We start from the raw sequence: 52538 nt of genomic DNA, 5'->3' as shown, positions 1-52538 counted from the left end.
GGGGTATTTGCATATAAAAATAATTTTTTTCAAGAAAATTTTTTTTTTGGGGTTAAATTTTTTCAAGAAAATTGCGATTAGGGAACCATCACCTTCCCATTGGCAAAAAAATAAACACATTTTTTAAAGAATTAAAAAGAAAAAATGTTCCGGAATTCAAGTGCCTGAGACTTAGTCAAATCCTTTTTTTTTTTTTTTTTTTTTTAAGAAGTAGTTAAATCAATTTTTAAATGCCCAATAATATGAGTGTTGCTTTAAGGAAAATTATTTTTACACCCATATAATATCCATATCTTTACTGTACTCCTAGCCAACTTTGGCTGACATTTTCTTTTAATCTAAGTGATGCTTTTCTTCTATAAAAAAAAAAAAAAGTTTACGTCCACATTTTTTAAGAATTTCTTATGTTAACACATTTTAAATGCCCAATTCCAAGTGCAATGCTTTAAGGAAAATTATTTTTACACCCATATAATATCCATATCTTTACTGTACTCCTAGCCAACTTTGGCTGATATTTTCTTTTAATCTAAGTGATGCTTTTCTTCTAAAAAAAAAAAGTGTACGTCCACATTTTTTAAGAATTTCTTATGTTAACACAAAATAGTCCCCAGAGTACATAGACAAGAGTCAGGGCATATTTGGTAAACAGCTTAAAAAATGTTCAAAAATTAGTGAAACGGTTTTAAAAACATCGCTCCTTACGTATAAATTACTGATAAATACAAATTTATCCACTCACTTTTTATGTTCTATTTGATACTCCATAAATTATGGTATATTGTGTCTAATTTTTTATTTTAAACTTTGATTATTTTACAAAGAAAATAAAAGAAATACATAAAAAGTTAAGATCGGTTGAGAATACAGTACAATACAAAAATTGAGAAAGAGGATTAGTATTCGATTCCCTCTAGATTGCCCATTAGTCAATCAATTACCTACTTAAGAGTCCACTTAAAAACTTAACCAGACCTGCTTATCACCCACTTCCACACTTCTGTCATAACTGTTGAACAATGCTAACTCTAGCGCGCCTACATGACGAAAATCGAAGTCCTACTTTTGGACTATAAAGTTTGAAACTTCATACATTAGCAAAAAAAAGTTTGAAACTTCATATACAACTTGGAATTTTTGATATATATATTAAAAGATAACGAATACTGAGGTCCGAACCCACTTGCTAGAATTGCATATATAATTACATATCTTATTAGTATAGTACTTTGTATTCTCTAATTTCATCTCTTTTGGCAAATGGCATCCACATAAAATGTTCTTAAGAGGTTTCTGTTTGTTCTTTGTTTTAATGGCTCTAAGTCTAAGTTTCGAGCTACCAAACCTGAATTCTGAGACACTGACATGCAATCCAGATGACTTAAGAGCCTTAACTGGTTTCTCCAATTGTTTAGAATCAACAATTCTTGAATGGAACTGGAACAGCACAGACTCTCCTGGTTGCTGCGCTTGGACTGGTGTCACCTGTGATAATTCCACTGGTTTTGACAGAAGGGTAGCTGGCTTGGAACTTGGCAGCAAAAGACTTGTTGGGAAGATTTGTGGATCTTTGGCAGAATTGAATCAATTGAGAGTTCTGAACTTCTCTCATAATTTCCTTGGGGGGTCCCTTCCAGATAACTTGTTTAATCTGCAAAACATAGAGATCATAGACATAAGCAACAATGCTTTTGTTGGGTCCATCAACAACAAAGGTATGTGTACAATATCTACAAAAATTCGAGTGCTAAATTTCTCTAATAACTATTTTTCTGGAGAAGTTCCAAAAGATTTGGCAAATTGTACTTCCCTACAACATCTCTCTTTTGATGAAAATATTTTGTCAGGGAGTTTGCCTGAGAGTCTCTTCCAGCTAAAAAATCTTAGTGAACTGAATCTTCAGGTTAATAACATATCTGGGTCACTGAGTAATGGAATTGGTAACCTCTCTAACCTTGTTAAACTGGATATCTCCTTTAATTTGTTCTCTGGAGTTCTTCCAGACATTTTTACTAGACTAGCAAGGCTTGAGCAATTCTCAGCCAGTTCAAATTTATTCATTGGTCATTTGCCTACTTCTTTAGTAAACTCCCCATCACTTCAAATGTTAAATTTGAACAAAAATTCTCTAAGTGGTCCTATCAACCTCAACTGTTCTGCAATGAAAAATCTTGTCTCCTTAGGTCTTGGTTCGAATCTGTTCCACGGCCCAATTCCTAATAGTCTTTTCTTCTGCAGAGGATTGAAAACACTCAATCTTGGGCGCAACAACCTTAGCGGTGAACTCCCTCATAACTTCAAGAATTTGAAGTCTCTAACACAGCTTTCACTGTCAAACACTAGCCTTAGTAATATATTATCAACTCTTAGGATTCTACAACATTGTAGGAATTTAAGTATGTTGGGCCTTACAAGGAACTTTCATGATGAACAAATTCCAAATGATGTGAGTCTGGAATTCAAAAACCTCAACAGTCTAATTCTTGCCAATTGTCAACTCAGAGGTCCAATCCCGGAATGGTTGAGTCGTTGCCACAAGTTGCAGTTTTTGGATTTGTCTTGGAATCATTTGGGTGGAAACATACCATCATGGTTCGGAAAGTTTGAATCTCTCTTTTACTTGGATTTGTCAAATAACTCTCTCAAAGGTGAAATTCCAAAGAGTTTGACTGAACTTCGGAGCCTAATAAGTGGGAAGGTCACAATAGAAGAGCCTTTGTCAAGCTTTGAACTTAACACTGCTGGACAAGGTGGACCAAGCTTGAGTTATAGGCAAATTTCAAGCTTTCGACCAACTATAGACCTGAGTTACAACATTCTCCAAGGCCCAATCTGGCCAGGTTTTGGGAATTTGAAAAGGCTTCATGTTTTGAATCTGAAAGAGAATAAATTTTCAGGCCCTATTCCAAATGATTTATCAGGCATGACAGGCTTGGAAAAACTTGATTTGTCTCACAATAAACTATCAGGAGAGATACCTCATTCATTGATAAATCTTAGCTTTCTGTCAAATTTCAACGTATCCTATAATCAGCTGTGTGGGAAAATTCCTCGAGGAAGCCAGTTCGATACTTTTCTGAATACAAGCTTTGAGGGAAACAATGGTCTTTGTTATGCACAGTGTACTTGCCAGTCTGAACAAATTCCTATTCTTTCTCCAAGAAAGAGAAAGAGGACAATTATTGGTCTACCATTTAAAATTGGAGCTGCAACAGGTTTTGTTCTTACTGTCATTTGTTGCTTCATATCCGGATGGGCACTGCCAAAGCCGCACAAAAGGAAGTACATAAGATTTGTTACCTCATAAGTGACAGTATGACCAGATTTCCTTGTGTTCATATGGAAATCGGATAGGTACAATAATATTTATTTTTTAATCGTAGTACAGTTATATGTAGCTTCCATTGTGGTTGGAGCTTTAATTGTATTTCTCCTAATGTTAACCATGTAGCTTATTTGTTAGCTTCTTATCCTATATGAAAAATGAATGTGTCTAGTTTGAGGAATAGCCTGATCCAGTTTCTGCATGTTGTGGTTACTGACCTACTCTTTTATTAATAATAACTGGTCGCGGATCCCGCACATTACGCGTGATAATTTTTTTAAGGTGGTCTCATTATTTATTTATTATTTCATTTTGGACTAATTTGATAAATAGTAGTGTAATTTATTATAATCATATTTTAATTTATTATAGGGACAATCACAAAATGTAATGTGTGTATATATATTATTTTTGTTGTATTAAATCAAAACAATACAATTTTTCTCTAGAATTCAGAAGGTAAGTTAGCGAAAATATTAATTTTTTAATAAAAGTTATTTATAAAATCTGAAAATTTTTCTTTTAGTTTTAAACAAACTTTCTCAAACCAGAAATTTTTTACCATACAATCAAAAACACCGAGAAACATATCTAAAAAATTAATAAAACTCAACAATACTACAATTTAAAAAAATAAAAATAAAAGATTGCAACTCTTTTTCCTCAAAAAAAAAAAAAAAACCAAGAGTACAATTCCAAAGGGGAAAAAGTAGAGAAGTTTTTTTGAAAAAAGAAGTATTGTGTTAATGTTGTCATAATCTAATCTAACATCTAATCCAACATATGAAAAATGAATAGAGGTCTGGTTTCTCAAAAAAAAAAAAAAAAAAAACAAAGAAGACTCTTAAATTCACATGCAACCAAAATGTTGTAACCTATATGGTTCTATTTTTTAACTCAGTTTTAATTTTCTTCTTATATTTTTTAAAGGTTTGCCATAAGAAATTTTAAGGATTCTATGATAATTGAAGACCCTAAATTGACATGCTATCCAAAGGTTTGTAGTATATGTTATTTTTACTTTTAATTTTATTCCTGAAATCTATTTATACAAATATTGATATTAATTTGATAGTTAGAGATTAATATGCCGTATGTTAGAAGATGAAAGTTTTGAAATTATGAAATAAATATTCATTTAGTCATTATTATTTCGTAAAAATAAATAATATATTCTACAAATTCATATCTAAAACCGGCACAAGAATTCTACTAATTTATAATAAAATAGGATTACATCTAACAATAAAAAAATAAAAAATAAATTCTGTAAGGATGTAGTGTAAAACTCATGTTTTACTCCTCCAATCCCAACATGCCACATCATCTTGTTACATATCTAAAAATAAATACAATCACATCCAATCAATTCTAATACCCATATATAAATACAACCAAATTGGGAGTTTATTGAGATATTATTAGGTGTGATATGATGTATTGAAATTCAAGTAAAATGTTAATATGGTAATCTCTTATTGGATGGTGTAAAACATGTGTTTTACATCACATCTTTAACAAATTCGGACTAAAAAGAAAAAAGAAAAAGAAAAAAAAAAGGTAACAACAAAAACAACCAAATTAGATCAACTTAAAGTATTTGCATCAATCTTTGTAAATTTTTGTGTCTATTTTAGCCTAAGAACCCATTTTTTCTATTTTACACAATCACTTTTTAAAAACACCTACATCAGTTTATCTATTATACGCGTTATTTTATTTAAATAATCATTTTATTTATTTATTAATGTTTTCATCTAAGAATCTGTTTGGTATCAACTGAAACTTTTTAGTTTTTAGTTTTTTTTTTATTTATCTTTCACTAGTATTGTCTAGTAACGTACCAATCAAGATATATCACTGCAGCTGGTGGTAAATTTATTGTTTCTAGCAAGAGGGTCTAATGTTCATCATTTCTGCGTATTTTCCCCCCTTTGCTTATCTATATTTGTGCTTTTGGTTTGACTTGATTATTGAGTTTATTGAACTTATTTGTTTGCTTTATGTATTGCTTTTTAAATCCTTAATCATTTTCAAGTATAAATATTCTCTTGCCCAGGTTCAATAAAATAAACAAATCCAAACCAACACCTAATGTACATTTTTTGTTGATATGTTGAAAGTGGACAAACATTAACTGGACCCATTACAAACAAATATACATTAAAAAAAATCAATTTCTGAAAAAAAAAAAAAAAAAAAAAGAATCCCCAAAATTGAGGATCCTCATACTAGCTAGCTTCTCAGTTTTGTTAAAATTCTATGCACCACAACTCTCCCTGGCCCCCATTTTTTTTTTCCTCTCCATTGTCTTCTTTCTTCTTCTTCTTCCTACCATGTTTGCAAGCAATGACCATAGGGATATTCTTCTTGCAGTGATTGGTGACAACTGACAATGTTCAAGACCATGTCACTGTGCTGCCTCAAGCTACTAGCGGCGGCGGTTTTGTTCAATTGGTTTGTTTGACAACTTCAACCGATGATTGGGCTTGGTAGTGATTTGTTCGGTTGGGTTCCCATTGGATAAGGGATCTAGGGCATGGGCTTGATGGCTTTGTTGCTGCTAAAAAATGTTTTCCTCCAAATTTAGGAAAATCCTTTAACCCACTACTTGCTAATTTGATACATGCACACATAATTTATTTAATAAATTATGTAATTTGTTTAAATAATGTGGACAATAAAGTAGTTTTATTTTATTTTTTATTTTTTGGTGTTTGAAGGTTGAAATTTAGAAATTTGTGCATTATATCTAATTGAAAATTGATTACTTTCGACTGTTTGTTTGATGTGAGATAAAAAGCTAAAAGCTAGTTTATATTTAAAAAGTTTAAACTTATATTATTTGAAATAAAGTTGATGGGAAAAATAGTGTAAAACCCATAAAAAAAATACATAAATTAAGCAAAAGGCTAGCTTAGAACTAAATATTATATGCACACTTGAGTTTTTTTTTTTTTTTTGGGTGTTTGATGGTAGAAATTTGTTTGTGCATATCTGCGGAAATTGTGAAAAATTGGTAGAAGAAGTGTAGAAATTAGTTAAATTTTTTGAAGAAATTTGGGAAATTGATATTGCTTATATTATAAATTTTCTTATGTACAAAATTATCTAATTAAATATAAATTAATATAATTTACTTGTTATTGGAAATCGTAGAAAGTGTCTGATTAGAATTTTATAAGTACATTACTTTTTCATACTTGACTCTTCTTTACATGTACTTGGAATAGGGGTATTTGCATATAAAAATAATTTTTTTCAAGAAAATTTTTTTTTTGGGGTTAAATTTTTTCAAGAAAATTGCGATTAGGGAACCATCACCTTCCCATTGGCAAAAAAATAAACACATTTTTTAAAGAATTAAAAAGAAAAAATGTTCCGGAATTCAAGTGCCTGAGACTTAGTCAAATCCTTTTTTTTTTTTTTTTTTTTTTTTTAAGAAGTAGTTAAATCAATTTTTAAATGCCCAATAATATGAGTGTTGCTTTAAGGAAAATTATTTTTACACCCATATAATATCCATATCTTTACTGTACTCCTAGCCAACTTTGGCTGACATTTTCTTTTAATCTAAGTGATGCTTTTCTTCTATAAAAAAAAAAAAAAGTTTACGTCCACATTTTTTAAGAATTTCTTATGTTAACACATTTTAAATGCCCAATTCCAAGTGCAATGCTTTAAGGAAAATTATTTTTACACCCATATAATATCCATATCTTTACTGTACTCCTAGCCAACTTTGGCTGATATTTTCTTTTAATCTAAGTGATGCTTTTCTTCTAAAAAAAAAAAGTGTACGTCCACATTTTTTAAGAATTTCTTATGTTAACACAAAATAGTCCCCAGAGTACATAGACAAGAGTCAGGGCATATTTGGTAAACAGCTTAAAAAATGTTCAAAAATTAGTGAAACGGTTTTAAAAACATCGCTCCTTACGTATAAATTACTGATAAATACAAATTTATCCACTCACTTTTTATGTTCTATTTGATACTCCATAAATTATGGTATATTGTGTCTAATTTTTTATTTTAAACTTTGATTATTTTACAAAGAAAATAAAAGAAATACATAAAAAGTTAAGATCGGTTGAGAATACAGTACAATACAAAAATTGAGAAAGAGGATTAGTATTCGATTCCCTCTAGATTGCCCATTAGTCAATCAATTACCTACTTAAGAGTCCACTTAAAAACTTAACCAGACCTGCTTATCACCCACTTCCACACTTCTGTCATAACTGTTGAACAATGCTAACTCTAGCGCGCCTACATGACGAAAATCGAAGTCCTACTTTTGGACTATAAAGTTTGAAACTTCATACATTAGCAAAAAAAAGTTTGAAACTTCATATACAACTTGGAATTTTTGATATATATATTAAAAGATAACGAATACTGAGGTCCGAACCCACTTGCTAGAATTGCATATATAATTACATATCTTATTAGTATAGTACTTTGTATTCTCTAATTTCATCTCTTTTGGCAAATGGCATCCACATAAAATGTTCTTAAGAGGTTTCTGTTTGTTCTTTGTTTTAATGGCTCTAAGTCTAAGTTTCGAGCTACCAAACCTGAATTCTGAGACACTGACATGCAATCCAGATGACTTAAGAGCCTTAACTGGTTTCTCCAATTGTTTAGAATCAACAATTCTTGAATGGAACTGGAACAGCACAGACTCTCCTGGTTGCTGCGCTTGGACTGGTGTCACCTGTGATAATTCCACTGGTTTTGACAGAAGGGTAGTTGGCTTGGAACTTGGCAGCAAAAGACTTGTTGGGAAGATTTGTGGATCTTTGGCAGAATTGAATCAATTGAGAGTTCTGAACTTCTCTCATAATTTCCTTGGGGGGTCCCTTCCAGATAACTTGTTTAATCTGCAAAACATAGAGATCATAGACATAAGCAACAATGCTTTTGTTGGGTCCATCAACAACAAAGGTATGTGTACAATATCTACAAAAATTCGAGTGCTAAATTTCTCTAATAACTATTTTTCTGGAGAAGTTCCAAAAGATTTGGCAAATTGTACTTCCCTACAACATCTCTCTTTTGATGAAAATATTTTGTCAGGGAGTTTGCCTGAGAGTCTCTTCCAGCTAAAAAATCTTAGTGAACTGAATCTTCAGGTTAATAACATATCTGGGTCACTGAGTAATGGAATTGGTAACCTCTCTAACCTTGTTAAACTGGATATCTCCTTTAATTTGTTCTCTGGAGTTCTTCCAGACATTTTTACTAGACTAGCAAGGCTTGAGCAATTCTCAGCCAGTTCAAATTTATTCATTGGTCATTTGCCTACTTCTTTAGTAAACTCCCCATCACTTCAAATGTTAAATTTGAACAAAAATTCTCTAAGTGGTCCTATCAACCTCAACTGTTCTGCAATGAAAAATCTTGTCTCCTTAGGTCTTGGTTCGAATCTGTTCCACGGCCCAATTCCTAATAGTCTTTTCTTCTGCAGAGGATTGAAAACACTCAATCTTGGGCGCAACAACCTTAGCGGTGAACTCCCTCATAACTTCAAGAATTTGAAGTCTCTAACACAGCTTTCACTGTCAAACACTAGCCTTAGTAATATATTATCAACTCTTAGGATTCTACAACATTGTAGGAATTTAAGTATGTTGGGCCTTACAAGGAACTTTCATGATGAACAAATTCCAAATGATGTGAGTCTGGAATTCAAAAACCTCAACAGTCTAATTCTTGCCAATTGTCAACTCAGAGGTCCAATCCCGGAATGGTTGAGTCGTTGCCACAAGTTGCAGTTTTTGGATTTGTCTTGGAATCATTTGGGTGGAAACATACCATCATGGTTCGGAAAGTTTGAATCTCTCTTTTACTTGGATTTGTCAAATAACTCTCTCAAAGGTGAAATTCCAAAGAGTTTGACTGAACTTCGGAGCCTAATAAGTGGGAAGGTCACAATAGAAGAGCCTTTGTCAAGCTTTGAACTTAACACTGCTGGACAAGGTGGACCAAGCTTGAGTTATAGGCAAATTTCAAGCTTTCGACCAACTATAGACCTGAGTTACAACATTCTCCAAGGCCCAATCTGGCCAGGTTTTGGGAATTTGAAAAGGCTTCATGTTTTGAATCTGAAAGAGAATAAATTTTCAGGCCCTATTCCAAATGATTTATCAGGCATGACAGGCTTGGAAAAACTTGATTTGTCTCACAATAAACTATCAGGAGAGATACCTCATTCATTGATAAATCTTAGCTTTCTGTCAAATTTCAACGTATCCTATAATCAGCTGTGTGGGAAAATTCCTCGAGGAAGCCAGTTCGATACTTTTCTGAATACAAGCTTTGAGGGAAACAATGGTCTTTGTTATGCACAGTGTACTTGCCAGTCTGAACAAATTCCTATTCTTTCTCCAAGAAAGAGAAAGAGGACAATTATTGGTCTACCATTTAAAATTGGAGCTGCAACAGGTTTTGTTCTTACTGTCATTTGTTGCTTCATATCCGGATGGGCACTGCCAAAGCCGCACAAAAGGAAGTACATAAGATTTGTTACCTCATAAGTGACAGTATGACCAGATTTCCTTGTGTTCATATGGAAATCGGATAGGTACAATAATATTTATTTTTTAATCGTAGTACAGTTATATGTAGCTTCCATTGTGGTTGGAGCTTTAATTGTATTTCTCCTAATGTTAACCATGTAGCTTATTTGTTAGCTTCTTATCCTATATGAAAAATGAATGTGTCTAGTTTGAGGAATAGCCTGATCCAGTTTCTGCATGTTGTGGTTACTGACCTACTCTTTTATTAATAATAACTGGTCGTGGATCCCGCACATTACGCGTGATAATTTTTTTAAGGTGGTCTCATTATTTATTTATTATTTCATTTTGGACTAATTTGATAAATAGTAGTGTAATTTATTATAATCATATTTTAATTTATTATAGGGACAATCACAAAATGTAATGTGTGTATATATATTATTTTTGTTGTATTAAATCAAAACAATACAATTTTTCTCTAGAATTCAGAAGGTAAGTTAGCGAAAATATTAATTTTTTAATAAAAGTTATTTATAAAATCTGAAAATTTTTCTTTTAGTTTTAAACAAACTTTCTCAAACCAGAAATTTTTTACCATACAATCAAAAACACCGAGAAACATATCTAAAAAATTAATAAAACTCAACAATACTACAATTTAAAAAAATAAAAATAAAAGATTGCAACTCTTTTTCCTCAAAAAAAAAAAAAAAACCAAGAGTACAATTCCAAAGGGGAAAAAGTAGAGAAGTTTTTTTGAAAAAAGAAGTATTGTGTTAATGTTGTCATAATCTAATCTAACATCTAATCCAACATATGAAAAATGAATAGATAAATAAATAATTTTAAACACAAAATAGAATTTGTTTTCTTAAAAATCTCAAAGAACACACTAATGAAATAAAGAAGATGAAAAACAATATAAAATATTCGTAAACACTTAAAACAATTACTTAAGCATCTAAGAACATCATATAATAAAGACATAACAATTTGCCGCTAATATATTAAACATAATATTTACAAACAATGAAAAGAAACTACACAAATACCATTTTCTTCAACTACAATAATTGTTCTTCATTAACTTATCCAAATTATTCTGTTGTTTTCCAAATAAACTAAAATATGACAACAATACAAAATATGACATATTATAATATGATTTTGCCCAATTCAGATCAACATCAAACACCATTCATTAAAAGTATTTAGTATTGTAAATAAAATGATAAAAAAAAAATACTTGCATCAAGGAACACATATGAATTAGTTAGTAATAGGACAATAAGGGAATGAATCTCTAGTTGGAGATCCTTCTATTGGCCGTGAAAATTTTTTATAGAAATTTTTTAAAAAGTAGAATTCTAAAAAAAAAAAAATATATATATATATATATATATATATTCATCAATATAAGGTAGAGATACAGAAAAAAAAAAAATCCAACAAAAAAATGAAAAAAAAAATTGAGAGAGAGAGAAATAACCTTTTTTGTATAGAAAAAATATGCATAGAATGGGAGAGAGTGGCAAATTTATAGTAAGATGATGGGAATAAGAAAAGCCAAAATAAAGAAAAATGAAAAGGCAAAATAATATGTACAGTTAAAACCGCCCAAAATGAATATATATAGATAATACTTTTGTTTGATTTTCCATTTATTTATTATATAGATTATAGCATCAAAATTAAAGTAGATGAATATGTAAAGTTAAAATCGCCTAAGATGAATTTGTAAAACTAATATATTTAATATTGTAAAAAAATTAAAGGTAAAAAAGAAATATGAAAAAGACTAATTATGTGGCTAATGACATGACGATGAGGTGGCTCAATAGGAGCGTGGTAAAAATAAATACTACGCTTCATCTTTTAGATATATATAGATGTGCAGATTTTAAAACCTCAATTTTTTTCCCACTTTTTTAAGGTACAAGTATGCTTTAGCAAAGTTTCAATAAAAAGTTAAATAAGCTATTCTTAAACTAACACTTAAAAGTCCGTTTTGATACAACTTATTTTGCTGAAAACTGAAAACTGAAAATACTAGAACAAAACAATTTTTAAATGTGTAAATAATATCGTGGGACCCATTTTTAATATTTTTTTTGAATAAAGTGCTTGTGGGTCCCATGAACAGTGCGTGAACAGTGCACTTTGGAGGAGAAAATCTGAAACGTGATGGGTGGAAAAGTCAAACTTTATAGCTAAAAAAAAAAAAAAAAAAAGAAGCTGAAAACGTAAACGCAGTAGACATGGACACGGATCCAAACACATACTTAGGTGCGGTTTGGATTGTGTTTCCTGCATTGGCGTTTCTTGCGTTTTCAGTTTTTTTTTTTTTTTGACCCGATTTTGTTGACTTTTTAGCATGAATAGTTCACCCGTGTACTATTCACGGGACCCACAAACATCACTTTTCAACAACTTTTTCATTAAAAATGGGTCCCACGGTACTATTTACATATTTAAAAATTATTTTGCTACAGTATTTTCAGTTTTCAGCTGTATCCAAACGGACCCTTAGTCTCTCTCACCTCTCAAATCTAAAACTCATTCCTGACCTCTCTCTCATCCTTGCCTCTCACTTCTCACCACTCTTTCATCCTAAACCTCTCTCTCTGTCACCTTTCTCTCAACCACCACTGCCACCACTACTCTTCTTCTTCTTCTTCTTAGTAGCATCTCAAACTTGACCCAACCTCACCGCCACCATCATCACACCACCACCAACAACCCAAGCAAGCCCTAATTGTAGCAACCCACCACCGCCATCTCCAATCTTGAGTCCTTGGCGTCACACTGCCATGGTCCTCACTTGATTTCATCTGGCTTTTTGTTAATTTTGGGTTTTGATTTCATCTAGTTCTATGATGGGTTATTGCTAATTTTAGTTTTGAGGTTTTTTGTATTTGGGTGGTATTGCTTGATCACTGGTTAAGGCAGGGCCATGGGTGGTTTTGTTGTCAGAAGATAAAGGAGAAGAGTAAGACAAAGGGAAGGAGGTTTGCTATGAAGAGATAGAAAAAAAGAATTAAAAAAGAATTTACACATGAACAATGACAATGGATATATGCATAGTTACTATAGCAAGATTGTATATTTACACATTTATACACCTACTAAAAGCACTAACAGCAGTGGAGCTATAAGCAAAATTTTTTGCTTCTTAGCTACAATGCACATCTATCTTTAGATGTGCACTATAGCTCAAAGGTTAAAAAAAAAATTTATTTTTATTTTGTATTCACACTATGATTAGAATTTTTTTTTTCCTTTCTCCTCCTTCCCCATTTCTACCAATTGATCCTCTCTCCCCTCAGTCGATCCTCACACTCTTCATTTCTTCCCGTTGCAAGCTTCAATTCCTCCACTCACCGCCAACCCAAACCCCTGCCTAGCGCCGACAACACCGACCTAAGCCCCTGCCCAACGCCGACAATGCTAATTGATCTTTGCTATCTCATTTTTCTTCTACTCTGTCTCTCAATCTTTCTCCATCTCAAACACCAAGACCCATGATCGTCGATGCTGGGTTTTGATTTTGTCGTCGTGATTGACAAAACAGCATTGTCGCCGTGATTGGCTTTTATGTTGATGGGTTCTATTTTTATTTTGATGAATGAGTTTTGATTTTGTTGATGGTTGATGAATGGGGTTTGTTGATGGTTGATGAATGGTGGCTGGGTTTCTCTGGTTTCGTGGTGGCTTTTGGCTAATTTGATGGTTGATGATGGGTTCTATTTTTATTTTGATGAATGAGTTTTGATTTTATTGATGGTTGATGAATGGGGTTTGTTGATAGTTGATGAATGGTGGCTGGGTTTCTCTGGTTGATGAATGGTGGTGGTGGTGGTGGTGGTGGTGGTGGTTGTGGGTGTGGCTGATGGTAGAGGTGGTTGGTGCTGTGGATGTTTTTCGGTAGTGGGATATATTATTTTATTGTAGTAATTATATTATTTTATTGTGATGTTTATATTATTTTATTGTGTTGAAAGCTAAAATTGATCCACTACTACAGCATATGTATAGGTAAAATAGATAAAGTAACTTTTGGTGGAGCTAAAAAGCTAAATTTTTAGCTCTACTGCTGTGGATGCTCTAATGTGGGTAACGTTTGGGTCAAAATGTTTAAATCTTGCCACTTTTTCTATTTTAGACTCATTGATGTGAGTGCTTTAAAAGTAAAGACGCAAGATTGAATTAAAAATCCATCAAAACACACACACACACATATATATATATATTTATGAAGGGAGAGAGAAAGAGTAATTAACTTTTTGTGTGGAAAAAACATGGATTGAACTAAGAATTTATATAGATGGACCTCTCTCTCTTGAAACCTCAACACCTTTGATGAACCTCCAACAAATGCTGCCTCACACCACGTTGGTGATATTCAGATAAGTTTCATTCATGTGTTCTTCTCAACCATTGCAAGCTTAGCTTAAAAAATTAAAGGTTAAAAGCTGTGAAAATTCCAAGGTGGACGAACTAGTTGCGCTTGAGATAAGAAAAAGGATGAGTAGTAATGTTAAGTTGAATCGGATAGTTGGAAAGATGGGAAAGCGTTAAACGCTGCTAAGAAGAAGAAGAAACATGAGAATAATTCCTGGTTGAATACAATCAATTGGTTTTAATTTTCAGGAGAGGAAGAGACAAAAGATAAATAAATAGAATAGGAGAAATACTAAATTACCAGTGTTGGATTTAGTTAATTGTATTGTTAGGAAAATAAGGAGACCAAAATCCAGATACAATGCGAATTTGCTTTCATCAAAGTGGACTACATAGACCGAAATTGATAGAATGGACTAAACTAAACCGAACAACTAAAGTGGCCCAAAATGAACAAATTGGAATGAAATGCTACGCTGATTCTCTTTAATTTACTCAAATCATATAATTTCAACTAAATATAATTATTAATTATCGACATTGATTTATGAATGGATAAAAACTTTTATTAATGATAGAATAAGTTAATCAAACTTGAACATGTAAGTCTAATTTATTGATGAGCTAAAGCTATGTTCAAAATTAAATCAAATAAACTAATCCTAAATTTTTACTTGGCTCCACTCAGCTCAACTTGTGTTCAACCTAACATTCCATAAAATATAAACAACCCCCCACCCCCCACCCCCCCCATAAAAATAGTTACAATTCTCTTTCTTCAAAGAGCCTCCTAGCTGATAAGACCATCATTTTCTACAAAATTCAGAAGTAGAATATTTCTGCTAACTTAATGCTACAACAGAGTATGCTCCTTTGCAGGATTTTACATACAATAGGAGCCAAAATTTATGAGGTTCTCACCAGAATCTTTCTCAAAAGAATTTGCAAATTATCATCAAGCTTATTTAGACAAAATTTACATGCCATCACAATTTCTGAACCTTATAATTCACACCATATTTGTGAGAAGTTGAGGATGAAGAGGAAGACAATCTAGAGCGATTGAACTCAGCCTTGTCCTTATTAAATGCCTTTTGAACATCCTCTTTCAGCTCCATGAAGCGCCTCCTCTTGATTCTCTGCTCATCTTGGGAGCCCCTCTCCAGGTAAAACAAATCGGGTAGGTCGTCCTCCATGAACTTATCCAGCACGTCTGAGCAATGAGGAAAATAGCGTCGACCCATCTCCACTGTCAACATGGCAACCACAAAGCTTCAACAAGAGTAATTAAGAAAAAGAACCTTTTTACATACCAGACCATAAATTATTTCAGTTGTAATTAATCTTTGCAAAAACTCAGAAAGTGCAATTGCTCATTCCAAAAACTCTGACTTCTATATTTCCTCAGGATGTGCTGCTTTGATAAATAAGCCAAGCCTAAGTTGCCTTTGGATCGAGAAACGAATGTGGAATAGTCTGTCATCCTAGATCTGCATGTTCTTGAAGAGTTCATTGAACCAAAAATATTAAAAACGAAGGATTCATGATCCTATTGGAAAACAAAGTGCTTAAAGCCTCAAACAACTCAGGATATTCTGTCATAACATGTTTGCATAATTGTTGTAAGTTCAAATAACAACAACAAAAGTACTCCTTCTGGGATTGGCTTAGGGTTCACAATAACGCCTTCATCTACTCCTCCCCTCCCCCCCCCCCCCCCCCCCCAAAAAAAAAAAAAATAATAATAATAATAATAATAAGCACAGCCATTAAAACAGAATGACACAAAATTAAAAAACATTTCTTTCAAAACATAATAATAGCACAGCCATTAAAACAGACAAATAAGCATGAGATGATGGAATAAAAGGTGAGAGAATACTACACATATGTGATCAAAATCCATCCAAACTAAGACAGGTATTAAAGTTTTGTCATATGAATACAGAACACAATTTCAATTAACCAACAGATCAACTAAATTAAAGACAATACCACAAAAGGATTGACTAAAGTCTAAAATTTCATCAGAGAAATCATGTACTAAATCAAACAGATAGCTGAGAGAACATTAACAATCTTTTACTCAAGGTAGGATCCAGTTATATATATGTACACACACACACATTTAGTTTTTCATTAACATTGACCTTTAAATGAAACATAAAAAACATGATTTAAACATAATTTACCGTACTTTACTTATTATCTAATTAATCCTAAACTACTAGAAAAGCTGCAATATACATTAATCTGTTCTCTTTACCATCTTACAAAATATACATTAATCTGCTGCCTTTACCATCTTACAATGCTAGGTGACCACCTGACATGAGATATATGAAGGCACCTAGCTGAGAGAAAATTTCCCTACCCTATAAAATAAACCTTTTCCAATCAAATTACCAGATGACTGCTCACTTGGGTAGAAATAAATAAATAAAAATCTAGGGCAGAAATCTAGGTTTGCTAGACTACTCACTTGGGCAGAAATTTGATAACAATGATTTCATTGAGCCAAAAAAAGAGGATTATCCAATAGGCTGCAATTCATTAGAACAAAAGAAGATAGGGCATACAAATATACAGGAGACTCAAAAGCTTGCAATTACCTGTTTTCATAAGGGCTTCCAACCGGGAGCGCAGTCTCTTGTTCTGCATAATGGGAGTCTCATTCAAATCAACCTCCCTCAAATTCCCACTTGAACCTTTTGATGCAGAAAGACCAGAAAACTCAGATGTTGTCTCAGCATTTGCAATGTCCATGGCTAGCTTTGCTTCGGTAGGGAATAACAATCGTGCAAATGCCACTGCAATTTTTTAATATTTGATAAGTGCCACTTACTCTTAGGATTCACCTTTGCATGAATGTAATAATATTGATGAGTGTATGCACATTTTCACCAGGTACTTTTCCATTGCCAACAAAAAAGAAGAATTCAATAGCCCACACAAATTGGGTGGAACATCATAAGTTGAAGGTTCCATTACCCTACATGCACACCAATTGCTTGAATTCTTGTCAACTGCTAATCTAATAGTAGTTTATTACCTTCAGCTCAGCCAGTAATTATGTACATATAATCCTAAAGCCCCCCAAAATGGCAGAAGTCACAGTATACCTTCAGCCATACCTCAAGGATATGAATCCAGAAATATTGTCTAAGACTAGTTAATTAAAATTTTTCTGAAGTACTACCACCAGGAAAAGGACAACAAAACTTCTTACCCATGTAAGATTTTCTTGTTTTACACAAACACTATATGTCAATATGTTAATTAATATATCATGTATTAACCAACTTCAGCAGTCATTTAAGGATTCAAATTAAGAGAAATGTCAATCATGACTTGATCGATTGCTGATGCATGCAGTAGGTAATAGCAAAAGTAATATGGAACGGTTATGGACAACCATATGTATAAGTATCATGAAGTCTACGTTGAAAATTATTGTTCAATATCTTCAAATATCAAAAAAGAGATTCACATTAAGTCCAACATGACAAACAGAGTAACAGATTATAATATAAAAATTAATCATAAGTATAAAAAGAATGAACTTTAAAATTTTTAGACTCCTTGGAGAAAGCTAAATATAATTTCAGAGGAAGGGGAGAATCCAAGATTACCATCTGCAGAACAATACCTCGGTTTTCCAGGTATAGCAACTTCATGTGCAGATCATCAGCAGCTGTTTGGGAAGAAACAGAAGCATCCCCAGCCATTGGATTCCTTCGCATTTCTCTCTCTAGAACATCAATGCATATCCTGTCTTTGTTTGCTTCCTGTCCCTGCTCCGTTTTTGCATGATAATCCTTGGGCCTTGTCAACCTCCGGCAAATACTAACAGCACTCTGACAATCAAATGCCAAATCTAATGCACAAGCCCCTTTGGTCAGAAGAGATACTATTATTGATGGCTCCTTACGCATTGCAGCTATGTGAAGTACTGTATAACCCCGATGATTTCGAAGGTTGACATTGGCCAAACCCAGACCAAGGACGTCAGTCACAACCTTTGGATCACAGTAGGCTACGGCATAATGGAGAGCATAGGCTTCGTCTAAGGTTATATCAGATTCAGTCAGGAGAAGTTTCACCAATTCAACATCATCAGAGTCTAATGCTTTGTGAATTCTCCTGATTCCCTTTTCACGCAACGGGTCCACAGCTTCCATGTTATGTTCATCATCACTCCGAGACTTGAGACGAAGCAATTTGATGTTCTCTGCAATTTCATGAGGGAGCTCTTTCTCGAGAGAGATGCTGTCAAGATCTGATCGAGCTACTCTATCAACACATTCAGTGACAAGTTGACTCAATTGACAATGGAAAGCAACTACAAGAATTGGGATTACATCTTCAACAAGAGCCTTCCCAACGAAGTTTAGAAGGCGCCGCTGCAAAAGTGTAGATAATCCATTTAGAATAATCTTCATATACTCTGATGAAAGCCTAAATTACAGATGAAACAATTGGAAAGAAATAGCCTAAACTTAAGCTTTTTTTTTTTTTTTTTTTAATCACGATCAATCATCTAAATGTAATGGCATCATATTATGAATAATAAAGAATGTGAAATTGATAATAATGCTGTATTCAATTCCAAAAAGTTTAAATCTTTAAATTTTTAAGTATAATAGCAGAAAGCCTAAGAGTATTTTTCAAAGGGAGAGAATTAATGATAGTACTAGCTGAAAACAACGTGGTTGTCAACCAAATAAGTATAGAATAACTAATTTAAGCAATTCCCTAGGAAAGGGAGATTCCCATTTATCTCACATACTTTTCATCACTCTTTTATGACTACACATCAATTTTGGTAGGATATTTCTTCCACTGATAAATGAGAAGAACCATAAGTGCAAATAAATTTTACTTAGAAACAAATTTATAATCCATACACCACTGTCAGGAACATAGCCAATGAGAGCTAGCTCAAATGGCACCTTCTCCCATCGTAAAAGCAAGATAGAGGGAAAGTTTGTGGGCTCAAAACCCACTTGGGACCATGTGTAACTTACCCAAAAAAAGAAAAGAAAAGCTTGTAGGATCTTATTATTAGCTATTCATTTGCATCTTCAAAGTTGTTCATCAGTGTTTTAATTTAAATGGATGATTTTCTTTATAAAATTAGATCACAGTCCAGCACCTCCAAAATAAAAATGTTTAATTACTTTATAAACAAGTCACCCTGCATCCAGACACATAGCATAAAGTCTTATACAAAGATTCTTAGTTTCAAGTTTGAGATGGATTAGTTTCTCCACACCATCAGCCTAAACATCAGGTAGCTTATTCAATATTCAGTTTATAAAATTGGGTTGCTGAATCCATGTTGGGTCCAATTAAAAAGTCCAAAGGGAAAAATAGCATTGAATTCCCCTTTCCACTTTAGGCTAATGGAAATTGTAGCTCAAAGGGGTTGAAGACCCAATCAGCAACAATGTGTAATTATCAACATTCAGCACAAAACCATATAAAGAAATGATATGATACCAAAATAGAAGTTGAGCAGTCACTAAATCCACCACCATAGTTGTCGCACTCACACCACAACAAAGAGTTAAAAGGCATATGCTTTATGCTACTAACTGTCAAAATTCAGGGGAAAAAAGAAGTTGACATGATGAGTTGGTTAATTTTGATTAATAAGTAGTTGACTCTAACCTGAAAAAGTGAAACCAGCTCTGGTATCTGAAAAATGGAAGAGGCATACATCAATTGGACAGCGAAATGAATGGCGGGTCTGCACGCATCATGGATGCAAACATTGTCAACACAAGTAGAGACCTCCATTGGAGAAGGCTTGAGCTTGGCAGTATACAAATAGCTCAAGAAAACCAGGAATGCCTCGTACCCAACTTTGCCATAAGGCAACAAATCATTGATCAAGTACTTGGGTTTCCCATCCAAAGACTCAACCTGTTTCTGAAACAGATCAAGAAAAAACTTACTTCTAGCAGCCAAAATACATCGGTGAACACCAACTGGAGTTCCCTCAACAATGAAAACCGCATCGCTATAATCACAACTTGGATCAACCAAGAGTTGCTCCAGATTAGAGCTCAGCTTGTTTAGACTAATCACTTCCAGATTAGCAGGAGGAGGAGGACCAGGAGGGCCCAATTCAACACCAGAGGAGGAGGATGATTTATTAGCCTGCCTGTAGCTGTATGAACCATTTGATAAATGGGAAGATGAAGTAAAGCTCAAAGAGGAAGATGGTTCAGTGGAATGATTGGCCATTGATTATTACTAATAATTATACTACTTCCCTTTTATACAAATCACTATATATTTATAATATGATCATATAACTTACTAATTATAATTTATTTTCTCTCTGTTAAGATCTTGTGAGTTGTGTCTGTCCAAAAATGTAAAAGAAAAATTGGGAGAAAGCAATACAAATGTGCCTATAAAGCTATAAAATTTTCAAATGGGCTTCATAGAAACAAACAACTGATTAATTCCCACAGTTGGAAGTTACTACTACTACTAAAAAAGTTGGAACAAAAGCTTCAAATCAAAATTCACAAAGGGGATCCATTTCTGGACAAAATCTTATGATTTTATGCATTTAAAATCCTATCTGGTTTGAATTTCCAATACCATCTAATAAGCATAATTATCAAAAAACAAAAAACTATACTACAACACAACCAAATCAAGCTTTTTGATGCTATCAAATCCTATGAAATTAACAACTAACTTCACAAGCTAAGCAAAACAAGAAAAGAGAAAGGACAGAAGAAGATGGTAATAATAGTATATATTTACATACAGAGAGAAATGGGTGGAGAAATTTCCTAAGTTGAAGAAGGAAGAGACAGAGCAAAAGCGTGACAACTGAAACGGAAGCTTCAGTTTTCGCTATCAGACACAGTTTTTGAGTCAGAAAAGAGAGAGAGAGAGAGAGAGAGAGAGAGAGATTAGATTGGTTAATAAAAGTAATAGTTTTTTTTGGTTTGTTAAGTAAGCAACAGTAACAGTAATACAAAGGTTGATGTTCCTACGTGTGAGTGTTTCGTTCGGAAGATGAAGTCGTGTCGGTGACGACATCCATGGCGTCAGATTTCTCAGCTGGGTTCTGCTGACGAACATGCCTGCGTCACCCTCATGGGAACGCCCCCATCAAAGTCTTGGCATCTTGGAAAATGGAAAGTTAAAGCAGGCTACCCTACAAACCCATCACTCTCATGGTACTGTTTCTCATTTTTTCTATGTCTATAATCTATGTAATCATATTATATAAGCCTACAATCAAAGAATATATCTTTCTTTTGACTTCTCTTACTAAACATCAGGTGCTGAACTTTTTTACTTTTTGAACAAGAGATTTTAGATTTTAATTTTATATTTAATTTTTGTTGAATATAAAAAATTAAGAACGAAGGTTTTTCTTTTCAAATTATATATATATTTTTATTCTGAGTGTGAATTTAAAAATTTAATCATTGAATTTCATATTTATGCTTGCAAAATTTCAAAAATATCAAAGATCATTTGTCACGTTATTAAACGAATGTTAAAAGTTTAAATTTTTGTGATCTAAAATTGTGTATAAAAAATAAATTTATTAATCGAATAATAAATAATATTCGATTTAAACGAAACTTGATATGCAGGTTAAAAATATAGGGTGTAAGGACACGATTCGTAGCGAACCGTAATAGTATTGGGTTCACACTTAAAAAGGCCCAAACAATATCATTTGTAGAGCGTGGGTTTGAAAGGCTAGGGCTTGGTCGTCAAACGATGGGTTTTCCGTAATATCCATACATGGTTAAGTCGTCTTCGCCCTAAGAGTCTTTCCCCTGGAGGCGGGCTGGGAGGCTCTGGTTTTTGGCCATTTTTCCCAGCCTCTTCTTTGAATTGCTTTTCTTTCCTTTTATACCAGCCTGTGTTTTTTTATCCTTCGTCCACGTGTAGGATCGACATTCCAAAACGGATACTTGTCCCATCAGCTCATATCCAGAGTGGTTGGGGGTGGTTGTAAAAGCCTGAGAGTATGGCTCTGTCAGGTGCAGAGTATTGAATGGCAGTAAGGGCAGCTTTCTCTGGTCGTTATACTTCCCAGCGTACCCTTTTCTATTGACACAGATATTTTAGATTTTTCCTCAAGCTGTCTCTATGTCGTTTTTGTCCCTCCTTCCTGTGAGACCTCAGACATGCCGAGGACTGAATCGTCCTCGGCTGTATCCCTAGGCTATTTTGTACTTATATTATGGAGTTTGGGCCATAACTCTCCTCGGCTTGGGCCTTTGGACCCCACGAATAAATGGACCTGGCCCACAAATTATTGGGCCCCACATAGGGAATATGAAATTTACCAGTTAGATTCTCAAAATACACACCTGAAAAAAGGATGTATGAAAAATTTGAAAAGCTTTTTTCCAAACTAGTTTGGAAAAAAACTTTATTCAAAAATTAATTAATATCTTAATGATGTGATATAAAACAATAGGACACAAATTTGGTTGTAGTAAATAGCTTCAATTTTTTTCACTAAAAAAACTAACATGACTACATATTTTGAAAGTGTCTGGATTGCATGTTTTTTATGTCCTTAACATACATGTCAAATTTTATACCAATTGGATATTACTTACTATTTGATTCATAAACTTATTTTTTATATATAATTTTCAATTATAAAAAATTTAAAATTTAAACATTTGATTGATGACATACTTATTGATATTTAATCTTCTGGATATTTTACAAGCATAAATGATGTAAGAAAAAAAAAATGTAACTCAATTGTGAATTTATCAAAATTTATATCAAATAAAAAAATATTGAGTGAAATTGTAACTAATAGTTACACTAAACTTGTAACTAAACTGTGTTCAAAATATCGTATCACGAAAAAAGGGTCTTAAGTTCAGAGTCATTATCTTGACAATGTTATATAAAATAATTTATCATAAAAAGAGGTTATAAGTTCAAAGCCATTATATCTATGATAATACTAAAAAGATAAAATACTATTTTGGTGTGGCTTTAAAAAGTTTGTTTTTCATCTTTAAACTATTGAAAATTTTGTCTTTCATCCTTAAACTATTGAAAATATTTCACTTTCTATACTTAAACTTTAAAAAAATATTTTTTTTCTTCCTTAAATTATTGAAAAAAAAAGTTATTTTTTTATCTATACTTTTGTCTCTAAACTATTGAAAAAACAAAACTCTTAAAAAAGTTTAAGGTTGAAAAAAAGAACTTTTTAAAGTTTAGGGATGAAGAACAAATCATATCATATACTATATAATAAAATTTGGGCTTAGAAATCGTGGTTGCTCCAAGTGGTTGCTCTTTTTTTTTTTTTTTTGAGTGTAAGTGGCAGCTCTTATTAATTAGTAAATTAATTATATATTTTTCGTTTGGATAAATTTCCTTATTTAAGGGATAATATTTAACAACTATTTAATTTAGGTAAAAGTTTATCATTTAAATTTCAACAATTTAAATTCTACTCAAACTAAAAGTTTATAAAAAAAATTTCTTAACTAAATCTCACAATACAACCCACAATTTCTTTCTAATATATATATATATATATATATATAAATCGTTTTGACTAAGGGATAAAATTTAACAATAATTTAAAACAAATTTGAATTTTATTCAAACTAAAATTCTATCATAAAAATTTTCTAAACTTAAATCTCACACAACCCACATTTTTGTTTTTGTTTTTTTGTTTTTCCCTTAAGTGGCATGATTTAACAATAATTTAAATAAAATTTAAATTCTATTCAAACTAAAAGTCTATTATAAATAATTTCTAAACTTAAATCTCACATAACCCACATTTTTTACTTTTTATTTTTTCTTCAAGTTACATCTCATTAAATTAATATTTTATTAGGATATTAAACTACAAAGCTCTTGACTAGAGGATAAGATTTAAAAATAATTTAATATAGATAAAGCGTTATCATCTAAGTTTTAGAAATTTAAATTTTATTCCAACTAAATATCTATTATCAAAATTTTCAAAACTTAATATATATTCAACCATGGCTTTTCAATACAATCCCTTTTAACTAATAAGTCATTCCTAAAATTAAATCCCACACAATACACTCCACATTGTTATATTTATTTATTTTTTCAAAACGCAACTTATGATTATATTTTAATCTAATAAATTAATCTTACTTATTGTTCTTTACTTCTAAATATGCACGCAAAATATTATGCCAAAGAAAATTTACTATAAAGTAGCAAAACAATGGACACCCATTTAAGTTCTTGATTTTCTTATATAAGTTTTTATTTTTATTTTTTATATTTTCAATTATGAACTTTTTGTGTATTTTTTATTTTTGGTTTTGGTTATTGTATTAAATTTGTGAATATGTTGATTTTTTTCAATTAGACTATCACTATGAAAAAATTGGTATTGAGGAATTATTTTGTTTATTATTGTTTGTGCTGACTAGGATATAGATTAAACATAACTCAAATAGGAATGATCAAACTCATTTTGTATCTCATATTAAGCAAGAAACACAAACACACAAAGAGAATTTTAAAATATAAAAATAGATAAACACTGGTAAAGTCTAAACTCTAAACAATTAAAACTTAAAGGAAAATTTTACCTCAAAAATAGGGCGTGAGATCCTAATCAAGATAGTCACACAATCAATTCCCTACTCCATGAGTCTATTAAAATTGCCAAAGTCTACTTGTGATAGCATAAACTCATTGCTAGCCAAATACTGGTGGGGCCATAACCATGATGAAAGGAAGGTCCATTGGATTAACTAGAAGAAGTTGTGCACTCAGAAGCAAAAGGGAGAGATGGGTTTTAGAGACCTCTATGCTTTCAACTTAGTCATGTTAGCCAAGCAAGCCTGGCGATTGATTCACCACACCCATTCTTTGTTCTATAAGGTCTACAAGGGAAGGTATTTTTCAAGATATTCTTTCATGATGGCTGAATTGGGTAATAACCCTTCTTTTGTTTGGCGTAGTCTGTTAGCTGTTAGAGACATTATCAAGGAGGGTTCACGTTGGAAGGTAGGGGATGGTAGTACCATTAGGGTGTCATCCCACGCATGGCTATCCCATTCACCAATATTCTTGAACGAAGCATCAAAAGATTTGCGGGTTTGTGAGACAATGGGACCGGGGTAAGATATTCACCACTTTCGCTCACAGGACATGCACAGAAATATTGGCAATATCGTTACACAATCTCCATTCTCAAGATGTATTAGTATGGAAGGAAAATAAGTCTCAAGAGTTTTCTGTCCAAATTGCATACCAGGTCACCCTTTAGCTAACAAATCAAAACTGGGTGGAACACTCTTCAATAAATCTGGATCAGCCAGCATGGAAGCACATCTAGAAACTCAACGTACCTCCGAAAGTACGTACATTTATCTGGAGAGCTTGCTTGAACTGTCTCCCTACTCAAGACTAGTGACGACTCCAAGATTTTTGTTCAAGGAGGTCAATAAGAAATATAAATTATACAAAATCTATTAAAAAAATACTATAAATTTATTTGATATATTTTTTTCTAATACAATAACATATTAATTATTGTTGCAAGTGTACTTTAAATTTTTTTTTTGATAATCGAAAAGGGAGGACAGGGGCGACTATATGTAACTAACCCCCCCAGGGCGTGACCTAATAAGGACACCCCTCACGCTAGGAAATGTTAGATTAAGCCATAATTACTGTGATCGAGACGTCACAGATCTCACCCTAACACCCCAAAAGAGCCAGTAAGAGAGACGCAATGCAAATTAGGAACCCTCCTCCCACACGGTACCTGCCACGACTCGAATAAGGGACCTTGTGCTTGCATGTAGGATCTCTCCCAACTGGGCCACCCCTCCTAGGTATACTTTAATTAGTATTACTTAGAATACTTAGAATACTTTAGTTTATTAGTTTATTTTTTTTACTCTAACGATTTTTTATGAATTTGCAAGACATTTTAATAAATTAATTTATATTTTCTTTACAACTCTTCATTTAAGGTACTGACCCACCCACGTAGCAACAACCACTCCCACATACTTCCGTCAAAGACTCAAAAGTGCAAAAGACAAAACTCATAACTCAATACTTTATATCAAACACTACAAAAACTTAATAGTACAGATGCGGAAGGAGACGGTCAACTAGTCAAAGACTCAAAACTCAAAAATAAAGTATCAAAACACTATGGGTCCGTTTGGATTGAGCTTATTTTTGCTGAAATTGAAAACTGAAACTGAAAACACTGTAGTAAAATAATTTTTAAATATGTGAATAGTATCGTGGGACCCATTTTTAATGAAAAAGTTGCTGAAAAGTGGAATTTGTGGGTCCGTGAACAGTGCACGATGCACTGTTCACAGTTGATTTAGTCAAATTGTGCGGCTAAAGTAATAAAAAAAAAAAAAAAAAAATGTCAGAAAACGCAGCTTGGATTCAGCGGAAAACGCTGAATCCAAACGGCCTCTATGTGTCTGATTGGTTTTAGCTGCAACCTGCGTTCACATTTCACGTTTTGTACTTTTTTTTTCCCTGTATGTAAACAGTAATCTCACATGGTTCACTGTGCAAGACAAAAATTACTGTTCATTACTGTTCACAGTACTATTTACGTATTAAAAAATATTAAAAATGGATCACACGGTACTATTCACACATTTAAAAATTATTTTGCTACAGTATTTTCAGTTTTCAATTTCAGCAACAATAAGTTCAATCCAAACGAACCCTATAACCCCCCCCCCTCCCCCACACACACTAATTTAGTGAAAGAAGTCTATCAAAACACTGTAAACGCACACTCTCACAGTGAATGAAAGAGAGTTGAAAATACCAGATCAAGCAGTGGCGAGGCAAATCAGGGACGGCGTAGGCGTTGGCAATGTGGCAGCAAATCTGAGTAAGATGGTGGCAGATTGTTTGTGGGTGAAGTGGCTACCTTTTTTCTTTGGGTTTGGAGAGTGAAGAGAGATAATGAGAGAGGACTACATTTTTCTCTCTTAGGTTTGGTTTGGCCCTTTTTTTTATTAATGATTTTTTAAAATTTGATTTATGGGCCTTTTTTCTTTTTTTTTTTCCTGAGATTAAAGACCAAAAATTTTCTGAGATTTATGGGCTCTATTTTAGCATATTTCAAGACAATTACATTGTATTATTAATGAATTTGTCTGGTATTAATTTTGATTTTAGCATATTTCAAGAATGAGCTTAGAGCACTCTCATCAGGTGTGCCAAACATCAAAAATAGACCCTCATGAGGTGTGCCAAATGCCAAAAAATTTGGCACACCGCTACAGTACCGTCTCAAATATGAGACGGTACGGACATCAGTGCTATAAATTTTTTCCTTATTTTATTCACTTTTCTCTCTCCTCCCAACACATCTCTCTTCGTTTGCAACACAACTCTCTCTCTCTCTCCTCTCTGGTCTCCATCTCTTCGTTGCTCCCTATTTCTTTCTCAGTTTCATTTTTTTTATCTCTCCGTCTCTGCGCCTCTTTCTCTCTCTCTTTTTTTTTTTTTCCTAAGAAGGCGATTCCGATCTGAAGCAGAGCTCGCTGATTGAAGCTCACAAATCTGAAGCTCTGCTCGCCCAGGGGTAGTCGCCAATCTTTGCTTGTCGTCCTCCATAGTCACCATTCTTTGCCCGTCGTCCTCCACAGCTCTTGTCGCCGATCTCGTCGCTGATGGTTGGTTGAGTTTGGTCATTGATTGATCTGTTGGGTTGGGGTTTTGTTGAAGATTTTGAGTTTTTTTTTATTTTTTTTTATTTATTTTTTTTTTTTGGTTGAGGTTTTTGGATTTGAATTTTGTTGGAGGATCCGGTGATTGTGGTTGTAGTTTGTGGTGGTGGTTGTAGTGGTGGCTGTTGGACCCGGTGGCAACTGGGCTGTGCATTTGTATATTTGCTGGGTTTTGGGTAAATATATTATTTTAATGTATAGAAAATATTATTTTAATATATAGAATTGAAGTATAGAATATCTGATAAATGGTATGTTATAAAATGATGTGCTAAAATGATAAAGTGGATTTTTGGTGTGTCAAAATGACATTTTTTTTTTAGAGAGCTGATGGGAATGCTCTTAAATTTGTCTCCTAAAATTTAATTTTGTTAGCTGAAGTTTAACTATTTTTGTTTTTTCCCTTTTTAATCTTCTATATTTTAGGATACAATGGAGGCCTTTTTAATACATTTTATTGAACAATAAAAGTGCTTAAATTTTTTTTTAATTAAAATATATAGATAAATATATTATATATATAATTTTTTTTTAACAAGTGGGGCCTTCTTTTATTTGGGGGTCTTAGGCCTATTGAGTCAACCCTTATATATATTTGTGTGTAACTATTACCTTTTCATAAGTCCAAGACTCCAAGGGCCCGTTTGTTTCTGTTATTTAAACAACAGTTTTCATTGTTTAAACAACACTACACGTATTTTCACATACTTTTCCACCCATATGTATTCAGTAGTGGCTTCAGAATTATTTTCTAGGGGGTTCGATAAGAAACATAAATTATACAAAATTTCAAATAAAAGATAAATTAAATATATTGACATAAAAAAAAAAAAAATCTTAATATATAAAGTGTTACAATTGTCTTCTACGATATTTCGTATTTTAAAATTGTTACATGATAATTTCATTTTCAATCCTACTAGCCACATCTATTTCAATGTACATAGTCAAGCAATCATTCCTCCACTAATTTCTTATTTGATTGATTTATTTAAAATTTGTTAAGATCTAAATGAGCTTTTTTTAAGGTTTAAGATTAGCAAATTCTAATTTTTTTGTTGGGCTAATTAAAATCTTTTCCCAGATTTTAGATCAACTTGGTTTGTTATTGAGATTTTTCTTTATGTTCAAAAAGGTTGAGATATTGTTAAGAGTTAAGATGATCATATTTAAGCTTATTTCAGTTGGGTTTAAGGTTAGGGTGTTCAAATTTTTATCTAAAGTGTCAAAACAGGAAAAATAAGATAAAAACATTATAATAAATTTTTTTGGTTCCAATTCAGGGGGTTCATTTGAACCCCCTAGGCTCCAAGTGGAGTCGCCCCTGCTCGAGACAACCTAAAACGTCGAAGAGTGCAGGTGGAACCCTAGTGTGAACTCTGTTGCCAACATCTCAAGATGGTCAGCCATCTATTATAGGAGCGTCCGTTTGCAAGAAACATCTAGACTTTGGTCAAAGGTAGCACACAAAATAGTAACAATGCTGCCTAGGATTTCTTCTTACTCTTCAAGTAGATGACACAGAAACTGAGCTTTTTGGAGTTGGAGAGATGGCAGTAATATCCTGGGCCATTTGGAACGCAAGAAATAAGTTCTATTTTGAGCATACATAGACCCACCCACAGGTAATTCATGGGGGAGCAAGTGTTTTTCTAACAAAGTAGTTCTGGTGGCACAACTCGCCCATGTGGCAAGTTGTGGTTGGTAGAGTGGTGATGGTGGGACCATGTGGGGACGCCCCTCCACCAACAACAACTCACCACATAGGCGAGTTGTGACACTAGACTTATTCTTTCTAACATAGTACTAGTGGGTTATAGCGACACAATGATTGCCTTGAGGAATAGCCTTTTAGCCTATTCTATTTTTTATTTTGCTATGTTTTTCATTTTCTTTTTTGGGTCCATCACAGTAATCTAGTTGTGCTGTTGTTGGTCCCCCCTAGCCCCGAGTTGAAATAACTTGTCCTTTACTTGTATTTACAGTTTTCACTTTTATTTACAATTTTCACTTTATCAATACAATTTCTTAACTTTTCTCCAAAAAAAAAAAAAAAACTTAGGGAAATTTTTTATTAAAATTATTTGCTTATTATATAATTTATTATTACTATTTATTTAATAATTTAGTTTTAATTATTTTAAATTTTTTGAGCTTATGAATTTTCATCAAGCCACGCATGGCATGAGAATAATACTAGTAATTTTATAAATCACCACATAGTGAAATGAAGAAAAAATTTTCAAATTAGTTTGGAAGAAAACTTTATCCGGGAGACTGTTCCTCTTGATATCATTGATGTTTACAATTACGTTCTTATTATGATTGTGTAATAATATTCCTATCCCCTCTAGGGGTTTTCTCCAAAAAAAAAGAAAAAAATAAAAGAGAAAGAAAACTCTATCCTAAAACGAAGACCCAAATTTAGGGTAGTCTAATTTATTGAAAAGTTTAGGGAATAAAATAATATTTTAGTCTAATAAAAATAAGTAGAATGGGAATTGTGGGTAGTAGGGCAAATTTAAGAATTTGTTCTTCTCATTTATCTCAAGTTTAATAGGAAACTTTGCGATTGGGATGTTTGCAAAACCCACTTGTTAGTGAGACAACGGTCTCATATGCCTGGCACATAAACTATTTTTCCCACTCTTTGAACAAATCATTGTGCGTAAAAGCCGAACGCACATGAAAGAGCCCTTTGCATCTGCTGCATATATTTCAAGCTCGTCAAACCGAAAAGCCTCCATAGACGCTAGACCCATCACCTTCAAAATTGATTTTCATAATGCCACAAATTTCATTGATTAAAACTTCATACAATGCCTCGAATTTAACAAGTCTCAAGGGCTGCATTGCCATGTAAGAAACAAATAAAATAATATAATTAAAACCAAAACAACCTAGCTTTTTATGAAATTCCACTACTCTAGGCTAGTGTTCGCTAATACCCACTGACCACAGTAGTTTTTCCCTTCGACTGGAGGATCCTGGTGATAGTACTAGTACCTCTACACTGCCATAAAAGCAAAGAAAATCCCAACCTTAGTGGGGAGAAAACCAACAGTAGCTTCTCTAATTCTTGCACACTGCACACAGTTTCCTTTATTTTTTGAAGCACAGGTAGATAATCCTCTTTATCCTTCACCACATCACTAAAAATTACATTTTCATTTTCCTTCTCCTTAGCAAGTTTGCCAATTCAAACGCAATTTCGAGGTACACTGCTAGCCTTCCTCATTTTCTATATTTACTCAAAAGTGCTCTCGGCTTCCACTACTTGAAAATGGATTCAAAAGGCAAGTCAATCAAATTTCGGCATGTGTTAAATCAAGAAAACGACCTTCACATTCTGGAGTCAAGTAAAGTAGCATCTTTGACAGTAACATGCCATCAAAACCAAAACCAAAAACTAGAAAATTATGGTTAAAAATTTTAATAAAATTATATTTTTTTATATATCTAAATAATTTTGAATATAAATTTAATTACTAGTAATTAGTTATACATTTATTTAGTTTTTTCACAAATATTTATGTTTTTGTTGACAACTAAAATATTATATACGATATTAAAGAAACAAAAACAAAATTGAAAGTAAAATTTTATATAAAAAGTGGGGAAAAAAAACAAAAAACCTATGGTCCTATGCTACCCCCACGTCCTGTCCCCACCCCAATTTGTAAATGCAAAAAAACGAAAACGAGTTCTGTTCTTGTCAGAATAACCAAAGAGAAAGTAAAACAAATTGCCAAGAATAAAGTAAAGATAAGCTGAGGAACAGAGCTTTTGAAGAAGTGTCAAACCTGAAAGAACAGACTCAATGCTAACTGGAGAAGGTCTTAACTCTTTAGTGTAACAGCTACAAAGGAGCTTTTAAAAAAAAAAAAAAAAAAATCCCTTTTTTATTCTTTAAATGGAGAGTGGAAAAATTTCCAGCAATTTGTGCCAAAAAAATTGAGGTTTGAAATTGAATTATTTTTGGAAGTTTAATTTCAGTTTAGTTTTGTTGTGATTTTTCAATTTCTTGCGTGGGAGACTAATAAGTTCTACACTTAAAAATTCTTGAGAGAAAACGAAGGGTTAATAGCACATTCAACAAAAGATCTTTTTTTTTTAAAATGCTAAATTACTATATCTTTTACTGCATAAAGTTGACAAATTGACATCCTAATAAATTTTTTTTTTTTAATAATGGGTAACAAATTAATTTCAAAGCTCTGCGTAGTAAAATTTGTAGTATCTATAACATTCTATTGGTTAAAATTTGGTGGCCTTAGGCAATTGTCTTGCTCGCCTAGTGCTTTGAACCGGTCTTGGATACCCCAGATTGCTATTGAATTATTTAAGTGTAGTATGTGGGTGTGTGCTAAGTCTTACATCATGCACATTCTGGATTAATCTAGGCTTTATAAACAACTACAATGAGTCTTAATTGTGACTATACTAGAGTCTTTATGGAGTATTGCACATATGTGACTGGTTTTTTTCCAAGTTCGATAGAAAAGGTATCAGAACAAACCTGATAAGTCCTTGTGGGCTCGGAGACATTGTCTCACAATGTAGGCCTTAACGTGGGCATAAGAGATTTAAATGGAGGAGATTTTGATTTCCTTGATTAATTGTGAATTAGTTGAAAGTGTGTTTTATGGGTATGTACTAATTAAGTTCCACATTAGTCATATACTGAGTTGTTCTTAGCTTTATAAACAATAATAAGGAGCCACGATTGTAACTAAACTAATCCTTTTAGGGATGTTTTTCCTTGGGTCTTACACTACTAGTAAATCAAAAACCAACAAAAGACATTAAATTGAAAATCACCTAAACCAAATTTGAAACAACAATGCAACTAACAAAAATTGCACAACTGATGCACCACTGGACCAACACCCAGCTAACCAGCAGATTGTTGGAGACCTGGACCGAAACCCACAACCTTTACTTCTCATAGCCTCGATCTTTGCTTCTCTCTTCTGTCGCCGTGGAGGCCCAACCACCAACATAAAAGGGGTAGAGAGAGAGAGAGAGAGAGAGAGAGAGAGAGAATAAAAAGGATTAAAAAACAAAATACAACTATAGCAATTCTTATAAGTACCATCTTACTATAGCAATGGGCTAAAAACTTTTAGCAATACAACCTCAAGTAAAGCTTCTTTTTAGTGTTTGGGTGTTGTAAAATAACAATTTAAGGCTTTTACAGCCCTTAATACCAATGCTCAATCAAATTCAGGACATGAGATTTACCATCCTAAGATTGAAATCAGGTAACATATGAATTCATGGTAGTGGAAATTGTGAGTGCCCTCATTTTTGGATACAGTTGTAGCAGCTCAATGTAGGCTCACCCTAGACATAGGTATTGTCCAAGAGTATGCAACCGAGTGAGCTATGGCAAAGAGCGGAGGCGCCACCTACTTTAGGTCTAGAAACCAATTGTGACCCTTGTGCGGAACTCTAATGGATCAGACATCAAGTTTGAAGTAAAAGTACAGGCCCCATAAATATAATGTGCTAGGCACCTAAGCCTACCGGGCCATGTCGACTAGCAGCCTCCATTTATATATCTTGTTCTTGTAGCTAAATTCCATGAATGATCCCTGTTTCTATTAATTGTAATCACCCATTTACTTGCCTTACAAGGCAATATAACAAGTTAACAAAAACATCATGAAAAGAAACATCTTGATATTTGAATTAGTAAAAAAAATCCAAAATAATTAGTTACAATCAAATCAAATCACAACAAATATTCAAATTTGAAAAAAATAATTAGATGGATTACGCAAAAATATACTTATTGGGATTATCCAAGCTAAGAATGAATAAGTAAAACAAAGCTAGAATCTCCCATATAGTGAGTCAACATATTTTTCAGTCATGTGGATTGAGGAGATTCAAATCCTAAAATAAAGCCTGTAATGGAATCTAAGCCCAACATCAATGTTTTATTTTGAATTCTATCACTTATTATCTTATCTAAATCATGTGACTTAAACCCAAATTTATTAATTTATTTCTTTATTGCCTTATTCATTTTCATTATGAATCAATTACTTATTATAGTTTAATTTTGAACATGCAAATATTGACTTCAACACCTAATTTAAATTTGATTAGTCATCGTGGGTTTCAGTTAGCTCAACTGGTAAAGTTTTTGATAATTGAATAAGAGATTTGGGGTTCAATCCCCACCTTCGTCAATAACCGATTGGTGTCTTGGTCTGATGATAAAGAGTATCATTAGGAATGGACGCCATAGGTTGAAACTCTCAAAAATTTGATTAGTCGACATCTTGAAACTCTCTAAACTATTTGATTAGTCATCCAAATATGTTCCCTTACTTGGTGCAAATTGATTCAAAGTCAAATAACATGTGGTAGAATCTTTACTTTGAAAATCATTCATTTAATCATATCATCATAAAAGACCATGCTAAAAAGAAAATCATATTCAAATTTCAGGTGGTCAATCCCCACCTACATCAATAATCGATTGGTGTTTTGGTCTGATGGTAAAGAGTATCATTAGGAATGGATGCCATAGGTTGAAACTCTCTCAAAAATTTAATTAGTCGACGTCTTGAAACTCTCTAAACTATTTGATTAGTCATCCAAATATGTTCCCCCTACTTGGTGCAAAGTGATTCAAAGTCAAATAACATGCGGTAGAATCTTTACTTTGAAAATCATTCATTTTATCATATCATCTTAAAGACCATGCTAAAAAGAAAATCATATTCAAATTTTAGGTGGTCAATTATCACGCGCTTTGTACGTGAGACGAGGTTTTTTTTTGGTCTAGTGTCACAATTTCTCTTTTTTTTTTTTTTTTTTTTTTTTTTTTTTAATTTGGATTTGTTTGTTTTGAAGATATGGATTAGTAGGAAAGTGTCCAATTTTTTAGGCTTTTTAAGTGGAGTTGGAGATACATTTTTACCAGGTTGCCCTCAAGTTTTTTTCCCTATTAAACGTAAGATTTAGGGGTATTTCTGAATCACATAAAAATCCAGTACAGAGAGGGGAATCATCTTCTATACTATTTATAAAAGGATTCTCCTTTTTAGACTGAACTTTTATATGATTTAGAAATATCCATAAACCTTACGTTTAACCAGGAAAAAATTTGAGGATAACCAAGGGTGGCTCTACATAGAGTCCAGGGTGGTCACAAGACCACCCTGACTTGGAAAAAAAAAATCATTATGTATAAATTTTAAAAATCTATGATTTTTTTTTTAAATCATTAAAAAAACTTTTTGACCACCCTAAAATTTTTTTAGACCCAATATAATTATATTTTGGACAAAATTTGGTAACAAGCTTGGGTATAAACTAAGGCTACAACTCTATTCAATATTTTTTATTGAATGTGAATTTTAACAAATCTACCATTTAATTACATTTTCTTCTTAAATCATCCATACTTGCAAAATTTCAAGAAGAAAAAAGATCAATAACTATGTCATCAGTCAAATATTTAAATTTCGAGTCTTTGTAATCTAAAATTATACATAAAAAATAATTTTATGAATCAAATGGTAAATAATATCTGATTGGCATGAAATTTTGACGTGTTTTAAGAATATTGAGAACATGCAATTTATCGATTAGATTTTTAAAATATGTAACAATATTAATTTATCTAGTGAGAGTGATAGCCAAATTTTGTTCTTAAACTTGAGTTCTCTTCACAATATATTAGGTTCTTACAAATAAAAATAAAAAGTCCAAGAAAAATTTTATTTAACTAAACTTTTGAAGAGATGTAGCTTGCAACATTGATAATGAAACTATTATATAACAATTTTAAAATGAAAAAAAAAAATTATAGAAGGAAATTGTAAGATTTTATGTATTTGCGTGTGTATGTGTGTTTTTTGTTTTTGTTTTTATTTATTTATTTATTTTTGTCAATGTATGAAGTTCTTTTTTTATTGGATTTTGTATAATTTAAGTTTCTTAATGACTACCTTTAAAACAATTTCTGGAGCTGCCACTGAGGATAACTTGGTAAAAATATATTTCAAACTCTATTTAAAATGCCTACAAAATAGGACACTCTCCTATTAATCTATGTCTTCAAAGTAAACTTATCCAAATTAAAAATAAAAAAAAAAAAAAAAAGTGAAATTATGACACTAGACCAAAAAAAAAAAAACCTCCTTACATGTGCGTGTAATAAAACTAGTATAAATATATGAATATAGAAAGTAAAAAAGAAAAAAAGAAAAAATTCAAGAGAGCGACTTTCTACCTAAATTGGCGTAGGCCACACTCATTTGAGAAAATCCCAAAAGACAGCACAATTAGAGATCGTAAAAGAAAAAGAAATCTAGATTCTGGCCTTTGAATATGTCCGAAAATCCCAAAAGACAACACAATTAGAGATCGTAAAAGAAAAAGAAATCTAGATTCTGGCCTTTGAATATGGCCGAAGCGTGACACTTTAATCAACGCGTCCTACACACGGAAGAAGATGTACGCCTCTTCCGAAAAGGTTGACTGAAATCGAATCTCTCAACTCCAACTTAGTTTTATCCTACATTCTGTGCTTGTGTGTACTTTGAATACACGAAAATTAGAATGAAAACGACAACACAAGAAACTAAAATGCAATTATGCATTCTTCATGCCCAACACCAAAAAAAAGAAAAGAAAAAAAGAGAGGTTTAAAATGGAACATTTGGCAATAGGACAAAGATTAAGCATGGGGAGAGAATCAATACCTCTTGTCTAAGATTCTAAAAAAATAATAATAATAAAATAGCTCTTGTCTAAGCACTTGAAGCGTTACAATTGACCAACCCCTCAAATGATAATGGGTTCGAACTTAGAATTAGGCAAGACAATACTCAGAATAAAGATGATTAGCAACACCTTGATAAACACAGAATATAAAACAATTCTCTTGTTGGGAGGGATTTTCCAGATGATTTATAGATATCTTTCAAGAGGATTTCTAATTAAGGGAGTGGAATGGGAGAGAAGTTTCTGTTTGGTGGGACAATTCTAGCTATGACTAGTTTGGTCATAATTAATCAATCAATCAAGGAAATGGAATGGGAGACAAGTTTCTGCTGTGACTTGTGAGTCATCCCCATATATGTTGCAAATATGCACTTACCTGGGGGAGGTACTATACGCCACTCCAGGCAAGGTTTCTAATGGGAGAGGAATCTAAGCCTAGCCTAGCATCTAGGTTGTGCTCTATCGTCCTTCCCCATTGAGATTGGAGACTGTATACCAATTGCCACAAGATGGGGTGTCTCCATGTTCAATATTTTTTATTTATTTAAAATGTGTTAGTTCGATTTTTGGTCTCTTAAACTCGTGGTTGTTTTGATTTTGGTCTCTTAATTATGCAGTAGCTCAACAGTTCATTACTCACCCATACAAAATTTTAGGGACTAAATTGTAACACTATAAAAAAAATTGGAAGACCGAAATTGAATAGACCCATATTTGCCGGAAATAAAATATTATATAACTTTTCTTCTCTGTAAACACGATTTTGAGCAATAACTTCCCCATTTAATTATGGTCATATATGTTATGGTTTCATATATAAATAATATTGAAAATTACACTTTATCATTCTAAATTATACCTTATATTACACTTTACATCCTAAACTATGATCCTTGTTACACTTTGTACCTCGACATTAAGTTTTTTGTTAACTTGGGTGGAAATTCAAAATTATGAGTGCAAAGTGCAATCATAAGAATAGTTTAAGTTGGTAAAATGTAATTTATTTTTTGTTTTTAAAGTATTGAAAGAGGGGCAATTAGGTCTTCTCATATGGTGCCATATTTTCCATCCAAGTTAACAGAAAACTTAATGTTGAGTTGCAAAGTGTAACAAGAATATAGTTTTGCATCCAAAACTATATTCTTGTTACACTTTGCACCTCGACGTTAAGTTTTCTATTAACTTGGATGGAAATTCAAAATTTTAGGTGCAAAGCATAATCATGAGTATAGTTTAGGTTAGTAAAGTATAATTTATCTTTTATTTTTAAAGTATTAAGAAGAGGGGCAATTATGTTTTTTCATGGGTGCCATATTTTTCTATTCAAGTTAACAAAAAACTTAACTTCAGGGTGTAAAGTGTAATAAAGGTTATAGTTTATAATGCAAAACATGTATTTGAAAAGTTTAAAGCGCAAAATGTAATCAAATGTATAGTTTAAGGTGATAAAATGTAATTTCTCCTGAATAAAAGGAACTCAATGTATTCCCAAATGACTTACACGGTTTTTAAACCATAATAAATAAAAACAAAATGCCATCCTATGAATACAATTGATGATTGTGATAATCACATGTTTACATAAAAATTATAACGAAACCTCTTGACCCTAGACATTACCTAAATTAGAATTCACTTAACTTAAAAATACTCATATTTCCAAAAGTATCAATTCTTAAACATTTATTTAAATAACAATTTTGTCATGATAAATCAATTTATATTTATTCCAAAGGTGTCTAATCATTCAATTACATATAAGGCACAAGGGTATAAACCTTAATTGGTATTCTAATCACAACTTCAAAATAAGAAACTTTAGAAGTGGGAGAAAATTGATGGCTAGAAGAGTTATGAGAAAACTTATAGAAGTGATGATGGACTTAATTATCCTTGTTTATTTTGAAGTGAAAGCTATTAACCTTGCCACTACCCCTTACCATCCCTTTAAGCTTGATATATTGTTCAAGTGACATTTATCAATTGCCTTGTACAACAATTTGAGAAACGTAACAATTGTTTTAAAGGAAAGGAAAAGAGCAGTATGTTAAATGTGCTTTCCGAAATTTTGAGCATTGTACTGAGAAAAACGGATTATCTTCAGACCATTCAATTTATCAACTTGCTGAAGATTGCCTAAAATCCTACACAAGTAAGCGTTTTACAAAACTTTTTCACTTGGAAGCTTGTTTCAGATAGTGTTACGAAGAGCTAAGCAAAGGGCATTGATTTACACCCAGAATCCAAGAGCAAAATTCAACTTTAGATTTGGTAAATTATTTTGTAAACTCTCCTTCTCTCTCTTAATGCATGTAAGAATGAATAAGGATGGCCCGATGGCCATGCAGTATGATCCTGAGGAGGGTTGGGTAGCAAACAAGTTGGGCCCGTCTAGTGGGCACTGGAAAAGAATAATAAGGGCTGGGTCGGATGCGGAAATGAAGGAAACTGTGAGCCCAGTGCAGAGGAAAAGGGATGGAGACTTAATTCTCAGAGAGATAGACCAAAATGTTAAAGCTTCCAAACGTAGAAAGAGTGAGGGGTTGAGCAAGGAAGACCCAGGGGATGAGAGTACCATGGATGGCGGAGTGGCGGTGGCTGCAAGGCAGCACCGCCGAGCCAAATGACGGCGCTAGCTTGGAACTGTCGGGGAATGGGATCGGCTCCGGCGGTTCGAGCGCTCACCGACGAGGTGAAGAACGGAGATCCAGTTTTGGTCTTTCTAGCAGAGACCAAAGCTTCTCAGAGAAGAATCAAGGGGCTCCAACGCAAACTGGGCCTTACTCAGGGGATTGCGGTGCCGTCCGATGGCCGGAGTGGGGGCTTGGCGATGTTGTGGAGAGAAGGAGTCGATGTGAGTTTAAAAAGCTGCTCCAATTCGCATATTGACGTGGTGGTGGGCGGAAGTAACGGAGCTGAGCCATGGCGTGCTACTGGTTTCTACGGCCACCCTGATGCAGGTATGAGACCTATCTCCTGGAAATTACTTGAAGTTTTAAGTAGACAGTGTAATATGCCTTGGGTTGTGTTTGGAGACTTTAATGAAATATTGAATTCTGATGAAAAATTAGGATGGTTAGAGAGGGATGCTAGACAAATGGAATGTTTTAGGGAATGCTTAAGTAATTGTGGTTTGCTTGATTTGGGTTTTGTGGGTCAAAGATTTACATGGTGTAATGGGAGGATTGGAGAGCAACGAACCTTAGTTAGGCTGGATAGGATGGTAGCTAATGAGGAGTGGATGAATTTGTTCCCGGAGGCGAAAGTAGTTCATCGATCAATGGCGGCTTCGGATCATTGTCTGCTGTCATTATCGATTAGAAGGAGAGAAACAAGGAAGGTAGCTAGGAGAAGATTTATGTTTGAAGAGATGTGGACTAGGGAAGAGGGGTGTAGAGAGGTGATTGAAAGGGCCTGGGATCCTTTGGTTTGTAATCCGGAGATGTCTATTCAGAAACGCCTGAAATGCTGTCAGTGTCAACTCCAGAATTGGAATCGGCGAGTGTTTGGAAATGTCAATAAAATTCTGAAGCAGAAGCAATGGCGGTTACAACAATTGGAAGAGCTTAATTTACTGCATGAGTCGGCGGAGGAAGTTCAAAAGTTAAAAAAGGAAATTAATGAAGTTATGTTGAGGGAGGAGATAATGTGGAATCAGAGGTCAAGGGCGCTGTGGATCAAATATGGGGATAGGAATACTAGGTTTTTTCATGCCACAGCGAACAATAGACGGAGAAAGAATAAAATTGAAGGAATTCTTGATTCGGAGGGGAGATGGAGAGAAAACAATGAGGAAGTTGAAGAAGTTATTTTGGAGTATTTCAAGAAGATTTATAGTTCTACTTTCCCTACTGAGTTTGGTGCGTGTCTGGGGGCAGTGGGCAGAAGGGTAACGGAGGATATGAATGAAGACCTTTTAAGGGAATTTAAGGAGGAAGAAGTATGGCAAGCCCTAATGCAAATGCATCCCACAAAATCTCCGGGACCGGATGGTATGTCCCCAATATTTTTCCAAAAGTATTGGGATGTGGTTGGGCCTCAAGTAGTCCAAAGTGTTATCCATACCCTTAGAACCGGTGTTATGCCAATTGGAGTCAATGAGACGTATATTTGTTTGATTCCTAAAATAAAATGCCCCCAAAAAATTACAGAATATCGCCCAATCAGCTTATGCAATGTGATATATAAATTGGTATCCAAAGTTCTTGCTAATAGGTTGAAAGAGGTACTCCCGGATGTCGTGGACGAAGCTCAAAGTGCTTTCGTTCCTGGTAGGCAAATCACAGATAATGTTCTCGTTGCATTTGAGGTTATGCATTGCATTAATCAAAGGAGGAAGGGGAAGGAAGGGTTGATGGCAATTAAGCTCGATATGAGCAAGGCTTACGATCGGGTTGAATGGGGGTATCTAGAGGCGATAATGCGAAGAATGGGGTTTAGGGAACGTTGGATATCCCTAATGATGATGTGTGTGAATATTGTTTCTTTCTCGGTTTTAATTAATGGGGAGCCAAGGGGAAGGATTGTCCCTACTAGAGGTCTTAGGCAAGGAGATCCTATCTCTCCTTACCTTTTTCTTCTATGTGCGGAGGGCCTCTCGGCCATGCTGCGAAGAAGTGAGAATGGGGAGGCCGTGAGTGGGGTACAAATTTGTAGAAGGGCGCCAAGGATCTCTCATTTGCTTTTTGCGGATGATTGTATAGTCTTTGGTAAGGCGTCGATGGAAGAGGGGTTAAAAGTCACTAAAATCCTTGAAGATTATGAAAGAGAGTCCGGGCAAAAACTAAATAAGGAGAAGACTTCTCTCTTCTTCAGTAAAAATACGGCGGTGGAGGTTAAAGAAGGGGTAAAGGAGCTGTTTGGGGCTGAGATTATCCACCAACACGAAAGATACTTGGGGCTGCCTCCATTGGTTGGTAGGGGTAAGAGGAAAGCTTTCAATCGTATAAAGGATCAAGTGGGGCGGAAAATAGCAAGCTGGAAAGGAAGGCTTCTGTCCACTGCAGGCCGGGAAATCTTGATAAAGGCAGTGGCGCAAGCTACCCCGACGTATACGATGAATTGTTTTCTGCTTCCCGACTCCCTGTGCAGCGAGCTAAATTCCCTGGTGCGTAATTTCTGGTGGGGCCAAAGGGATAAAGAAAAAAAGCTTGCTTGGATCGCTTGGGGGAAATTATGCAAACCAAAAGCTGAGGGGGGGATGGGTTTCAAAGATTTGAAAGCTTTTAATCTGGCTTTGTTGGCGAAACAAGGGTGGTGGCTCTCCCAAAACCCGTGTTCCCTTGCTTATAGAGTCCTAAAAGCTCGGTACTTTCCAAGTAGCAATTTTAGGGAGGCACAATTGGGAAACTTGCCGTCTTACACATGGAGGAGCTTGCTGGCTGCTAGGGAGATCATTGAGAGGGGTAGGCGGTGGAATATAGGAAATGGGCAGCAGGTGCGGATTTGGGTGGATAGGTGGCTGCCAACTCCTCATTCCTTCAAGGTGATTAGTCCAAAACCTCAAGATTTTGATGGGGAGATGGTAGAGTCTCTAATAAACCAGCAAGAGGGGGGCTGGGACAAAAATCTGGTGAGGAGAGTTTTTATTCCACACGAAGCGGATTCTATCCTAAGTATTCCAATAAGCCTTTCTTTACCTGAGGATGCGGTGTCTTGGGCTTGGACCCCAAATGGGAGGTTCACAGTTAGTAGCGCCTATAAAGTGGCTTGCAGTTGGTTGGGTGAAAGAAGAAGCAAAGAGGAAGGCTGTGGGGTGTCGGATCCAGGTAAGGGTAGGCAGTTTTGGAAGTTCCTTTGGCAGCTACACTGTCCTAGTAAGGTAAAGCACTTCCTGTGGAGGGCGTGTAAGAACATCCTCCCTACAAACTACTGCCTAAAGCTTAGGAAAGTTCCCATTGAGGAGGCGTGTGGGTTTTGTGGAAGGATAGAGTCATCTGGGCATGTGTTATGGGATTGTGAGGCGGCAGGGGCTGTGTGGAGAGAGTCAAAATTGATGTTGCCCAAGCTCAGAAATGACCACCGCGACTTTATGGATATTGTATGGAAGCTTTGGGAAGGGAAAAGGGAGTTAGATTGGGAGTGCTTTGCGACTACGGCCTGGTGTATTTGGAAGAATAGAAACTCCTTGAAGTTTGAAGGGCGGGGTAAGGCAGTGAGGGTGATTGTCAAGGAGGCGGAGTTGCTGGTAGGGGAATTCAGATCAGGGAATACTAAGGAAAAACTTCCTGTGGAGGTGAGAATTCAAGCTTGGAGGCCGCCAAGGGAGGGGTGGTATAAAGCTAATGTGGATGGAGCAGTGTTTAAGGAGACTAATAGCTGTGGAATTGGAGTTGTGATTCGAAATGATCAAGGCCAAATCATGGGGGCCATGAGTAAGAGGCTGAATCTTCCGTTGGGAGCGGTGGAAGTCGAAGCGAAAGCTTTTGAAGAGGGTTTAAGGCTGGCAGGAGACCTCGGTTTGCAGCAGGTAATTCTGGAAGGAGATGCTCTGACAGTCACTAACTCTTTGCTGGGTAAGTGCGTGCCGCCATCTTCAATCCAGAGGCTTATTGCTGGAGCTAGTAGGTGGAAGCAATGGGTCCAAGTGTGGAGTGCAAGCCATGTCCGTAGAGCTGGAAATAGGGCTGCACATGTAATGGCTCAAAATGCCAAATGTATTTCTGATTGTGTGGTGTGGGTAGAAGATACACCACCAATGATTCAATGCCAAGTGCATAGAGATGTTTGTTTGTTAAACCATGTTTCTGTTGAATGAAAGCTATTTGTGTTGGCTATCAAAAAAAAAAAAAATAATATATTTGTGAGTAATTAACCATTACCTTTTCATAGGTCCAAGCCACTCCAAATTAGGGAGTGAGAAAAGATTTATTACACAACCCTTTTTTTTTTAACCACTTATTATCATACAATCTTGAAAATTGGTAAAGGTATTGCAATTTTTACCATATAAAACATACAAATTAATGTGATAATGACTAATGAATGTAATTAGCAGGTCTCAAACGAACTAATAAATGCGGCACTGATTTACTAAGAATAGAAATAACACCTGCCATGATACAGAGGATCACCATGATGTGGTAAAAAGGATGTATTCAGGCCATCCTACTCTAGATGCTATTAAAGCGGTTGTAAAACACGGAATTAAAATTATATAAAATCAAAATAAAACCTCTTTCTCATTATTTTATATGTCAAAAGTATCAATGTAGAATCTCTTTTGGCTTTATGAAAAATATTCATGGAGTGTCAAAAGGGAAGATAAAAATCTACTTAACAAAGAGGCCATTATGGATTTAGATTGAACATGATGATGATGTCTAGCTCCTGAGTTTGGGGGAAGGAGTGGTCAAACTTTACTTTTAGCTGCATTAAGGTAACTATACATTGTTAATTGTGATACTCAAATGTCAATCTTAGATATGTGGAATTTTTTTTCCAAATAACATTAAATATCAAAAAATTTAGTTAGTTGTCACGTTTCAAAACAATGCTGGAAACTAGCATCTCGAGTTCCAAGATAAAACTCGAGTTTTTAAATCTCGATTTGTAAGTGGATGGGTATGATGTGGAAAAAAATCCACGTGGAACTTGAGTTTTTAAAACTCGATTTCCTGTGTGGAACTCGAGTTTTAAAGACTCAAGTTCTATAAAGAGATTTCACACACCAAAACAGAAACACGAAGAACACCAGAACAGAAACACAAAGGAATAACCAACAAATCAGAAGAAACACGAAGGAACAACAAATCTGAACAACAAATCAAAAATCCCAAATCAGAAACACCTACACGAACCTAGATCTCCCTAACCTAGGAGCAACAGAGGCGGTGGCGTCGAAGCTCCGTTGTGTTCTTCTTCATCGTGTTCTTCCTTGGGTTCCTGTTCTTCGTCACTATTCTTCGTCGTTAGATCGTTCCTCAGTTCTTCATCGTCAAATCGTTGGTTCTTCTTCAGGTTTGTTCTTCGTCATCAGATCGTTGGTTTCTTCAATTCAATTGTTGTTTAAGTACCAAAATCGAGTCTTAAAGACTTGGTTTAAAAAATCAAAACTTGAGTCTGTAAGACTCGAGATCTATGTGGCATTTTCAGTCCAACTCATCCAGCCAAACACTCATAAAGCGAGTCTTTGAGACTCGAGTTTTAATATAAATCTCAAGTTTTTAAAACTCGAGATGCTAGTTTGCTTATACGTTTCAAATGCGTATTAACTTACTACATTGTAGACCCTTACATAGCTAATCTGCAAATATCTGCTAGATATGTGTCTTCATCAAAGTAAGAGGGGAGATTTCTGTGTTTTCAATAGGAGGGAAGAAAACAATTACTAAATACACATATGAGCTTGTTTGAAAAATCTCACCAGCAGGATCTATGCAGAGTTTTTGCAGGTTTGTTGTAATACACACCACTTGAGGTATGAAGTTGTGCATAGAACCATGAAATTGCAACTGTGAAGAGCACAGCAAATCGATCCCATATTGGGGGGAAATTTCCCAACTAGCATTATTTTTATCATGCAGATTTTATTTCCATGTCACATTGCCGCCACTTGCAACTCGAGTCTTAGAAACTTGAATTCTATCTTTGAACTCGAGCTTTAGACACTCAAAATGCTAGTGTGCTATATAGTTTTGTAAACTTGACAACTAATTAAAATGTTACAAAAATAATGCTAAATGCAAAAAGAAACTCCCCATATTGGCCTTTATGGTTTCAAAAATTGAGGAAAATACTGCAAAAGTAATACGTTGATGAATTTTTATAGCAACCAAACAAAGCATTAATGTGAGCTTTGAACTTCTAATGCACTATCAAAAATAAAAGGAAACAAACTCAAATTCCATTCTATGAGAACTATTTAGTATTTACTAAAGCCATAGCTAGCTTCTATTCATTTAAATTGCTATAAATGCTTAAAAATAAATCTGATAAACTTAAATTACGCTTTCACATAAATGAGATTTACTAATTACATAGAAGCAAAATAAAGTTCAAAAATCAAACATGCAAACAATAACTCTGATTCAAAACCAAAGAAACTGAAAAAACTCACAAGAGCAAGCTTCGGTGGCCTAACTCCAATCCTTGGCTCCGATCGCAACGACTTGAGACCATCGCTTCTTGAAACCCTAGGCAACAAGAACTTCAATGTGCTACCGATCCTCAATCCTTCTCTATTCAACCTCCAGCCTCGCTCGCTTCCTTGCCTGAACACCGTTGTGATCAAGCTTTGGAAGCACAGACATGGACACAAGTACAAATATGGACACATATATGATATGGTGACATGAATAATTTCTGAAAAATTAACATAAAACGGCAAGTACGAGATACGACACGGGTATGACGTCCTAAATGAAGCAGGGCCGGCTCTACACTAGATGCAATTGATGCAATTGCCTAAGGCTTCAAGTGAAATAAGGCCCCTAAATTTTAACCAATAAAACTATCTCTTTATGTGTAAAAGTATTAATTAAACTCCAAATATTAATTAATGCATATAAATAATTTTTTTTTATCAAAGAAAAAACATTAAAAAAAAATTGTGAGCTATGTACGAGAACTGATAATCTCTCATCTATACCAAAGAAAAAATAGAGAAAAAAAAATCCCTTCGTGAGTTGGCTCTTGATGGTTCGATCTCTGTGTGGGAGTTTTAATTAGAGTGTACAACTCAGTCTCCCAAAATACAAACATAAAAATCTCTCTTTCTCAACAACTCAACAAAGAAAAACTAAAAACAAAAGGCCCAAAAAATTCAATCTTAAACCTTAGACTTTTATACTCATTGCTAGAAACTTTTCCATTCTCTCCATTTAAATTCTTTGTAGCAGCTTGAAATTTGTTGTGTTCTGATTTTTCTCCCTTCAGGTTTGGCTCTAAATACCTTTCAGATTTGTGTTAAGCTCTCATGCACTCTATTTCTTTTTTCTCCTAAAATTTTGTTTTCTCGTGGTAGTGGTAGAAGACAAAACAGAAGCCACATATTGAAAAAGTAGCTTCACTTACTGTCAAGGTGTCACCCCCTCACCCTTTTATTTCTAGCCATTATTCAGTCAAGTGTTTTAGTATTTTTAATATTTCTCTTTCTAAACTTATCACATAGCTACTATGACCCACGTGGTGTATAGAAAAAAATGCTTTATTTTTTTACTTTTTCTCTTTTATTACATCACATTAGCTAGTTGAATGCTGCTACAATTTTAGGGTGATATGAACAATGGAGGTTAGAGAGAGCTAAATTTTTTCATTTCATTTTTATCATTAAATGGTGGTTTTGAATGTAAATTTGCTTATTTTTTTAGTCATTTATTTATTTATTTTTTATTTTTGTACCAATTAAACATCATTCATTCATTAAAAGAAAGATAGTAAAGACAAAGCCTATAAAAATAAGTCTGGCCTTAGCCTATAGTAATGGACTGGGAAGCAAGTAGTGATATGGGCCTAGTACAAAATATCTGCAATAACTTCCTTAGGGACAAATAGAAGAGTAATGACTAGGCCCAGATGCTGAAGATGGTCCAACTTTGAGATGAAGGTCTGCTCAAGCCAACTTGGGTTCCTCCTCTGTTTGCAAATTTGCACAAGCCTCTTGGTATTGCAGAGAATTAGCATTTTCAAGAATCCTAGCTCCTTGGACTTGAAAATAGCCTCCTTCACAGCTTCTTGAGATGACTAATAAGATGATTTCCTCCCATTGCTCTTCCATTCTAGTTGTTGATAGTGGTTAAAATACAATCTCTCTCTCTCTCTCTCTCATATAAAACAAGTTTTAAATTTTTTTTACCAATAAATGAAAATTACTTCAATTGACTTATTAAACTATATAAAAAGATGCCCCATTGAACATTGTCGCCTTAGGATTGAGCTTTGCAATACAATCGGCAACATTGTGTAGAGGAACACAGCAAGTCGCACCAAGAAGTAGAATGCCAGCTTCTCCTTTAGCCATGGTAGACTCTTGCGGTTGAATCGAGTCGATGAGATTAATTGCGAAGAAGAATTGGACGATTCAAGTCGGACTTTACTCGGTTTTGCTTCAGAGGGAAATGATTCCGGATCGAGTGGAAAGTGTCACCACCTTCTCCGCCTCCACCACTCTCGTCAGTTTCAGGCGAAGACTAACTTCGTCCCATGGAGAGATTATTTTTTCTTGAGAAAGTGACCCAAAAAAAAAAAGTTTGAAAAGTTTAGTGATGGAAATTGGAAGACAAATTTTGAGATACGAATAGTGATTGCCAAAGCTTTGAAATTTCCATGATTGAGAGCTATGAAACAGGGTTTGAAATTTCTAAGTTTTTTGTGAGAGAGATTTGAGCTACTGTAGCTCTATATAAGTTTCATGTTCTAGATTTTCAACATTTACAACCGTTGATAAAAGATGTAATTTATCTTCAACATTAACACTTCTTTTTTAACAGTTGTGTCAATCGTAAGAAATAAGTATGTCAATGTCCTTATTTTGATTAGCAGTTGAGTACAACCGTAAAAATTTAAGAGTTTTATTAATATTTTAATGATCGTAGATAAAAATATGTTAAAAAAAAACTCAAGTTTGTTGTAATGGGAGCCTTAATTGTTTTTGCTAGGAGCAGCTATCACTCTTCCTTCCTCATCTCGGATAATAACACCAACCCCAGCTTCCTTATGGTTCAGAAAAGCAGCCCCATCCATTTTAATTTTATAGAAAGCTAGGAGCTGAAGGAGGTGACCATTTGACTTCAACCTTCTCCTTCTGAGATGGCTCCGTGGGAACCACTTGTGCTGCACGATATTCATCTAGATATATAATGACCACACCAATGAATTAGTTCTAGCCCCCTCTCCTCCTCTTACCACCATGCGAAATATATATGGCTGAATGAATAATCAGTATGTGAGTTTTAAGCTAATGGTAGTTTGAAATTATAATTAATAATAATTTACTATTGATTTATATGATTTGTTATAAAAGTGTAGTGAAAATGTTGAAAATATAGCATTTTTCATATATATCTAAACTAGCCTCATCACACGCGTTCTGCGTGTGCGATGAGGTTTTTTTTTTTGGATCAAGTGTCATAATTTTTATTTTAAAAAAAATTGGATCAGTTTGTTTTGAAAATATGGATTAGTAGAAGAGTGTCCTATTTTGTAGGCATTTTAAGTGGAGTTGGAGATATATTTTTATTAAGTTATCCTCAAATTTTTTTCTTATTAAACGTAAAATTTAGGGATATTTCTGAACCATATAAAATAAAGTCTAATCCAAAAAGATGAATTCTCTTATAAATAGTATAGATAAAATAATATTTAAAATAAAAAATCTGACGTGAGTAAAAGGAAAACGTGGTTAATCAAAAGAGAAAAAGTAAGTTTTTATCTTAAAATAAGGAGAAAATTTAGGTAAACTAGTATAGAGTAAGTTTTTATCTTAAAATAAGGAGAAAATTTAAGTAAGCTAGTACTATTTATTTTATCATTCAATTTTAATTATTATATTATTAAAACGTTATATATATTCTTTATTAAACCATGCATAATACTAGCTAGTTTTCATTTCAAAAAAGCAAAAAGACCCTAGGTCAGTTTTTATATTCCAAAGAGAGGCATCGACGGTTATAGATACAGCCACCCTCCAAACTTTGGCATAGCTATGCCAATCGCATAAAACATCCCCAAACAAATAAGGGTCATCTCCATTTACGTTCCATTTATTTAGATGAAAAACCTTATATAAATATAATTTTTTATATTTTCGAAGGTTTGGTAGCATAAAAAAAATGTCAAAGAAAAACGATCTTTGATCAATAAAAAACTCTATTTTTAAAATAGAGCTTATTTTTTAGAGGTTGCTTTTTACTAAATTTATTTTTGGAAAACAATCTCTCTGTGCGTGTGTGTGTGTAAGTGTAAGGCCTCTTTAGATAGTATCTAATGAGGTTTCCAATCCAATTATCATTGCGTTCCACTGTCACAAAGCTCCTCAATGCCTTGTGTAGTAATAGATTCAACAACTCACTTAGCAAGACTATTAGGCTAGTCTTGATTGTTTATACAACTACTTAGGAAGTGGCATCGCATAGAGCTATTACGTAAAAAGCTATTTCAACGTCATGGTGCTACGTTTGATGGAGGACAACAAATTTTTCATTTAATTTAATTAAATTTTTTTTTTTGCCTACTTAGATTACCTTAATTTGGCTACTACACATATAGTTATAAAAATTATACAAACTTTTTATAATTTGTTGTTATGTTTATGTGCTATACTCTATTTATATATATCGATAATTCAAGAGCTACGAAGGAGGTTGAATTATGGACGTCTTCATTCGAAACACTAAGAGATGTTAATCAATTAAATTACAAGATTCTTGGTAACGTACTATTTTATACTCATATTGATTATGTAGTTGGTTCACACAATATATGTTATTTATGTTTTGAATTATACAAGAAATGATTATATAGTTGGTTTACACAATATACATGTTATACATGTTTTGAATTATACAAAAATTGTTAGTGATTTTTTGAGTGTACCAAAGACCAAAAACGTTTTTAGCTCATTTTCGAAGTCAAAACCAAACACAAGAAAATAAATGATATAGTTTTTTAGAAAATGTTTTTCAAAAAATGACCTACTTTCTAGAAAACGATTATGAAGAAACAAATGGAGCGTAATAATAACTAAAACCAAAAGACAGAAAAACAAGGAGAAAGAGACGGACACCCCAAAATTGCGTTAAATCGCAGAAAACACAACCACAAAAATCTCACCCTCCAATTTTCCATAACTCTCTCTTCTTCTTTTTTATCCCGGGAACCTCAAAACTATCCTAGCTTTCCAGCTATATCCTTCTCTTCTCCCTTCTCTAACAGGAAGGGTAGAGCAGAGGCCAGGCATCACCAAAGAAATTTTTTTTTTTTTTCTAAAAAAAAAAAAGAAAAATCTCTCTCTTACAAACTTTCCAATATCATTTCCTTTACCCAATATACACACACACACACACGCACAAACCTGAAATGGAGGTTAAGCCTTGGCTGATAATCCTCCTCCTTGCATTCGTCGTAGTGGTTGAATCATCTCCTTATTTCCACGACGTTAGCAGCTGGGGTCTGACCAAGTATGGCTCATGCGATGGTGCAGTTGGTGACTGCATTGGAGAGGAGAATGAGATGTTGATGGATTCTCATCATAGCCGAATACTTAGAGGCCGCAAGAAGTACATTAGCTATGGAGCTCTCAGGGCAAACTCCGTCCCATGTGGCCGCCGCGGTCACTCCTACTACAACTGTCAAAGGAGGCAAAAGGCTAATCCTTACAGGCGCGGTTGCAACATCATCACACACTGTGCTAGGATCACTGGCTAATTGAACAACAACATTGGTTCATCTAAGTGCATGCATGGAAGTGAAAAAAAAGCACAATTGATAAAAAGATACGTTATGCTGTTTGGTTATAATTATTAGTATTTGTTATTTGATCAATCTGGGATATTCTTGAATATTCTTGCAAGATTTCCTCCGTTGTACCCTTAAACTTTGGTTTGGTGAATTATTTTTTTTTGTTTCTTGGTTTTTATTTGTTTTAATTTGTCTGTGTTATGTGTCATTGTGAGGTGGGTGCAAAAGGGCCTGTTTCCTTTGCTTCTGTAATCTCCCTCTTCTTCTTATGTGTATCTGATGGAGGAAATAAAAGGCTTAGATTGTTTGGCGTGATTTGTTTATAAAAAAGGTTCATTAGGTTTTTTTGTCTCCGCAGTATTTTGTCTATGTTGTTTGCTGCTTTTTGAAACTTTTCCTTTTGTTTTATATAATTCATGATCCAATCTTCACAATGTCAGGGAAAAAATAAAACAAATAGAAAGTGGGTCAATTTGTTGGGAATTTACGTTCGTGTTCGACAGATTCTGATGCTGTGTCCTTTTGCATGAAATAGTACTGCGTATTCATTTGATTTTCAGAAACACTATGGATCACCAGAAACGAAATGTCTGCAAGACTGGGAAACAAAATAAAAATGATCAAATCAACGACATCGACAATAACTAGTTTTTTTTTGGTCTCTTCTTTTTTTTTTTTCTACCAATCTCTGGCTACCTTCGCTATTTGACATTGTGACCTCTTTAAATTTGAAGATTATAAAAATAAAATAAAATAAATGTTCTAATCCCATTGAGCTTATGGATTTTGCAATGGAAGATAATTCTCTCTTTTTCAGAACCCACTTCTCTTGACATAGGTAAGATCTAATACATTGTGACCTCTTTGAACTCTGATGAAGTTAAATATTGGATGCTAAGTAAATATATAGGTTAACTTTTAGTTACCCTTCATGTTAATGCAAATTAATTAGCTTCTTCTGTGTCTTTCTACTTTTTTTTTTTGGGTACAGTAAAAGTTTATTGAACCTACGGACAACAGTACCTATGTAAGAGAAAGAGAGAGTCTTATTCCTTCCTTTAGATCCTCCTCCCTTAATTAGCATAGGTCTGTGATTAATCTCAGAATCTTTGTTTAATAAAAAAGGGCTATATCAATTAAACCAACTGATAGCACTATGGTATAAAAAAACTGTATGCTAAAAAAATTTTCTGAATTTCAATGCAATGCAGGGTTTTTTAAATTTATTTTTGGGTATTTTATAATTTTCTTTTTTAGGTGCGTGGACGTTTAATATTAATCCTTTGAATAATAAGTCAAACTACAATAACAAAGGATTTTGGTTATGTCCACAATATTTTTCACAGAACTTTCACAATAAATCTTTAGTAGCAAGTTGTTACA

The 52538-nt window shown here is 33.8% G+C and overlaps 4 protein-coding genes across 5 annotated transcripts; 3 read left to right on the top strand and 1 right to left on the bottom strand.

The window, feature by feature from the left end:
- Positions 1-1204: 1204 nt before the first annotated feature.
- On the top strand, positions 1205-3507 carry LOC115969327 (phytosulfokine receptor 1-like). The gene has a single exon (XM_031088952.1). It carries the CDS (start codon positions 1277-1279, stop codon positions 3305-3307), a length of 2031 nt encoding a protein of 676 aa, XP_030944812.1. The 5' UTR covers positions 1205-1276; the 3' UTR covers positions 3308-3507.
- Positions 3508-7764: 4257 nt separating this feature from the next.
- On the top strand, positions 7765-10058 carry LOC115969281 (phytosulfokine receptor 1-like). Its single transcript, XM_031088902.1, has one exon. It carries the CDS (start codon positions 7837-7839, stop codon positions 9865-9867), a length of 2031 nt encoding a protein of 676 aa, XP_030944762.1. The 5' UTR covers positions 7765-7836; the 3' UTR covers positions 9868-10058.
- A 4968-nt stretch (positions 10059-15026) lies between these two features.
- Positions 15027-21208, bottom strand: LOC115968093 (BTB/POZ domain and ankyrin repeat-containing protein NPR1-like). 2 transcript variants are annotated; one of them, XM_031087324.1, is made up of 4 exons: positions 19927-21207; positions 17903-18656; positions 16866-17063; positions 15027-15502 (listed from the first exon to the last, which is right to left on the bottom strand). In XM_031087324.1, exons 1-4 carry the CDS (start codon positions 20503-20505, stop codon positions 15240-15242), a joined length of 1794 nt encoding a protein of 597 aa, XP_030943184.1. In that variant the 5' UTR covers positions 20506-21207; the 3' UTR covers positions 15027-15239. The 2 variants fall into 2 exon arrangements, with proteins under 2 accessions (XP_030943184.1, XP_030943185.1); XM_031087325.1 differs by lacking the exon at positions 15027-15502 and adding an exon at positions 15509-15743 and having other exon boundaries at positions 19927-21208.
- A 29334-nt stretch (positions 21209-50542) lies between these two features.
- On the top strand, positions 50543-51474 carry LOC115969394 (protein RALF-like 19). Its single transcript, XM_031089025.1, has one exon. It carries the CDS (start codon positions 50775-50777, stop codon positions 51120-51122), a length of 348 nt encoding a protein of 115 aa, XP_030944885.1. The 5' UTR covers positions 50543-50774; the 3' UTR covers positions 51123-51474.
- Positions 51475-52538: the final 1064 nt, after the last annotated feature.

Source organism: Quercus lobata, chromosome 11 (assembly GCF_001633185.2).
Source record: "Quercus lobata isolate SW786 chromosome 11, ValleyOak3.0 Primary Assembly, whole genome shotgun sequence".
NCBI classification, from domain to species: Eukaryota; Viridiplantae; Streptophyta; class Magnoliopsida; order Fagales; family Fagaceae; genus Quercus; species Quercus lobata.
This window is presented reverse-complemented; position numbering and strand designations above follow the sequence as displayed.

Excerpts from the sequence above, each read along its gene's own strand:
- LOC115969327 (XM_031088952.1), top strand. The coding sequence starts at position 1,277 with ATGTTCTTAAGAGGTTTCTGTTTGTTCTTTGTTTTAATGGCTCTAAGT.
- LOC115969281 (XM_031088902.1), top strand. The coding sequence starts at position 7,837 with ATGTTCTTAAGAGGTTTCTGTTTGTTCTTTGTTTTAATGGCTCTAAGT.
- LOC115968093 (XM_031087324.1), bottom strand. The coding sequence starts at position 20,505 with ATGGCCAATCATTCCACTGAACCATCTTCCTCTTTGAGCTTTACTTCA. Across the intron at positions 18,657-19,926 it reads AGCTGGTTTCACTTTTTCAG|CGGCGCCTTCTAAACTTCGT; the intron begins GTTAGAGTCAAC and ends ACACTTTTGCAG. Across the intron at positions 17,064-17,902 it reads GCTATACCTGGAAAACCGAG|TGGCATTTGCACGATTGTTA; the intron begins GTATTGTTCTGC and ends AAAAAATTGCAG.
- LOC115969394 (XM_031089025.1), top strand. The coding sequence starts at position 50,775 with ATGGAGGTTAAGCCTTGGCTGATAATCCTCCTCCTTGCATTCGTCGTA.